Source organism: Triturus cristatus, chromosome 2_1, assembly GCF_964204655.1.
Source record: "Triturus cristatus chromosome 2_1, aTriCri1.1, whole genome shotgun sequence".
Lineage (NCBI taxonomy): Eukaryota > Metazoa > Chordata > Amphibia > Caudata > Salamandridae > Triturus > Triturus cristatus.
In genome coordinates this window covers 206,085,312-206,157,400 of record NC_140581.1, presented here as the reverse complement: position 1 = coordinate 206,157,400, position 72,089 = coordinate 206,085,312, and the positions used below count along the sequence as shown (strand labels likewise).

At 43.5% G+C, this 72,089-nt stretch overlaps 1 pseudogene; it reads right to left on the bottom strand.

The window, feature by feature from the left end:
* Positions 1-48,555: 48,555 nt before the first annotated feature.
* LOC146863969 (uncharacterized) lies at positions 48,556-50,442 on the bottom strand (annotated as a pseudogene).
* Positions 50,443-72,089: the final 21,647 nt, after the last annotated feature.

Below are 72,089 nucleotides of genomic sequence, written 5' to 3'. Positions count from 1 at the left end.
AGGAAGAAGAGAGTGTCTTACAAAAAGGACTCACACTTGTACCCACGAAAAGAACCAACTTTGTAAAATTAAAAACAGAAACCATCGAGTTCTGTAGAAAAATACGATTAAAAACATTCTTTGCAGAGAATCCAATGGATCACGGCCTGGAGACAACTGGCCTTCGGAATAAATCAAGCTTCTGTCCACCGAATCACAAGGTACCAAAGGAGGTTATCACCTTCGAAAGAACTATTTTGTCAGCCATCTCCGAGATGGAAAATAAGAAAACATGGATTAAACATAATATAACAAAACAAGAGTCCATGGCGTTAACATCACTGCAAAAAGACACGTCAGTAATAATAAAACAAGCTGACAAGGGCGGGTCAATTGTTATCTGGGACCGCGCACTCTATATTAACGAAGTCAAACAACAATTAAGTAACATCAACTGCTATCGCAAAATCAACAAGGACCCAACAACCGAATTGAAAAGTGAACTGTTTGGAATCATAGATGAGGCAAACCAACAAGGCTTCCTGGGCAAAAAGGAATCAGAGTATTTGAAGACAAAACATCCAAGGATTCCTTTATTTTATGTTTTACCAAAAGTCCACAAAAATGAAGAAAAAAAACCCTGGCCGTCCAATTGTGTCTGGATGTGAATCATTGATGGAACCCATAGCAAAATTTGTGGACTTCTTTTTGAAACCATTTATGTCCAGTGTAAAATCATATATAAGGGATACAATGGTCTTCATCAATAAACTGACAGAGATTGAGTTCAACAGGAATAACCATTGGATGGTTACCATGGATATAACATCACTATATACCCAAATACCACAAGATGAAGGTATAAATGTATTGAAAACCATCCTTAATACAAGAGAACAACCACAGAAAGTCCCAACAGAATTCATTGTTAAACTAGCAGAATTCGCTCTCAGACGCAACTTCTTCAAGTTTGACGGGGAGTTTTACTTCCAGGTTGGCGGGGTAGCGATGGGGTGTCCTTTCGCTCCAGAATTTGCGGTATTGTTCATGTCCGCCTATGAGGAGAAATTCATTTACAGAAACAATCCTTATTGTGTTTGGATTGAAAATTGGAATCGTTATATAGACGATGTGTTTTTGTGTGGACAGGCCCTGAGGATGAATTAAAAAATGTTCATGTGTGGCTGAATAATCGGACCCAGGAGATTAAATTCAGTCTTAATTACTCCAAGAATAAAATGCCTTTCTTGGACGTCGAAATATACCCCTCGGAGGAAGGAGGTTTGATAACTACTCTTTATAAAAAAGAGACCGATCGTAACAGGGCGCTGCACTTTACAAGCAACCACCCTCGTAATCTGAAGGAGAATCTGCCATATGGGCAGTATCTTCGGATACGTTGGAATTGCCAATCAAAGGAAGAGTACATGTTCCATTCGGAAAAATTGACAGCAAATTAAATTGACCGTGGATACCCAAAACAATTACTACGACAAGAAAACGAGCATGGTGGACACCACGCGAATGCCTGTTACAGAAAAGAGATAAAAAAAGCACAGAAAGAATGGTACTTGTGACAACTTTCTGCCCCAACTCAAATCTACTAAAAAAAGTGGTCAAGAAGAACTGGCACTTGGTGAAAAATCTTAACGAAGATCTAAAAAAGCCCCCATTATTTGCATTTAAGAAAGAAGCAAGTATTGCAAATAAATTGGTTAGAGCAGCGCTGCCTTTAAAACAACAATCTACACTAAAAGATATGGTTGGACTACCACCAGTTGAAGGACACCATAAGTGTGGGGGGTGCAATTATTGCACAAGCACAGATGAAGGAAACATGTTTAAACATAAAGGAAAAATCTGGAAACATGTGGCCTTCACGAATTGCAAATCCCGATATGTTATATACGGGATTACATGTCCGTGTAAGTCCCTTTATATTGCCAAAACAAACCAAGAGGTGCATACCCGGATCCAACAGCATAAATCTAGAATAAAAAAGAAAGTGACTAACGCACCTTTAGTGAATCATTGGCAGACCAAAAATCATACTGACGTAGATTTGAGATGGACAGTGATTGCTAAAGTTGAACAAGACTTCAGAGGTGGTGATGTCGAAGCAAAACTATCAAGACAAGAAGCTATGATGATAGTATTGTTCAATTCTGCAACCGATGGATTGAACGAACTTTCTGAAATTTACAAGTTGTCCTAAAAGATAGGGGCCCCATTGTCACCAGATGCTCACACATAATTGTATCTTCCAACTAGCTAGGAACAAGTTGTATGTACCAACAATTTCCATCCTTAATGGCATTTTTCTGTATGAACAGTTTTCTTATGATTTATTAATTGTTCGCCAAACCCATCATCATAGATGGAATTCCCACTCATCGTGTTGCATAAAAGAAATGACTTGGTCCAATAATGGCATTTGGGACCCAGTGCACTTTAAGACATTACAGTGGGTTGCCTATATGTTCACCAACCCCTGTAAGATGGCCGACACACCAACGCCGTTTTACCGCGTTTACTATGTTAAACCCCGGAAGCCGGACATAGCGTGACAGAGTATATACATCATGAAAAGAATGGTCGCTGCATACTGTTTGCGAGTTAAGCAACAAACGTTTTGCCACAATAATTACTATAGTAGGAATTAGTGAATTTCTGCACTTTGTAATACATTTCAGTGGGTTTCCTAGACGTTTGTTAACCACTGCAAGATGGGCGATACATCTATGCAGTCTGGTAACCATGGCAACCCCCAGAAGCCGGATACAGCGTGACCGGTTAAATACATCGGGTTAAGAATGGCCGCCACATACGGTTTGCGAGCTAAAGTTGCCAAAGTGTGCCACGACACGAACTGAGGTAATAAGACCGGTTTTTGACTTAGACTGGGAAGGCTCGACCGTCCTCGTGGAGCTTATAAGCTCATTTGTATGACACGAACACCCGAACCAGACGGCTCGTGGTAATCATGCCAATTGGTTTTCCTTTTCACTAGGCGTGTCGATTCATTTATCCTCCCTACATCGCGAGTGAAAAACTACTTTAGGTAAGAAATTGGAGCCCTTTAATGCATAGAGAGATTAGAGTAAGAAAGATAAACCTTCTCTCAAACCATTGTCCTTTTTATTTCAGCCAGAGAGAGAACAATTCAAAAAACAGTGAGTGGCCATTTGAGCGCGGAAAGATGATATGCAAAGATGATATGATATGAGTATATGTTGAATGAAGTTTAGTTATTCCCTTCTGTTGATGTCATTCAGGTGGTTCCGCGCCGCGGTCCTACTGCAAAGGGTAATTCAGTTACCATAAAGAAAGCGGTAAGCAGCAGAGAGGTGGCTGTTGTGCCGTGTAGTGGTTTCTTTAATGGTTCGAAACAATATTAGTAACACAGGTCTCTCCCTCCCCCCCCCCCCCTTTTCATTTTCAGTGGATGGTCCTGATGAGAACTCCATGATTGTTAGGAGTTTGAAACGCGTAGACCCTATATTTTGTGCCAGAAGAGAGAAAAATTAAAATTGCAAATTTATGAAAGATATACTTATGTGTATATAAAGAGACCTATAGCACTGTGAAAAATTTGTTTTGATAAAATTTTGTTGTATTTGTTGATAAAATAAGCTCAGTGTGTATGATGGTATGTATGAGAATGATTGATGGAGAATAGTAGTGATAGTGTGTATAAGTAGTATGAGGGGGATGTTTTAATGAACAAAATTTGTTTATTTGTATTGTATATGATTTTTGTGAAACGTCAAAATTTGGTAAATAAATGACCAAAGAAATTTATAATAATTGAATACAAAAATAAAATGAAAGATTGAATCTAACAACGTGAGTCCAACCCACTTATAGTTTTGCTCATAGGTGAGGAGCCTAAATAATTAGCTTTATTAAGCTTAGCAGCATTGGCAATTTTTTGGTATATAGATATTTCTTTAAGTGGCATTTTCAAACTTGTAATGACAAATTTGAGTTTACCATTAAGTAGGATTTCCGACTCCGATTCTATAGGTACTAAACATGACAGATCTACCTCTTCTCAATCAGGAATTACATCTTATTAAAGGTAATAGGAAATCCCTAATGTTAACCTTATTGGGGGGGTAAGCCTCACAGTAGTGAAAAACGAATTTGGGAGTTTTTCACTACAAGGAAAACTTAAAATTAAATATCTTGCCTTTAACTTACACAGCACCCTGCCTTTTGGGCTACCTAGGCCTACATTAGTGGTGACATATGTAATAAAAAGGGAGTTTAAGGCTCAGCAAGGGGTTTTAAGTGCAAATTCGACATGGTAGTGGAAACCGCACATAAAGGCTCTGCAGTGGCTGTCCTCAGACAATATTTTAAAGGGCGGCTTTGCTAGATGGCACAATCAGTGCTGCGGGCCCACTAGTAGCATTTAAGTTACAGGCCCTTGGCCGTATAGTGCACTTTACTAGGGAATTATAGGCAAATTAAATATGACAATTGTGGATAAGTCAAACAAAAACAGTCTGCAAAAGAATGGGGTGGTTATTATATCCCTGACTTGAAGCGTAGAGGTGAGCGAGTAGTCAAAGTCTAAGAAGTACTATGGTGCGATTCTAGGTACAACGAAATACAACTATCAAAGCAAAACTAAAACGTAAAATAAAAATGTCCAGCCAAGAGTTGTGTACATAGCCTTTTTAATATTACCTATGTATATATTGGCAGGCCCTCTGACCAAATCAAGCTGCAGACAGACAAAAGCCAGGCACTGAGGCCAAGTACAGTGATCAAGGCCTGACCGTGCAGACAATAATTCAACTGTGCACTGATGCTGGGGTGTCCGGCTACTGAGGCCACCCTCTGCAGTGCAGGACCTGAAAGCAGTAGTTCAGTGCAGTTTTTTTTCTATCTTCCTCCAACTGCAGAGAAAGTGAAACACTGGATTTCCCATCATCCGTCTGCACAGTAAGTGACATCACTGCTGGATTTCCCATCATCCATCACAGGAAATGACATCACTGGTTACCTGCCCAAACTGTCTTTAAAACAAGAATCCATGCAAGAGGACTAATTTGCCATCATACATCTGCACGGGAGGTGACATTACTGTATTTACCATCATCCATCTGTACAGGAAATTACATTACCTGGATTTCCCATCATCCATATGAACAAGAAATGACATTGCTAGATTTCAAAAGAGGTAGCCCTCAAACTGGGCTGTTCCAATAATGACTGTTAACCATCGAATTCCTAGCAAATGGGCAGTCAAGGGGTTTGACAATCACAGCAGAACTCAGAAGTCATTTTTAGGATTAGTTCATTTAAATTATACACAATAAAAGTTTGCTTATTCCTTCTTTTGATTTCCACCAGGATCCCAGTTCCTTAATCAGTCTTCCCACCTTTGTTTTTAATCACCACAAGAAGGTTCAGGGGATCCTCAAAAGAAACAAAGCGCACATTTTGGAATGGGGTCTAAATGTAAAGATGCTTCCCATCACCTGAATCAAATGCTGTTCCTCTCTAACATTAGTGCGGCCACAGTATAGATACAGTAGTGCGATTACCAAATTCAGTTTTGCACCGCTTCGAACACCTATACAACTCTCACCAGCCTTACTGGCTAACTGTCCTTTTTAAGAACTGACCTAGTGAAGTAAATTTGTATACATCGCTTACCTGAGACCAGAGCCCTCTGGACTGTGGTGTTTAGATCCACAGCACTTCCTCCTTCTTGGTGGCTGTGTAAGCAGTGTGATCCGATGAGCTCATCCTTGGTTCAGGCTGTCTGCTCCTCCTCTCCTCAACCAGATGACTGTCTCCCTTCAACTTTGGGACTCTTCTCTAATGCCTATTCTTCTGGATCTTCCTCTAGACCGGATGCTTTGTCCTTGTCTCTTCCACTTCCGTAGTTTGGCATCTTCCTTTCCAAATTCTCGCATTCACGGAGTCCTGCCACCTTGACCTCCTGGCTCCCGGAAGTTCCCAGCTTCTCCTTCTCAGGACTGCAGGTCTCTTTGAGGAACTGCAATGCTCACCCACTTTGAGATGACCATACCTAAGCAGCCATCTTAGGGGTCCTGTTAGTATCACTACATGCTATATCACTTGGGACCTGATATATCTTTGGGTAGTTGAGAGAAGGGTAATGAGATACAGAAATTTAATGATGACACTGCGCTATGCAATACCTAATTTAATTTTCCTTGAGGATTAGACAGATCAATTTGATACTAAAACCCTGGCATAAATTTAATTTGTTCTGGCTGCTCAGATGAAATTGAGACAGGTTTTTAGAAGACAACTCGTAAATAATTTGTCAAGTTTTTACATTTTGAAAATGATTGAAACACCCAGGGGATTGCTTGCATGTTTCTTAGATGTTTTTAAAAACAGACTTCCTTGTATTTTGTCATGAGGAGGCTGGAATTATAAGGGTGAAATACGTCAACACCTCCTTTGAGCGAGGTCCTAGTCAGTGAAAGGAGAAATTATATGATTTCTTCTTTATCAAGAAATAGGACTTTGAAGTAATGATAGTCCTTTTGGTATGAACTGTGGGAGGCACTTGCAGGGGTACCATGATCATGGTGTAGAATTGGACCCCTAGCATCTTTTTCCTAAAATAGTGTAGGACAATAATTGATCAATATGTTTGATATATTTATGTATTGCTGTGAATAAGTAAATACATCAAGGAACCACAGCCCCTAGGCTCCACCGCGAGTGTCGATGCAAGTGCTGACGCATCATTTCTCACGTGATTGGAGGCACTAAAGCGGTCACAGCCCAGAAGAGGCTGGGCTGGGCCACCCCCACCAGCGGTTTACCATCTGTCATTCGAGACAAGATAAAGGTACTGTGCTTAAATAACTATCAGTCCCCCTTTGTGGGCCACCTGTCGACTGTGTTTTCTTTCCTGTTCTTTTTCCCCATGCACTGTGGCACTGTATTGTGATGGTAATGTGCAAAATCTCTGAGGGAGGTTCGAAGGAAGTCTCCAAGAGGCAGGCGAAAAATAAAATGTTGTCTTTAAGCCCAGGCTCTGGGGGAGGGATATTAGACCACATTGACAGCCTGTTATCAGAATGTGAGGGTCTTCTTGATTCAACCCCCACCAATACCTCACCTAATACTTCACCTACATATACCAACACACAGGTATCTAGAAGCCCTATACACACTGTCTGTATACCAGCTATATTTAAATGACAGCCAGCAGGAACAAATATCCTTACACTTCAAAATCACATGCTTTTAGATCTGCTAGCGGGGACACAGAAGTTCAAGAGCCCGCAGTTGATCTGTCAGCCTTTCCATGGAGCAACAGTTTTTCTCTACTCTCAGTTCACGTAGATCCACTAGTCATGCCTATTAGCCCAGGCAGTGGGGTGCAAAAACTGGGCACATAGGTTATTATTCATCCAATTGGGGACCCTCAATTAGTAGCAAGCACAGTCTAGCATCCAAATAGTCTTGACACTAATAGTGGAAACAGTCCACCAAATCATATAAACACCATGTTAGATGAGGCATTCACACAAAGATCCTTATTCCTGCAAATATTAGATCTAGTGCAGGAAAGTAGAGTGCTTAAAGCAACTGTTGGCAGTCTTAGTGATTCTCTAAACAAGGTTCTTACTAATGTGCAGTATGTTAAGAAACAATTGGGATCTCAATCTAATTACTCAGCTAGTCTGTGTGAGGCAGTCACAGGGGGGTCACATAAGCACATAAGCCATAATACAAGTAGAGCAGGTGGCGAAACCCTAACTCTGAGTGCTAAGACCATTTATCCAAACTTTAGACATCCTAGTAGGGTTGCTCAAAACAGGGTAAGTCCCCAGCAATCTACTCATACTAATTTTAGTAATGTCCGAGGTTCCCTACCTACTTATGCTTACCATCAGGCAAACATGACACCATCTCCACACATCTCTGCCAGGACCCCAGACATGAGACGAATGGTATACCTAGTAAATGTCCAAAAGCTCCTCCCTAGTTCACAAAAAGAGGACGAGGGCACCTTAAAAAATAAGGGCACTCATTGGATCTGGCGAGTGCGGTGGCGCTAGTTTGTAATAAGGTATGACATTAAAGGGGCTAAAAGATTCTCATTTCCGGGGGCTGCCCCTAATGACATTGCACTTACCTTACTGCATCATGATTTTGTTGAAAAACTGGTGTCCTTTGATATTCGCACCCAACATCTCTTTAAAACTAGTATTTGCCTTAAATATAATCACCCGGAGGTGGTTTTAAAGACAAACCCAACCTATCCCGTAAAATCCTAAATTGGTGCGTCACCTCTCCGAGAGACAGATTGAAGGTTGTCTGTACCCAAACTAGCACATACCACCAAGCTCATGGCTCCCCATCTAGAAGCTCAATCTCCTCTCGAGCCAAGCTGCTCCTCTAGTGCATAGAGTGAGGCAGGTTGAACACTAGGGACCATAGATCCTAGGGATGGGTTGACACCTGAGCCATAATTGACACCACGTAGACTTGCGATCCTATCATGGAACATTGCCGGGTTGAGGTCCAAGGTTGTCTCTCCTGAAAGTAACACCTTCGTTGAAAAGCATATATATGTGCTTTTCCAGAAACTTATCATAAGGGTATTTAAATTACTACATCCTAGCTATACAAGGGGGCAAAGGTTGTCCATTGGGGTCTAACAATATGGGTTTGAGAGGATACCAGCCTTAAGATACTCGCACTTCCGATAGAGAGCAATGATATACTGCCCATTCGGTTGGTGTGTGGCCTTTATGGCAACATTGATATCTACAATGTTTACACAAGAGGACATAGCGTGGGGCGAAGGTCCAAAACTTTACATGCCTTAGGTGACTTGTCAGATAATATTTCCTGGCCCCTTGACTGTGAGGAAAATGACCTAACGGGGAGGAAGATGCGCATTATCTCCAATTAAAAGATGGACAGAAGTAGCAATTCAACTCAAAGCTATATGCTTAGAACACGGCTTAAGGGCAGCCAACGGCAGAACCACTTCCGACAGGCAAGGGGCGGATGGAGCGGGTAGTACAAAATTTTGTATACCTCACCCATTCTGCATGAAAATACTAATTGAATAATCTATTAATTATAATATTATTAAATACGTTTGCATGAATATTAAACCAACATTACTAATATCCAAAATTATACGTGGGATTGCATATTGCATGGCTAAATAACCTTTATGACTAAAATCCTTACGCATACTAACAGTAGTATATGTAATAAATAGAATACTGCATGATATATGTTGCTTTGTGATGTCTTTGTAATGTTGCTCGAGAGGAGGACCAAAAGGGTGAATATAAATGCTTTAAATGTTGCTATACGCTAGATAAATACAAACACATAGAGGGATTAGTATGGGGTTAACATTAGATTTATTATTTCTATGCATTAATTACTCTTTTATGTTTGTTTCGCTTAAGTTGGCGTTTGGGCCTAATCCCAAAATGGCCGCCGACGCGACACGACGAAGTGGCCACTGTCCCACGAGGCATGGAGTGAAGTGCGCAGAAGTGACAAAATCTTCTAGACCTCATCGTGAACCCTGATCTTCGTGTTCCCAAGCAAGGTCACTGTGGGATGACGGCCAAGACAAAAGACAAAAGACTTCCACAGTAAACTGGAATGGACCGACATTAAATGGACGTGTGAGATCACCCCTTGAACTGTACCAAAATCCCCAAAAGACTCTATCGGATTCCAACCAACCAATCACGACCGTATTAAAATAACAAAATGTATCTTCTTGCTTTGATTTTATTATAAAAATACGCGGTAGAATAGGGAGGCACTCGATGCAATCGCTCTTTCCGATGACAACGACGACGATGGTGATGCTACGCCAACTCTACTACTTAGGGTGACTGCTGTGTTTTCCTGAATCCTAGATGGTCCGGACGCTGCCCAATTATCTGATGACTGCGAACTTTTTCTAAATTCTATGGGCACTGACAGATGCTTGCACGTCTCTGGTCTTTACAGATCCTTTGAGACTGTAGCGTGCTGAGCAAAGAACTTTGAACTTTAGACGAATGACAACAGATCTGAATATGCAGACCTAATGATTTAGAGGACTTCGGATAGCCAGATTAGGTAAATATGATGTTCTGCGATTTACTCAAAATTTGATATAAACTTTCAAAATGCAAACATAACTTTACAAGAAATAGTAGGTAAACAGATATTGTTTAACAAGAATTGAGTTTGTGGTTTATTAAGAAAGGTAAGATCTAAATCTTGAAATGTGTTTTAGCTGGTTCTAGATCACCATCAACCAATCCAACTATTTGGTCCATTGACCACGTGGGAGGAGTGCTTTGATGTTCTGGATTGAGATCTGTAGGTGGAAGGGGTATTGATGTATATTTTGTAAATTAACTTTTCGTTCCCTATAGATTATAAGGTCTTCCCCCACGTGTTGAGCCCTCAAACCGCTCATCCCTCCAACTGCGTGCAGACCGGTGAATGGTTAGTGTGAGTGTTGGTGTTATGGGCCCCACCAATGACTGCATGTGTGAATGAGTTAGTGTGACATCGGGTCTGTGACGCAGGAAAATGTTTATTAACATTGTGGGTACCTGGGAAGAAGTGAAGCAGTTGCAGGAAGAGGCAGGAGATGAGGAAATGAGACAGCGGGTAAAAGCAGGATGTGCACCAAGGCAAAGAGATCATGTGTGGGTTTATCGAGATGGAAGACCAGTCATGCCTGATAGCAGGATATCTGCCATGGCACGGATGTATCATGGACAGGGACACATAGGGAGGGACGCGATGATTCGGTCCTTCAAGCAAACGTGGTACAATGCAAAATTTAGACTTGTAGCTGAGAGTCTTTGTCAAAGATGCCTTATATGTCAGCAGTTCAATCCTGGAAGAAAAACAGTAGTAAGTCTAGGAACAATAGGTCCAGAAGGAGGGCCTTTCACCAGAATGCAGATTAATTTCATTGAGATGCCGCCTTGTAATAGATTGAGGTATGTTCTAGTAATGGTCTGCTTGTTTTCTAGATGGGTAGAAGCATATCCCACAAGAAGGAGTGATGGAATTACTGTAGCAAAACTGCTCTTGAGGGAATTCATCCCTAGATTCGGGTTCCCGGTTACAATTGAATCAGATAGAGGAAAGCATTTCCATAATGAGATCATGAAATTGATTTGTGAAGCATTGAATGTACAACAGAAACTACATTTTGCCTATCGCCCAGAGGCTTCTGGTGTGGTGGAACAAATGAATGGCACTATAAAAAACAGATTGGGAAAAATGTGTTTGGCCACAGGTTTGAAATGGCCTGATGTCTTGCCTCTGGTACTCATGACTATTAGATCAATTCCAGATAGAACCACGGGTTTGAGTCCACATGAAATTATCATGGGAAGAGTAATGTGCCATGTATTCATACCAGTCAACAAGCTGTTTATATCTGATGACTTGGTGTTGGATTACTGTAAGGGGCTGGCTGACGCACTTCATTCGGTGTTTCATCAGGTTGGAGCGGATGCCACCACCCTTGAAAAGAAGCAAGCTCATGATCTGAGCCCAGGAGACTGGGTAAGAATCAAAGTACACAGAAGAAGAAACTGTCTGGTCCCATGTTGGGGAAAACCACGACAAGTGATTTTGACTACAACCACAGCTGTGAAGTGTGCTGGGATCAAGAACTGGATTCATGCTAGTCACACACTGAGAATCCCAAATCCAGTGGATAATCAAGAACGAGAATATTATGACGAGTCAGAAAGTAGCTCTGAATCAGATAGTGAAGAAGTAAGAACAAGAGAAAATCTTGAAAGGGGGGAGTCAGAACCAAGTTTGATCGTTGCCCCAGAGAATATTCCCTTGAGAAGAAGATTAAAGATTTCTGATACCAGCTCAGACTCAGAGACTGAACAAATACCGGTATGCTCGGGAAAAGAGAGAAGCAGTGAAGAAACAATCAAAGAAGTTACTGATAATGAAATTCCTGATGAAAAACTGAGAGAAATTCCACCTGAAGTAACAAAAATAGATGAACAGGTGCCAGATATAGAAAGTGAGGGAAAGATTCTTGCGGAAGACCCCCGAGGAGTTGTAGGGAATTCTAACATCCAGTTAGAAGAAGGGACAGTTAGTCAGCAGGAAGATATTGTGCAAGAAACACGAGGAGGGACAGAAGTAGGGAAACTAAAAGAAGTGATGGAAAGAGGAATAACTGAAAGCAAAAGGCAAGTTGAAACAGAATCAGAGGAAAGTGATGAGGAAGTACCAGAAGTTCGAGTCCTGAGAAAAAGAGCATGGTGAGCTGAAAAGAATGATAAAGGAAATAAATCGAAAAGACTAGCAAGAGATGAAATCTGGCCTAATAAGATAAAGAGATTAAGATATCAACTGACACAAGTGAATTCACCAGGAGCCGAGCAGGTGAATGAAGTATCAAGTCAAGAAAAGTCAAAAAATGAGAAAATAACTACAGTAGAGGAAAACAAAAGAACGAGAAAGCCCAACCAGAAGTATAAGTCGCCAGAATGGTCGTATGTGGCCCTGCCTGAAATAAAAGAAGAGGCAGACAGCCAAGAAAATCCAGAGGTGACTGTACCGGAAGTGGTTGAGGAAGACGAAGAATCGGAAATCCTGAGAGTTATCTTGTCCGATATTGGAGAAGAGACGGATGTTCAGGAAGTTCTGTATCAAGATTATGAGAGAAAAGTGAAAGACGATCAAATGCCAAACTGAACAAGACAAAATTACTGCTAATGGAAAGAAAATAGAATACTGGAAAAGACATAACAGATAGAACCAAGTAGATGCTTAGAGCCTTGGGTTAGACAAAACTAGTTGTGAAGTAGAAGAGGCTAAGTCAAAAGACACCGATCATTTTGTGAAAATGGCAAAAACACAAAGTAGAAAAGCTAAATGTGTATTTTTAAAAAGATGGTTTAAAATGTGTTGTTGTTGTACAGGATTACTAATTCTTCTATGGAGTGTGTTAGCATTACTGATTTCATTTAAAGTTACAATAGATACAATAGAAGGACATACTGAGAATAAAACTAATATAGAGAAGGTTCCGAAAGTATATCCAACTAGAATAGACAGAAACTATGTACATAAAGACAGGTCTATGGATGTGAGGGATTGCTACGTTTGTATGCAGTTACTTGCATCTGTATTGTAGGGAGTGACCTACCATCACCTCCCAGTAACATATGGAATAATATGTAGTGTAATAGCTAGTCTGTTTTACCAAATAGGGAAGTTAGAATATTATTTTTCAGATGTAGATAACATATTTTCAATGTACCTGCGATTAACAAATTAAATAAATTAAAGCCTGCAAAGGTGTTAGGTGAATTTTTCTTAGAAATAATAGACTGGATGCTGCCCAATTATCTGATGACTGCGAACTTTTTCTAAGTTCTATGGGCGCTGACAGATGCTTGCATGTCTCTGGTCTTTACCGATCCTTTGAGACTGTAGCATGCTGAGCAAAGAACTTTGAACTTTAGACGAATGACGACAGATCTGAATATGCAGACCTAATGATTTAGAGGACTTCGGATAGCCAGATTAGGCAAATATGATGTTCTGCGATTTACTCAAAATTTGATATAAACTTTCAAAATGCAAAAATAACTTAACAAGAAATATTAGATAAACAGATATTGATTAACAAGAATTGAGTTTGTGGTTTATTAAGAAAGGTAAGATCTAAATCTTGAAATGTGTTTTAGCTGGTTCTAGTTCACCATCAACCAATCCAACTATTTGGTCCATTGACCACGTGGGAGGAGTGCCTTGATGTTCGGGACTGAGATCTGTAGGTGGAAGGGGTATTGATGTATATTTTGTAAATTAACTTTTCTTTCCCTATAGATTATAAGGTGTTCCCCACATGTCGAGCGCTCGAACCGCTCATCCCTCCAACTGCGTGCAGACCGGTGAATGGTTAGTGTGAGTGTTGGTGTTATGGGCCCCAACAATGACTGCATGTGTGAATGAGTTAGTGTGACGTCGGGTCTGTGACGCAGGGAGGATACCGGTACGGGTTTTGCTTTCCCGTTACTAGGGTTTTTGCGCTTCATCAGGGCTAATACGTTTAACAACAACCACCACTCAAGCCCTATAGACTAACTTTTAATTAGTTTAATATTATGGCACACTCTTGAGGATATGGCTGTGGTGAACCGTGTGGAGAGTGACCACAATCCATTATGCTCTATGTTTAAATTTGGGAAACTACAGGCACAAACACAAACCCATAATTCATTCACGACTGATGATTTGCAACCCACCAATGACATGCGGCGACTAAAATGGCCTATGATCTTAGCAAGGCTGGAAATATTGTCTGCGATCACCAGTGATGTTGAAAATACCCTAGCAGAGATAGAGATTTCACTCTTCATATTCCAGCCTCTTAAAGAAATAACATTACTGCATAATGCATTATTTGTCAAAATGAGCTCATATTTCTAAAGACCAATGAGGGCCAAGGCAAAAGGTACTCAGCCATGGCACCACAGGTACAATAATGAGTATAAACAAGCCCATATATCCCTGGGGGAGGCTATTAGATCAGGTGATATGGCTAGAGTGCAAAACGCTAGAAAAACGTATAAGAAGGTGATGGTAAATGCCCCAAAAATCTGGGATGAGAATAGGTGACAGGATTTAAAACTATCTTGTAGAAGTAATAATACACAATGCTTCTGGAACCTGGTAAAATGGGGTAGAGGTGAAGTCGCACCCTCTTGCTCCCAAAATCATGTTGATCCCAAAACTTGGGTAAACCATTTTGCTAAACAATATGCTTCTGACGATGCAGAGGACTGTGAGCCCTTCCTGATTGTTTACTACTCAACTGATAAAGCACCTCACGCTGCCCTAAGTGCCTTCACAGGTGGAAGAGCCCCAGGAATTGACAGTGTTCCCGCAGACATCTTCTTGCAGGATATGGCTAAATGGAGTCGGTATATAATGTTATATAATGTTATTAGCAAATGCCATCGCCCTTGGTGCATCCATCCCAGATACCTGGTGGGGGGTGGAGCTCATTCCTGTATATAAAAAAGGGGACAAGTCCCTGCCAGGACATTATAGGCCAATAAGCCTAATAGGCTCGATCCAAAAATTGGTGACGCAACTTGTCCTGGCAAAGGTCCAAGCATGGATAGACGATAACGTCATCCTAATAATGGTGTTGCTAAATTTTTATCTTCCACCCCCACTGAGGCACCAGTTTTAGCAGGTAAAAGGATCCCGATTTCAATGTTCACAGACGACACACTTATTATTTCTGAAACTCCTTGTGGGTTACAGTGTGCACTGCGATGTTTTGAAGATTTCTGCTTTTTAAGGGGGTTAAATATGTTTATGACTTTTAATCAGCACAGATCGTTCAAGGGTAGTATAGTTATGGACGGGTCTCCCATTGAACAGGTAGACACATTTCTATACCAAGGTATTACTCTCCTAAAGGAACTGAGGTGGAGGCCACATATTGACACCATGACACTAAAGCACTGGAAATTAGCTGGGGTTTTAAGTAATGAATTTAAAACATCTTTGACTAAGCCTCTTAGCCCGGTGTTGCATATTTACAAAGCAAAGGTAGTGAGCTTGGTTTTATACAGGGGAGAATTATGGGGCTTCGAGAACCTCACACAGCTCGCTGTATCAGAGAATAAGTTCTTCTGTGTGATTACAAGTCTACCACAAAGTACGCCTATGGTATCGCTATGGAATGATCTAGGCAGAAAATCACTGGTAGATTCAGTTAGGATTCGCCCTATTTTATACTGGCTCAGAATCTGGTGTATGCCGGAACTGGCTACTTTTGCAGAAGGTCTTAGGGATATTATCGAGGTTGATCACTCTCATAAAGTTAGCTGGTTGCGTGCTATCAGAAGTCTCTTGGCCACCATGTGCTTATCGCATCTGTGGGAAACTCACTCTAGCTCCCAGTTCCCACCAAGAGATACAATCAAGTAAAGATACTGAGAACCGATTGAACAAGATGTAAATAGTGGTTGCACAACGTTGAAGGGAAGCTTTTTACAAATGCAACCCTGAGTGAGCCGCGAGTATTACTGGGATGCAATTTCAAAGCCCCTGGATCGTAAATAGTTTTTTCAATTTACAGTGGGCTTTCTACCACTGAAGTCCTTTACTGCTAAATGGATTACATCAAGGGAAAACAACTGCCATAATTTTAATGATTCAGAAGAAACCTACTCGCATGTAATGTTTGTCTGCCTCGCTTATGTTGGCCCTCGGAAAGTATGACTGGCGCAGACATAGAGGAACATGGGCACCAGTTCATATACTGTAGCCCTGAGAATTTTGTGCACTGACCCATCACTCCACTATTGAATTCCAGTGGCTAAGTTTTTGAGATGGATGTGGTCTATAAGATCTCAATTATGACTGTAAATAATTGAAAACGGAATCATGCCATCTGTGGCTGGGAAATCAGTTTTTATTATTGAGCTGTGGGGCCTCTATTAATTTTAATGTTTTTGTTATTAATTGATTGTTCCGGCCTTCTATTTTAAGATTTTGCTGTATCATAACGTATTAAGATGAATTGTTTTTCTATTCAAGATAATTTTAACAAATTTTACTAATATTTTAAATAACTGTCTTATTGTTCTCACCCGTGGTGTACGCTCAATGCTTTTATGACATGTATTGTCGAATAAAGCTTATTTTGATTGATGAATAATACAGTAGTGTGGAGCATATATGTTGGTCCCTGAGACAAGTAAGAATACAAGGACAATGTAATGAAATGGCATTATTTAGCGTGTTATATACACAATCTGGTATTTCAAATAGTGACTAGTAAGCGTTATTACTGCATGAGAAGGTCTGTGGAAAACCACTGTATACTTACTTTATCACTGGATTTCCCATGATTGATCTGCCCTGAAAGTGATGGCACGGGTTTACAGCCAATACTGTTCTCATTTAATGGAGGCTGCAACGTGGAGGTGTGCAGCTAGTGTGTCCAAGGCAAGCTCAAATGCACCCATCTGTCCCCCGCCCCTGTTCAGTGCCAGGACCCCTGGTCCTCACCATGCCCTCCTCCCACCGTCACTAGCCTACTGTGATCCTCCACACCCTGAAATACTGTTGCATCTCCTTACTGTGATTCACTGTCCAAAACTGAAGGTACATTCTCCTGTGCCACATGACATTTCATATGCCCCCCCTCACCCACCTCACTTACCCAATGTACCTCACACACCCAACACACTCAACACACACACATACCTCACCCCTTCAACCCAAACACATACCCAATTCCCCCTCCTACACCACAGGGGGACTCCTTGAATCATACCTCAACGTAAGCAGCAACACTGAGGACTTTGGCACACCCCTTATCATTGACCCCAGTGCCTTCATCTTACTTGCTGACCTGAACTACGTCTTGGAGGACCTCACCGATCCCAACACAACCAACCTTCTTGAGAACCAGTCCAACCTCAAACTCAACAAGAAATAGGTATTAGAACACGCACAACTGGGTGAATGAAGTGACTGGGTTGTCGCGTGCCTCAGAGGTATCTCTCTCTGGCCGTTGAGTGTGGCGAACATAGAAGAAAGGTAGCGTTTTCTATATTAGGAGATGTCCCCATGAGCACATCTTGAAAAACGCTTAACGCGATATAATAAGTCTGTTTCGCATTTGTGCAAAAATGTAAACTGTAGTCTTCATATGAGTTGATGAAGGTTTTATTCGTCAAACGATATTCAACTTTTCATATCGAGACTAGATGGCATCTGTTTAAAAGCATCTGTATATTTCCATGACTTCTCCTAATGCATTTCGGGCAGTCATTGCCCTTCGTCAGGGATAACATTTCTGAAAAGAATTAGAAAGTGATACATTAAGTAAACCAACCAATATGTCAGTATCCCTTCACCCAGATGAAATAAGGAAGTGTGTGAATTGTGGTGCATGGAACAGTCATGCCATGCTAGCTCTCACATCGACGTAGGCGTGATCACTCATCCATAGACCCCGGTGCATGCGTACTGTAGACATTAGGTGAATACTGTGTCCGATAAATCCTTAACAGACAATCAAAGTTTGAAGTAACACTCAAGAGACTAGCAAGCAACCCCACCATTACATGCCAAAATGCGGATAAAGGAGGGGCACTGGTAATCACGACACTGAAACCTATTGCGCGCTTAATCACAACCCGACAGACCAATTTTTGAATTTTCAAAAAAATCTCTTGAAGAAAGCAAAGGAGGATGGCATCATCAATCAAAAAGTGAGAAGATACTTGATGCAAACCAATCCCAAAACTCCGACGATATACATGCTTCCAAAAATACATAACGATCAACATCATCCTCCTTTCAACGTATCGTCTCCACAGTGGGAGCTTACATGAACCCCTGGGCAATTTCTTAGATAAATACTTGCAACCATTTGTCATCAAGATGCACACCTATATCAGAGACACAACAGATTTTCTCAAGAAAATTAATCAAATAACATTTAAGGCAGATAAAGAAATGTGGTTGTGTAAAGCCCTGGCCAGTGAACTTTGCTCCATTCACGGAGTTTGCTGAGTTTTCTGCAGTCCGCGGAGCTCGCAAAGTGCAGAAAACTCCGCTTCGCGATGAGCTGCGGAGTTTTTTCCCCGCTCGTGAACTGTAAGTTCGCGATCGCGACTGGTAAGTTTGCGGGCGCAAATGTTAAGTTCGCGAGCACGCGCTGCCGCTCGGGTAGAGTTTCTACCCGAGCGGCAGGAATACCAGCACAAACTGTAGGTTGCACTGCACTACACCCCTTGCGGAACTTCGCGGAGTTTTTTTTATATCTTTGCAGAGTTCCGCGGAGCAAAACTCCATGAACTACGCCCAGGCCTGGTTGTGTACTGTGGATGTGAGATCCCTCTATACCTCGATTCCTCAGAACCTCGGCCTGGAAGCCATTGAAGAAACTTTATTAAACTCTTATTTGGATCAAAGTTTTCAACTCTTTCTTATGGAACTTTTAAATTTCACACTCTATCAGAGTTATTTCAGATGGGAAGACCAGTGTTATTTTCAACTCACGGGTACTTCGATGGGCAATTGCGCCGCTCCATCATATGCTAACATCTTTATGCATAAATTTGAAGAAAATAACATTTTGAGGTTGGACACTTGGAAACAACATGCAGTATTTTTCCTGAGATATAGCGACGATATATTCATTTTATGGAAGGGGTCACACACTACCCTAATGACAGCCCTGAACGTGGTAAATTAAGTCAATGACAGAATTCAATGGAAATGCTACCTTTCTACAACCTCAAGCTCACCCAGCCAGTGGAATGCCCCACACATGCCACAAAACACCAAATGGACTCCATTCTTCACCACCTTCAGTAACATCACAGTAGATAAGTACACACCGATCACCTGGTTCGACCACTCCTTCATCAACTTCAATATACCCATCAAACACCACTGCAGAAACGCCGTCACCAAATCTTCACAACAGGACTGGAACAAGATCTCAGTAGCCTCCTGCTTTTCTGAACTCCTACATCACCAGCCTCAACACAATAATAACCTCCCCAAACCCATCTCTAACGTCAGCACTTGGGTCAATGCCTGTGCAGATAGGCTGACTCCTCTCAAAGCCAACAAAGCCACAAGGTCCAGAGCACCTCAGCTGGCATTTAGAAAAGCTCAGGCTCACCAAGCGCTAACCCTATGTAATTGAAAGTGACATGAACACAGATATAGCCAAGGTCAGAATGACACCGACAAGAGCACCTACAAATCAGCCCTCACACACTATCATCAGCAAATCAGAGGCACCAAATGCTCAGCACTCATCAACTACATGGAAAACTGCATCAACAGTGGCAAGTAAATCTTTATCATAGTGAAAGACTTTACTTCTCTGACCGCAAGCTCTGCCAGTGTAACCCCTGTCAGGACGTCTTCACCTAACTGTTCCTATTCTTTACCCTTGCAGCCCTCCTTCCCATCTCTTTCAACACCTAAGGGACCATACAGACCACCTGGTACACCATCACCACTCAAGAAACAACAATAACCATGCAGTCCCTACAATCTGGAGCACCTTTGGATCCCTGCCCTCACCAAGACTTTATCAAAGGACTGGACCAATTAGTGCAGTCTTCATTCCAATCCTGATGACTCAATCAGCACAGGCACCCTCCATATGCCTGGAAACATACCGCAATACTCCACCTCATTAAGAAACCCTCAGCAGACCCGAAGATGCTAGCCACCTACTGGCTTAACACCCTATTACCCTGCTCAGCAAAAGTAATGGAAAGGATGTTAAACAAATACCTAGCCACCCACCTCACTGACAACCACCTCCTCTCCATCGCTCAGTCTGGATTCAGGCCCAACCACAGAACAGAGGCTGCCCTCAGTGCCTCCACGGACGCCATTCAGATGATACTGGACAGAACTAACACTGTTGTCCTCATCCTTCTAGATGTTTCTGCAACCTTTGACACAGTCTCCCACCACATCCTTATCCAACAACTGCATGAAGCTGGCATCCAAGGTCCAGCACTTCCCTTGATGTGCACCTTTCTGACAGGCTGCAACCTCATCTGAGGAGTTCAGTAAGGATCCATCTCTCAGTCCCACTCTCTTCAACATCTGCATGACCCACTTCACAAGAGTCATCCATGTCCATGGAATTAACATCATTATCCTACGTTGTCAACACCCATCTCATACTCTCCCTCTCTGACAAGACACCAAACACATGGACCAATGTCTCTGTCTCCCTGTCCAAAATCACCAGGTGGATGAAAATCAAGCGCCTCAAGCTCAACACACACAAGACAGAAGAACTAATCTTCAACAAAGACACCTCAGTCTGTGCCTCCACCTGGTGGCTCACTGAACTTGGACTCAAACCCATCCTGCAACCCATGCAAAGACCTTGAAATAGTTATAGACAATCAACTGACCATGATCAGACAAGGGTGTGCAGTGTCCGTCTCCTGCTTCCACACACTCAAGATGCTCAAGAAGTTCTTCGAATGACACCCCACCAACACTTGCAGAACTGTCACTAAAGCCCACATCACTATCAAGCTGGACAAGAGCAATGTACTTTATGTTGGAATAAACCCTGAACTGACAAAAGAATCCAGACCATACAAAACATACAAAATTTAGCTGTCAGACTCACATCGCCTCAGATCTCAAAGAGATCTACTGGCTCCAAATCCACAAACGAGCAGTCTTCAAACTCCCCAAGCACACATACAAAGCCTTACACACATTTGACCATGTACCTCAACAAACCTACCACACATATTTGCTCAGCAGGACTCCTACTTGCATACACCCCTACATATACAGAAATAGATCTAATCATACCTTCTCCTACCTCGCTTCTAAAGCCTGGACCAACCTGCCCCTGCACATCAGAGTCTCTCCCTCAGTTCTTGAATTCCACAAGAAATTAAAGAACTGGCTTTTCACCTACCTCTGACCCTGGCTCTGCCCATACAGCTCCTGCTTTTGTGCCAGGATACCCTCCTGGGTAAGTTGTGAGCTATACAAATATACATAACATATTTTCACAATAAATAAAAAATTTAGAGTTAGAGAGAAAATTGTCTGTTTTAAAAAATAAATAAAATGTGTAAAGTCCAGGAGCATGAAGGTTCCCAGTGATATAGACATATTCAGGTGATGGACTTTGTTTCTCAAAACTCATGAACTCATAAAGAAAATGTGAGGTTAGAGAAAATAATTGTTTACATTTTATATAAACATACATTACTCCCAAGATTACACTCTTACTTGATTCTTGGAGTGAATTTGTCAGATGAAGAGTGCAATTATGGTAAATTTATAATTTTTTGTAATATCGTAAATACAGAGACCAAAACAGGAAGTGTGTCATGATTGGCATCTACTTCACATCTTTTGTGCCGCAGATTAAATGTATTCTCCAGTTTTGCAAGCTCATATCATAGAAAAAAGTATAACATTTGTGTAAATTTCAGATCTCATTATTATTACTTAAAGTTAATGATTAGATGACCACTGGGATGTATTATATAAAGTGGCAAGCTTGCAAGTCCAGAATCTGAGCCTGTGACCCAAAAACATTAAAACATCATAGGCATATGAAGGAGAACTTCTCCAGAAATTGGGATCACAGACTTCATCCATGTGCAGAGGGGTTGGTTGCCAGGCCTTGCATCCATCCAGCCAATGCAACCAATTGTGTGCCGATGGTCATGATACACACCACACAGCAACATGATACACACCACACAGCAATCAGCCATGCACAGCAAGCAGGGGTTAAGTGCAGAGCCTGGCTAAAGGCTTGACTGCATGCACTCTACATGGATGGTCAACCCCTGCTTTCCAGTCAGTTTGTTCACAGAGCTCGGCCCTATGCCGCAGCCTCAGCCTCAGCCTGCAGCCAAACGTAGCTGCGCGTGGCCCTCTGACATGCAGTGCAATGGCTGGCTACAGGACCTGGACTTTGACCAGACCTTGCCACCACCCGCCACCTGCGGTCAACCCCAACAAACCCCTCAAATCCAGAACTAGATTTGTGAATCTGCAGTGCACAATGTTAAACCAGGATCCTTAGTCCAATGGGCTGCCTTTATTTTAAGAAAAGGGGTCCTTGATGCAGTTTGATGAATCTGCATGAAATGTGGCAGGCAGTAAGCATGTTACACCCAGTGTAGGTATTTGAGGTAACTTTGTCACCGCTTGAGGATCTGCACGAAATGCTGCATAGACTTAACATATGTAATTTACACTTCAGGCTCTCACCTTCACATTGGTCCTTCAGTAAAGGGGCATATCTAAAAAGGAGTCTCAGAAGTGTTCATTTGCTAATACAATTTGGCACTATTTGATGAAACTGAAAGGAATTTGAGAAACTTTTAGCAGGTTTTGCTTTTTGTTGGTAGGACATGTTTTGAGCAGACCCCACGTGGAGGGAAAAGATAAATGGGTAGCAATAATAGTTTTATTCATTAATAAGATTGGTTCTGCTTGAGGAATCTGTGAAGAATATGGCAGACATTTAGGAAATTAAGCCCAATACAGGAATATTAGTTATCATGCAGCTCACACAGAGGGACTTAAAGACAAAATGACAGGGCCTTTGTCCAACCCCAGTAGTGGATATCCAAATGCCCTGTTTATAGTCTGCCCTTGACATTTTGGGAACATGGCTTGGCAGAAAGCCAGCCCTGTCACTATTTCCCCACTCTGCACGACCTAACACACATGGAGCAGGTGTTGTCTGGCCCTGGAGGCTGGGTGAATTCAGTCAACCCCTGGAATGCCTAGAGCAAGGTTATGCACAGGTCAGAATGAGTACATGGCAGGTGAATATAGTACATCATAAAAACACTGAAATTCACAGAAAAAAACACAATTAAAGGAAATTTAGGGTTGTGTGAACACAAAACCAAAACATTTGCGACATTTGCTAGTTGTGATTTGCAAAGCACACTGCCCATACTAGCGCAATATATCAGCTTGCTAATAGCAAATAAAAAAAACCAACAAAAAGTAAAACATTTTGTGCAATTGCAAATACCTGGCAAGCTGTAACTTTGTTTTAGAGCTAAGAGATGCTGGATCCCCATTTTCCTTTTAAAAGCTACATTAGAATCATTAAATTAATTTAAAAACATCATTCTATGCACCACATGGCACACGACATACCAGGCACAGAGGCAGCTTACAAAGCAGCGACTACACGACTGGAAGAAAGATCGCTCTGCATCATGCTGGCAAGGCTGCAGGCAGGCAGGCAGGATCCCTGGCACTGCCCCAAGAGGCTGAGATATTGGGAGCTGGTCCTTAGCGACACAGATGAAGCTTTTGGCGCTAGCATCCCACCTTCCCAGTCAGTACCCTCCTGGGCCTCTCCAATCCCTGACCTTTCCCTCGCGCTCACTCAAAGGCAGACAAATGGCCTTCGCACTAAGCACAGCTGGACAGGTCCTGCTGGCCAACTGGGGACAGCGATAGTTCCAGACCCTACAGCATGGCTGAGGAGACTGTGGGTTGCATTAGCCACGGAGCGCATATCAATGATGTCTGATAACAGGGCTCCAACCCATTCTTAATGATGGGCACCATTGATCACAATCCTAGAGAAAGAGTTTAGGGAGGTGACTTGTTCCCAATGCTTACAAATGTTACGCCTCACATCTAACAAGCAGGAAGAGCCCACGGGCTCACGGTGAGGAGCAACTGAAGCTTCCACACTGAGACACCACCCCCCTCCGGGGGCGAGGACTCGGTGTAGTTATACAGGGTGGTGCAGGGGAGGGAGGCCAGGGAAAAGTGGGGTGGGTTAGGGTGGGGTCTTCTTGTTTTTTTTTCTCCCTTTCTTAGTCATACGTGGTTATCTCACTGACATTACGCACCGCTTGTCAAAGGCATGAGCTGTCTCATCACGGCACTCGCTGCCGGCCTCGGGTTGTTGGCATAAGGCTGTGTACCCTTCATTCGCATTTCATTGGCTGCCGGCCAGTGGTTGTAGGCGTAAATTGTGTTATGGCTTGTTTAAACTCAAATAAAAAGAATTGCTCCACAAAAACATCATTCTATAATAAGTAACTTAAATTAATTTGCAAAAAGGAGCATTCAAAACGTGTTGTATTGTACTGTAATTGCATTTATGTTGTACTTACTAATTACTATCCCTGAAAAGGAGCTGAGTGCTCTACTGCTGGCAGCAGGCTGCTCTCAAGGCCTAACCTCTCCATAAGGGGCCTTGAGGATACTTGGCACTTCTGTTCAGTGCTGGATCGAGTGCTTGCTCTAAATGATTCTTCACACTTTTGGATATTGCTAAGCATGATGTCAAGCTCTTACGATTGCATTTACATTACTTTTTGTAGCACCATTGTGCACTGACTGATTTGCACCTGACTTTCACCTTATTGGCAATGCGTATTGATTCATATTAAAAATATATGAGACTATGCGGAACATTTAGTATTAATTCAAGCAACGCAGTGCAGCAACCAAAGTTGCTGAGCTCATTACAGGATAGGGAGAGGGCAAGTCAGCCCCAGACTTACACAGATGTGGTGCTACGGCTGTCTGCCCAAGAGGTGGTTCACAGTCATGCTGCCTGGTGCCGTGCACACACCTTTGCAGCGTAGAAACTAACTTTCAATCTTTTCCCACTTTGTATGTGTGCTGTACAGTGCAGCACACATGCAAAATTTAAAAAGGCTTGGGGGAAAACATTTCTCCTACTTTGCACCACTTGTGGCCAAGGCATCTCAGCCACCGTGATTTCTCGGGTGTCATAAAATGGGTTGTGAGTCCAAATCACCTAGTGCTGACTTATCTTGTGCTTCTGATCTTCTGGTTGCTGCTCCTTGCCCCTCCAGCTCCAAAATTGCAATAATTTATCTGAAAGTTTGTAGCTGCTTTTAAAGTTACTCCCCAACCAATCCAGTTCAGGTTTTTACTGCTTTTTCTTTTCCTTTTGCATCTTGGCTGTTTCTTCCTTTGTTGCTTCCCGAGTTTCCAAGTCCATTATAGGTGCTGTCGTGATTTTTGATGTAATTTCCTTTTTCTGTTCTTTTGCTATATAAGGTGTTCAGTCTGGTTGGGGGGCTCGTCGCAATAATGTTGTGTTGCTTTGGTCATTTCCCCGCTCCCCCCACTTGCTAAGCCTGACTCTTCGCTCTAGAAAAATTCCCTTGTTGGCTTCCTGATTTCTTGTTTTCTTCAGTCTTTTGAAGTCTTCATTGAGCGAAGGAGGTATTTTTATGCAGTAGGCTTTTTCCTCCTGAGAAGGTGGCAGCTTCTCGAGGACACTTGCCTACCACACATTCCAGTGTGAGGGGATATTGGGAATTCCGGTTGTCTTTACTGCGAGCAGAGGAAGACCCCAGACTGCAGGCTAGAGTCCTGACCAGAAGAGCATCTGCCTGAAGGAGGTGTCATTTTTTTGACGCAAAGCACTCTGTCTACCCTTGTTAGTAGATGGCACTTTACATCACAAATAGGTAGTAACATGGGTATGGCCATGTACCTCCCATGGAACACCCCCTTGATGCAAAGTAACACAAAGTTCTACTTTTAGAAAACTTTTCAATTCTGGACAAATCACTTAATCTTCCAGTCAGAAACCCCAGTGAAAACGCAATTGCTCTTGTATTTTACGTGCATCTCCCTTCGCTATGGAACCCTACTTGCAAAACGTTTGTGAATACCCAAAGAGTTAAGAGCTGCTGGGTATTGACTGGACTACTCCATCCACTCCCAAGTGCCTCGCTTTGTGCTCCTGCCCTACAATTACTACTGTGAACATTCCAACATGCTGGTATGGGCCACATTCATATGTCTGTAATATGCCCAAATCTCCACTCATTCAAATTTTGTGACTCTGAATCTCGGGCCAGATGTACAACTGTCGAAAATTGTGACTCACAATTTGCGACAAATTGCGACTCGCAAATAGCCAGTCGCAAATTGGTACCTATCAACAGAAGTCAACACATGATTGCGAGTCGGTAATGACTCGCAACGCTATTTCGGCACCACACTATTAGCGAGTCTCAAAAGGCACACAAATAGCGAGCCCCACTAAAAATTCAATTTTTGCGTACGCAATTTACGAGTGCAGCAGAAACAGCCCAAAATTGCACTCGCAAATTGCGATTTTAAAAAAAACATGAAAAACACTTCCTGGTTGAGCTGAAGGACCTCAAAACCGGAAGTGGTGGCGAAGGATACTCCTGATCAAAACCCAGGCACATGTCCAGGTGCAGCAGCTCATTTCGACACTGCTGTGTGAGCATGACGGACAGTATGAGCAGCAAGGCCAGCAAGAAAGGTGCCAAGGTGAGGCTGAGGAAGCTGAAGTTGACTGGCAAGGAGCTGGACATCCCAACAGAGGAATGCTGCAACCACCATGAGGAGTTATTTGGGAGTACCTCACACCATATGCCAAAGTCAGACAAATGTAAGATCTGGCGTGGGATGCAGCAGCGCATAAATGCCCTTGGAGTTGCACACAGATCCATTGAGGACATTAAGAAGCGCAGGTATGATTTGCGCTCCAGGGCCAAGGAGAGGGTGGAAGCACACCTGCAAGATGCACAACGGACCGGAGGGAAGCCATCCACTTCATTTGAGTCTTCAGCAGCTGAAGCCATGGTGGAAGGTACCCTAGAGAGGGCGGCTGTTGTAGTCTTCAGGAACCTTGACACATCCCAGCCAGGAACAAATCCTGGTAAGTGAGAAATGTGTTTTTGATGTGTGAATACCCACTAAAGCCTGTTCTGTGCATGCATACTAATCATCCAAACCCAAACATCCATTTCCACTAAACACACATCACTAGTGTTGCATCATAGGAAATGTAGTCTGTGACATATACAGGGTAGTGAGAGAATGACTTGAGCTGATAAACATTGCAACACCACTGAAACAGTGCCTCACATATTTTATTTTCTTCTTTCATATTTTGGCATATAGACACACCACTGGGAGGAGAGAACACTGCTGATGACACTGCGGGTAGCCAGGAGCTGGACCAGATGGGTGAAGGGCAGGATGTGGGAGAAACAAGTGGGCCCAGTTCATCAGAAGTCCCAGCAACTGAGGCACCAACAACTTCACAGGCCTCATCCAGTGTCACACCAGCCGCACAGCAGACACCAACATCCTGACGCTCTCTGGACACCAGGGTGTGGATTTCATGGCCAACCCAGCAGTCTCTACAGCGGATGCAAAGTCTGTCCTCTGCTGGAGCAGCCAGTTAGGCCATGTCTGGAGCATTGGATTGGGCGATGTTGCAAATCCAGCACCTGCAACATAAGACACAGAGGCAAAGGAATGTGAGGGTGACATAGGGCTTCCGCATGATTACAGACAAACTTGCAGAAAATCAGACACGGTTTGAGGCAAAACTGGATGCCTTCACAAACACACATGCAGACCTAGCCAAAGTATGGGCAGAGGAAAGGCCACAGCTTTGGAGCCTGAAACGCAGCAGGGGACACAAATTGGACATACTGAGCAGGGCCATTAGTGGGCTTGCTCATGCAACAAATTAACACAGCCAGCGCACCCTGGGGCGGAAGGTGAAGATGGGCCACTAAAGTGGGGATGTTGCTCGTGACCTGGAGAAGATCACTGCAGCAGTGGAAACACTGCAGACAAATTTGAGAGTTGGTGGAGGTGCCATGGGTGGCACAGATAGTGAGTTGGCAAGCCGCAGTAGCATCTCAGCTACGGAGACACCTGTGATGCACCGTAGCAGCAGCCGGCGCTTTGGTTTGGGAAGTGGCAGCTCTGGCCAGGCTGGGCGGAGGGGCAAACAATGAACTGTGTTGGCTCACTATACAATGTTTTTTCAACATATCCTTCCTATGTTGTGGTGATGTAACCACAACGGAGTTGCTTTGTAGTTTATGCCTACATTTCCTGATGGGCAGGTTGTCCTTAGTTTGATTGTGGATGCTTGCACAGTAAAGCACCAATTGATAGTCATGATTTGTTGTCTTATGCTCTGGTGAGTGGCTAACTAATGTGTACGTACCTTTAAAAATAGTTGTTGACAATCTGGTCCCTGCGCCTTCTCTCCTCTGCTGCAGCGCTACCATCCCTTTCATGAAGGGCAAGTGATCCAGAGTCCTCATCCTCCGAATCTGTGTCAGGCACCTCCATAGGCAATCCACCCCTGCAGGCCATGTTGTGCAGCATGACACATGTTGCCACGGTTTTACAGACTGTCTCAGGTGCAAACTGCAGAGCTCCCCCACTCTTGTGTAGGCACCATAAGCGTGATTTCATGATTCCAAAAGTGTGCTCAATCACTGTTCTGGTGCGCCTGTGTGCCTTGTTGTACTGCCTTTCATGTATATTGTTGGGAGACAGGTACGGCGTGAGGATCCATGGCGGCAGGGCATACGCACTGTCACCTGTTGTGAGATATATGATGGTGAAGTTATATGCTTACAAAAATTCAAGTGCTAAAACATTTATCTGGGGACTGGTAATATCATTACCTAGGAGGTATCCATCATCAAAGTCACCTGTCTTTCTAACCTTTGGTATATGCCACTGTGTCTGAAAATGTATACATCATGGGTACTTCCAGGGAATATGGCTACCAGGTCTGTGATGATGTTTTAGCGTCACAGACAACTTGAATGTTAAGGGAATGTGTGCTTTTCCTGTTATGGAAGATGCATTCTATGCGGGATGAGGGACATATGGGCACATGGGTCCCATTAATGCACCCTATGACCTGTAGGAACCATGCTATTCTATACAAATCGAGTTTTTTTGGTCTAGTTCCTCATCATCCCTGGGCATGTATAAGTGTTGATGGATGTGGTATAGCATGGTGTCTAGGAAATTATAGAAAAAACGTGAAAGCGCACTCTGAGACACACCACCAGCAAGTGCAATTACATCCTGGTAACTACCAGTGGCCAAGAGGTGGAGGGAGCACAACACCTGCACACGTGCGGGAATTGCATTGCTGGGCAGGGTTCTGCTCTCAAGTTGTGGCGTCAAGGTGTCTATGAGGTCTAGTATGACAGTGCTACTCAGCCTGTACTGGTCATAAATCTCTTCCTCTGTCTTATCTAACAATGTTAGCCTGACTCCTCTCCTGTCTCCTCCTCCTCTGCTGCGCCGCCAGCATCCACCTCCTCCTCAGTATCATGTACAGGGCAGCCATTGTGGAAAGGTTTCTGATGCACTCTGGGGCTGTTTTTATAGGTTGGGCCTGGTTACCTGTTTCTGGTTATTTTGCACATACTCGCAATTCGCGACTGCTCGGTACATGCAATTTTGCGAGTCGCAATTAGTGACTTGCTATTTTGGGGACACAAAAATCGTTCCTTTTTTGCTAGTCGTATTCTCTTGCAGCGGTATTTTGTCATTTGCGAGTGCCTTTCATACATTGTGTACAGCCATTTTTGCAGGCGCAAAACATTTTGCGACAGATTTTGCACGTGCAAAATGGTCGTACATCTGACCCCTGGTGCTTTCCACATGCCCATCATATATTGGCCAACATAAATTTCATTCAAATTTGGAAAAAAACGTTGTGAATCAGTGCAAATGTTCATATATTATGTACGGATGCCAAAAACAGTCTAGTCCCTACTGCACAACAGCAGCAAATAGTGCACCTGAATGATATATAAGAATGTGGTGAACAGCACAATATGGCCATTGTGTCTAGTCTGACTGAAGAGCCTAGCTGATCACAATAACAAACGAGAAACTCAACAAGAAAATGTGTTACTAACTACAGGCGTTTTTTTTTAAATCACTAACACGTTTAAGGTTCATTCTGCTGTGGTAATTGTTCAATGGATTAACAAATAGTTCTTTTGTTCGCGGATAATACTTCCATTTTTGTTTTTCTTTCCCGTCGCAATGTAATTCAAAAGCCACAGCCTGGAAAAGTAGCACAAAAAGCCTTCAAGTGCTTGAAAGAGAACGGTGCGGGCAAAAGAATCAAAATGTTAATTGAATGCATTTCACTTTGTTCCATTATACGCTCCCACCACAATTTGCATGATTTCTTATGAAAAACCAGGGCACATTTAAACACCTACTGCGCCTTCTTCTCCAAATCAACTGCAAATTTAATTAGCTACACTGTAGAGCAAACGCATACACCAGGAGGTCTGTAAATACTAACCAGAGCCAATACAGTAATAATTGTTCTAATAACTCAGGATAAAGGAAGAAGAAAAGGAGATGCATTTTATAAGCTTTTAAAAATACATAATCTGGTATAGCACGTTGTTCTGCTGAGGACAGATGCATACATATGAATCGATATAGCAGCTCTGCCGCTGAACTGCTTCCCTTGTATTTCAAACCCTTCAAACTAAATCTAAAGATATAATATATCATCTTCATATTGTATAAGTATGTTGGGCAGAAATACGAGTGAAGCAAATGCCTGCAATTGGGGCTTGCTATCAATGTTATACCGGATCTCGGGGAAACCAAATCAAATCCTGCATTGCTGACGTGTCCTTGTGCTGAATATCTGAGGTTCCTGTTCTTTTTAACTGCATTTTAGCAGGTGGGGCCCCACTCGTATCTTGTGGGATAACCACCATTTTCTTATTTCTTTTCTCTCTCCTTCTCAGAGTACCTTTCTACTATCAGGGCCAGACTGGAAACCCAAAGCAGCCCCGGCAATTTTCTCAGACCAGCACCTAGTGAAGCATTGCCTGGCTCCGGGAGGCTGGGCTCGCTTGCCTGCTGTTTTTGTTACTGGGAAGTCGATATTTCAGCACAGCTGCAAAACCGGTTCCCAGTAACAAAATTGCCCCCCCCAAAGCTGCAAAACCGCCCCCCTTCTCCCCCTTCCAGCCTCCCGGGGAAACGCCTGATGCCCGCTACGACCAGTCGGGCCCTGTCCACAATCCCTTCAACTGGCACTCATTTGTGTTGCTCAGAGTGCTGTATCAATCCGTTCATTGTGAAGGCTTTCCATCCTGTCCCCCTTTCTGGATTGTTCTGCTGCTGGGTTTCGGCTCACCTCAAACGCAACTGAAGAAGCCAGGTTCTACGTTCTAGATTTACTCTGGAACTCCTGGCCGATGTCTCTTTTTGTCTGCTTAAAAGCATGGAGGGGAGGGAAAATCATTAACCAGTTATGCATTACCGTAACAATGAACCATGACTCCAAAGAATCACAGACTCCAGATGCAAGGTTTAGTAAGTTTATTAGAAAGCCAAAAACAATTGGACATACAAACACATCAAGACGAGGGTGTAAAATAAATAAGAACTAATACAAAGCCAAACCTATTGGTAAAAAAGCATACACAGGATAATTAATTCCAAAATCAGGACACAAAAGATAACTGCCTCAATAGCGAGTGTTTTCTTCAGTGGGGCTTTGTAAGCAAAAAGCATTAGTCTGTTCCCACACTACCACTAATGTGACATCTCTACTTAGCGTTTCCCCAAGGCAAGTTATGAAAAAGGTGTCAGCAAGTGAAGCCTTCCTAAGAAGTCCATCCACGTTGGGCGGGTCAAGTGGCAGAAAGCTACAGAGCTCATTCTAAAATACTCTGTTCTCTAAAGGCAAGGCAGAAGTCCCCATACTCTGGGGCATATTTACAAGCCCCTTGCGTCACTTTTCCCATGTTAAAAGTGGCGCAAGGGGCTTGTAAATCTGCCCCTCTGTTTCTAACTCAAATACAAGAACTTGGAAAAACCATCCCATAATGCTATGCAGCATCACCCCATCCATGAAAGCCACCTCCTTGTAGGTAACTTTCCATGCGGCAGTGATGCTCCAAGACCTTGGCTCGATGACCTCGATTCCTAGGCTCTCTTCAGTGAGAAAGAACACCATCCCATACTATAAGCATCACCATTCAATGTATCTTCTCCTCCACAAGCCTCACTCTTAAAACAAAGCCATTATTCTAACTAACAAGGATGAATTTCGCCACCTGCAACAGGAACGTGAGAAAGAACAAGTTCTACATACACATGAATTTTGCTAGCAACCTAAAATGAGAGCCTCAGGGAGAAATACATGTTAGGCGTACAGAATTCGGCCAACATCGGAAACAGCACATATTCCTAAAGCACATGTATGAATAAGCATTATTACTGAGCACATTCAAATCGACGCGTTACCTAAGCACATAAATTATGAAAATCTTCGTTGACTACATGCATAATTCTACACATTAAGGTTTACATCAAATCAAGTAACTGTAACATTGATCTCTTCACGTTTTATTATAAAATACCCCTAGCACTTCACTTTTCACGTTATTACAGTACACAATCTACTGACCCATTGTTAACACAATAGAGAATTATATGTGGGCGTGAACTACTCATGATTATAATGCACCCAAACAAATGACAGAGCAATCTGCTCTCTATGACTCCTATGGCCCTGATTAAAAGGAGCCGGGCTAACTGCAATATGTGTGATAAAATCTGCCGATATTCATCATGGAAAAACAACCAGTATTTACCTGAACATGCATTTTTTTGTGTGCAGCAGGTACTGAATTCTGCATGCTAATTGACCAAAACTCTAAATTGATAGGTATTTATTACACTCAGCAAAGTCCAACTCCACTGAGTTGAATGTTATCAGGTGCAATAAATATGACACCATTTACCTGTAACATATAATGCCTTCTCTGTCTGCAGAAAAGACCAGTACAGACCCTTGAGTGAAACCACCTGAAGCAATCATGCTAGAGCAAACTATGTGTATACTGTTATTACCACAGACCTCAGAGCTAGATTTTGTGACAAAAGTCAAAATTCAATAATTGTTTCATAAAGTTTTCCCCTAAAGAAAACATAACGTGCATTTGAAAAACATATGTTTATACTTAAGCTTCTCTACACTGAGGGCCTAATTAGGATGGCGGGTGGACATCCTATCCCAATGCTAAAATGGGACACTTTACATATCCCTGCACTACATGGCAGGCACCATTTGGTGCCTGCCATATGGTGCAGGGATATGTAGGGGGCACCATAGGTGCCACCCAAGTCATGTGTCTGGGTGCCAGGGGATAGAGGCCCCTGTAGGTGCCCCCAATGTCCCTTCCTGACAGCCTTTTCATGGTGGGTTCACCGCTATGAAAGGGCCAGCAGAAAGGAACATCGTAATGCCATGGCGGTGCCTGGTAGGCACTGCCACAAATGTAGGCAGTACGACAGTCCAACGGGCTCCTTGAGCCTGTCAGATTAGTGCCAGACAGTTTTTCCACCCGACCGTCCACCCACCATCGTAATGTGGCGGGCGATATTCTGTGCTGCGATGGTGTTGGGACCGCCACCAACAGCCCGTCGTTGGCGGTCCCACCGCCATTGTAATCGGACCCTGCGCCACAATGTTTATTGGTACCCAACTACACTTTTCACTCGAATGAATGGTTGAGTAGACCCACTAGGATTTGAACCTGTGATCATGAGGTCAAGCACAGCATCCTGGCTTTGACGCATTAGTCCACTGAACTACTAGACCGGGTGAAGGGAATCTTCTTTTGCTGATCTTCAGACTCAAACTGCGCCATTTATTATTTAGATATTTTAGTCCATTTCAGAGAAGTACTGTTTATGTTCTACGATATCCATAAAGACCTGTCCATTGTTTAGGAACTGGTCATTATTTAAGCTACCGCAATTGTTTACTCAAGACCTTCTAAGGATGCAGCGCCACAGTAATATCTGCCCTCCTCTTGTGAGAACCTTTATCAAAATATTCAAACATTGCTATTTGGATAGCATATGCTAGAAGACAATACGTTTTGATTAAAAAAGACAAGATTTAATGTATGCACTTAAAAGAAAATTCAAGTATTTGTCACACAGATAAGTTAGAAGATAATATTTTCTGACATTTAATACCAATTGCTTAAAAGATATATGATCTTGGCCATTACAAGGGCAGCAAAGTTCCCAGAATGTTTTCCTTGCCGAGACGGAAAGCTGTCCATCATACATTTCAAACAAAACAATGTGTTAGTTCCTTGTCAAAATATTTTAGCTACTTCAGGAGTATATAAATCAGAACAATTTAAAGGTTAAAACTAAATATTAGTATATAAATAGTTTAAAATGTCTCCTTATTTTTGGTGATATTACAATATGCAGCGTCCATCTGGAGCACATCTTGATAGTTGCGCAAGCATATAAAAGAGTCTCATCTCTCAGGTGTATTTAGCCTTTGAATTGTCAAGTGGATTAGTTGTTGCTGTCTTGCACCAAATGAAAAGGGATTTATGAGAGACCAACAAATGCCTTTCCCACATATGCCTAAACAACGCGGTCTGTAAAACTAACCTGCCTGAACCGCACACATCTTAATCATGCATGTCACTGCGATGCATTTATATATAGGAATATGTTGAAAGTACTATTGCCATGCATGTCATTACCACAAATGCCATTACCACGCATACAATTACAATAAATGTAATACAATATGTAAAAAGAAGGGTTTAATTACAAAAAATTACTTTAAAAAAAATTGCCATTACAAAGGAAAAAGTTAAAAAACACACCAAGCAATATAACAGGGAACCTACTTCACAGACAAAACATCAAATCACACTAACTATATCTCTTAAATAAATGCGTGTCCATGAATACAGTTTTTACAGTAGTCCTACTTTTATTTTAACCCTCTCTGAGCTGCTTGCCCCCACTCAAAATGGCTGTTGTAATGTGTCAGAAAGCATATACTAACGTCTAATTTCAGTTTACAGATTAAATACACATTTAGGCAGATTTTGTCTCATCCTTTACAAACATATTTTCTTTTGAAATATGGAATTCCGCCAGAAACATATAAATTCAGCCACCCACCATTTTGTGATCGGTAGTACACTGACTTCGCTCGTGACCACATGCACCACAGAGAAAGGAAGAAACCAGGGACAGTTTACTTCATCACAATATATTGTATGTGCTCTAATAAGTACAGCACTTACAAAAAAACACCTTTTGTATTAACACCAGAAATCGGAATAAGATATAGTATTGGTACTTTCTTAAAATTTCACAGGTTATTTCTGGAATATTTACTGTTTCTAATTTGCCTACATTAACTGGAGTCATAGCAATGAAAGTTCATTTCGTAAACATTTTAACTGATTTAAAAACGTGAAATAAACAGGCCCATTTTGCAAAATTAAATCGTATTTTTAAATAATTTTAAATATGTTATGAGGTATACTGTGGCAAAAATGACTATTCTAATGCCGCTGGGGTCAGGCCTCAGTGTAGATGCTGGACATTGACTGGGGCAAACATTTCTATTCTAACTCTGCTGGGGGCATACCTCGGGCAGATGCTGGACAGTGACTGGGGCAAAAATTACTATTCTAACTCCACTGGGGTCATACCTCAGGGCAGGGACTGGACAGTGGATGGGGCAAACATTACTATTCTAACTGAGATGTGGACATAAGTCAGGGTAGGTGCTAGAGAGTGACTGTGGGCAAAAATTACTATTCTAACTCCGCTGAGGGCATAACAAGAAGGTTCTGGACAGTGTGTGAGTGGGTGGGAAAAAAGTAAAAACATTAAAGTGATATAAAAAATTAACCGATTTTTCTTTTTCAAACAGATGCATCTACCCTAAAAGAATATAGAAAATTGTACAAGCAGTAGAACCACTCCAACACACCAATCAACAATTTATATGTAAGTAAGAGCAAACAAAAATGCACAGAAAACACTTCCAGTTCACCTCAATTTTAAAAATATGGAATCAATGAACTAATTTTATCTCTCTTCCTTAAAACATATCGGGTGATTACGAAGTCCGTCCGCCATCATCTCGGTGAGTGGGACCGCCCGCCTACAAGGTGGCGGTCTCACAGGGGGAATTACGATGCGACCGCCACTACAGCTGTCGCAATTGCCATAGTTAAAATTGCAGCGGGTGATGCTGTCTGCAGCACCCGCCGCAATGTTGAAAAGGCACGCATTACATTTCCCTGCAGTACGTTGCAGGCACCATGCGGTGCATGCCAGATGGTGCAGGGAAATGTAGGGGGGCACCTGAGCCCCAAAAGAAAGGACACTGGATGAAAGAAGGCCTGCTACTGGCCCCGAATGTCCATTCCCGCCAGCCTTCACATGGCGGCTGAACCGCCATGGAAAGGCTGGCGGGGATTGTCCCAACGCCGGTGCCTGGTAGGCACCGCCGCCATTTCAGGGATGGTAAGGCCTCCGCTGCACCGACGGGCTCATGGATCCTGTCGGATGCGTGTGGTCAGATTTTCCAATCACCACGGTCCTGCCTGCCTTTATAAAATGGCGGGTGGGAAATGCCCTCACGATGGCGGTGAGCCTGCCACTGAAAGCCTGTTGCTGGCGGGTTCACCGCCATCGTTTTTAGCCCCATAATCTCAAGAAATTACCCTACCAAGAAGAAACTCAAACTCACCATTCCTCTCTTTAAACAACCAGCAGCAAGAAATCACCAGGTAAACAAAAAAATGTCACTTTTACAAAAGGTAACTAACAATATTTTTCCTTTAGCAAACAAACAAAGTAACCCAAATACAATAAAAAGCAAAGAAAATGTTAATGTTAGAAGGCATCTAATTATTTGTCTTTTTGTACAGGCAAGCCAAAATAACTTGACATTTTTTTCTCTTAGTAGGTGGCATAACTAAGGATAATATAAACACTGCATTAAATATTTATTCTAACATATCTATTCCTTTTTTAAATGTATTTTACAGACCAACAGCAATGGAATCTGCTCATCGAGAAGAGAGAATAGGCTCCTTAAGTATGGCGGCTATCTTTATTATAAGGATAGGTTGACATGAGTCATTGGAGGTGTGTGCAGTAAATGTTATCCCATTACACAGGTATAGCAGTTACACTAGGTGACATTGTTGAAAGTACCTCCGAGCATAACCACTCGGCCTCTGCAAAGGAGGATAAAATAAGAAAAAGCATATAACAAATACAATTACTTGCTTCTACCTCCAATGAACTCTGTGGCTCTGTTTTGAGGGAGGTATCACAAAACATTCCCATGGATGTAGCCAGATGTATGCCTGCAATACCTAACCCTAGGAAGGAGTATCCAGAGACAAATACAGGCAACAAATCCCCAACGAGTGACCCCTCAAACCTGATCAGACATTAACAATCCGCTTGAACTAACTTTTACTTTCACTAATGAACCTTTCCTATTGCATGACAGCGAAAACCCTCAGAAAAGAAAACTAATATTTAGCACAGCCCAGAACCTGGTACCCCTTGTGAATAGTGATATTTGATTGACTGATGGGACTTTTAAGTACACACACCATCCATTTGCCTCAAATATTACCTATTCATGCTAAAATGATTAAAAATACAGGCCCATTAGTGTACAGCTTATTTCCTGACCAGCAATCCTCACCATACACTGAGTTTGTAACAGTGGTTATAACCAAAACAATGAATAAAAGTCCTAGAACAGTGGCAATGACTTTGAATTGACAAAGATTAATATCATTTGCAAAATGTACCTCACCACCCAAATTCAAGGACGATTTTTCACTTTTCGCAGGCATATCCACGTAAAATTTAAAAAACATCCTTGGTTGAGGATTACATGTCAAACACTAAATTGCACTTTGAATTAAGAAAATTAACAGTGTTACGCTTCATGCCTCCTTAGTATGTGGACGGGTTCTACATATCAATTACTGAATCTGACTACTTTACACAAAAAGAAGACAAATTGTCCCCACTCCTTAATTATTTTGAGGACACATGGATTGGCGATCTAAGCAGGTCAGGTCACATGAGAAAGACAAGGCTCCCCATTGACTGGTGGAACTGTTACGCAACCTGTGTGGAATGGAACAACTCCTTTAATAAATCTATTGCCAGACATCACCCAAACCTATATCATTTCTCGAGAAGTTTGAAGAAGAAGCAAAGTTTCCAAGAAATTGCAATTGTGCAATCTTTTACAAATAGCCTGAACCCCTGGGTTTCACAAAAAGGTAAAGGAATGTCAGAAAGACTATTGACAAAAATCAAAGATTTTTCTTTGATGGGTGCTTCCGATTATTTCGAAAACATTGCCTACATCCTACACTTCTAATAAACTCTAACGCCTTTTTCTGTTACTTGCCTGTTTTAACACCACTCTATTTGAAAGTGGCATTTTAAAAATCACTTTTTTAACAAATTAAAAACAAAATTTCATTCCTACATGAAGATGTTTTCTGTCTTGAACTTCTGGTGACTATTTCAAACCATCTGTCACAAAGACTCTCCTGTACTCCAATAATCCAAACAAGGTATGCAACAGCAAAAGAAAGCACAAATCTTGAGAAATGCTTGTTTCAAAAAATTGCCTCAATCCAACGAAACCAGTGGTTAGTACTTACAAAAAGATTAAGAGCCTTATTATGAGTACCGTGGTCAATAGGACTGCCGTACTCATGGGGGCAGTCAGACCGACATGAACATGTAATTAGTTGTAATTTTTTTTTTATAATTCTAAAAATTAATGCACAGGTATTAAAATTAAGACCTGAGTATTAATACACTTCCTCACCCAACACCCCTATATCCCCTGAATCCTGTGCCTAAAAGTAAGTGTTACATTTAAATATCCATATTTTAATCATTATTTTTAAAATATTAAAAGGTATTAACATTTTATTCTCAGGTACTAAAATTATTTCTTCAGTATTAATACACTCCCATACCCAATTCCCCTATATTCCTTGCCTCAAGTGCACACAAAGTAGTTTTTTAATTAGATATTCATATTTTAATAATAATTTCTAATGTGTTAAAATTAATTCTCTAGAATTCAAATTATTATTAATTATTAATATGCTTCCCCACCCAATATCCCTTTATCCCTCACATCCTATGCTTAAACGTTAGTGTTACAATTACATATCCATATTTAATAATTATTTTTAATATAGTAAAATGTATTAAAATTAATTATCAGGTACTAAAATTAATTTCTGAGTATTAATACCCTGCCCCACCCCCAATCTCCTATATCCATTTCATTTGATGGCTAAAAGTTAGTGTTACAAAAAAGAATCCATATTTTAATATTTTTTTGAAAATATTAAAATGTGTTCACATTTATTCTCTTCTATTATAATTAATATAAAAGCATTAATAAAATTTTCCATCCTATAACTGTATATCCTTTCCATCCTGTGCCCAAACGTTTGTGTTACAACGAAATATCCATAGTTGAATAACTATGTTTAATATATTAAAAAGTATTCTCTTCAATTAAAATTAATACCTGAGCTTTGACGCATTTCCCCACTCAATACCCCGCATCCCTTGCATCCGGTGCCTAAAAATGTGTGTTACAATTAAATTACCATATTAAAATAATTAATAATACCATTGTAAAAGTATTTTGCTAAAAAAGAAATATCTACACCACCCAAAATACTTACCAATGTCTTTACCTGTATACTTACATATATAGGGGTCAATTACGATGTCGGTCAGAAGGACCGTCCGAACAGCACAGCTGTGGGGAAAATTCGACCGACTAACCCGCAATGTCTCCGACCACCATATTATGATGTATACCAGGCAAATCTCTGACTGCATCGGTCGGAGATGACTCCAACGTGACCGCATCGGTCAGAAACGAGTCTGATCCGAACGCTTTGGTCAGAAATTCTGTTCCATGGGGATATCCAATACGCTAATGAATTGGTTGTACCGCTTACCCGATTACAATGTAAATGACGCAGTTGCGGTTTAATGGTGGTTTGTGTGATACATGGCAAGTGTAAAGCTGAGAAGGACACACTAAATAACACAACACCAACCATAGTCTGTGCTCACAAAACTACACATCTGATGCCTATTGAAAGAGTAGACACACCTCCCAATCCACCTATAAAAAACAACTCTTAACAGACCATGATCCTTTGCTATCACAATCATGCGGTTGGCTGGAGACCATGGCCATTCCCCCTGCCGTTCACATGCTAACACACTGCAGTACTAACACTCATTGCACACATCACCATCTTTTTTTGTCACTTTTCCTCTACACCTTTCTAGTTCATACTCACATTCATACTCACACTCACAAAATCACACTCACAATATCTAAAAAGAAGCAGCCACATTTCACAGATGATGAGTTGACAGTGCTTTTGGATGAAATCCTGAGAGTAGAGCCACAGTTATTCAGGACCCTAGTTCAGCAGACTTCCATCAGCCAGAAAAACCAAATTTGGGATATGATCATTAGTAAGGTGAATGCAGTAGTCCCTACCCTGCACACAATGGGTGACATAAAAAAAAGTGGTACGACATACGGAGGAGGGACAAGCCTTTTGCCAGCAAAAACCACCTGGCCGCACAACAGACTGGTGGTGGCCCTCCCGTTTCACCTGTGCACTTTACTGCCTGGGAGGAGAAGGTGCATGTCATCATTCCAACGAAGAGCTTGTTTGAAATCATGGAAGAACTGGAGTAATAAGAACTAAACATTTGTCACAAGTTATCCATAACAGCTCAGCAGACATCACTGTAATGGTCAAAGTTAGCTCAATATTCATTGAACTAAACAAAGCAGTAGTCAAAGGATATGTGATGTGTAACTAATGCTGTTAACCTGGATACCTGCAATGAAGGTCAAAACACACAAAAACATTGAGATTAACAGATGTCTAGCTGTATTCTGGAAGTGAATACCCTGCAAGTCAGCATAGCTGCAACTACAAAATCAGTACACATCCCAAAACATGGCTCATAACTACAGTAAGTACTTACCATTTATGTAATTCTAACCACTACATCAAGTAATCCAAGCTCACAAAAGAATAGGACTACACCTCCCATAAACCACTTATGCCCCACCTAAGAACACCAGGCACCTGCATTAGCCATCTTGTCATCACACTTCCCCTCACAGTTAGGTAAGCATAGGCACAGGTGGGCTGGTTGGGCTGGTTGGGGGGAGTATTTGTGGGACAGGGCCTGATGGGAGTTGTGGGCATTTCAAACACTCCTCCTCCTACCCAGCTCACCTGGGCCTCACTTCCCCTAACAGGCAAGAACCCATAGATCCAGGTGTGCTGTGTGGGAGGAGGACTTACTGCACTGACCACAAATACCAGCAGCCCTCATAACCATAACTCAAGAAAAAATATCCTCTGTAAAGTACCTTCAAACACATTCACATCACATCTAACTATGGATTGTAATTTACAAATCCCTGAGCTGTGTATACACAATGCTATGCACATACACACTTGAACAATTAGGCGAATGTAACCAAGACTCATGAGTTGAAAACATTGAGCACATCACACATACCATGAACATTTTTTGAAAGGAATTACACAGAATGTGACAATGTAGATTGTCACACCAATGTGCCTGGTGATACATGGACTGTGCACAGGAATCAGGAATAACAACAACTACAATTTTGAATCAAAGATCATATACTTCATGCCCATTCTTCAGTTGTACAGCTCACTATTCCGCCAGTGTAATCTGTCAGTGGACATGTTAAAAATAAACAGTACAGTACCATGTTAGCATATAGTTGAAGCAGAACCCCAATACACATCTTGTAAAAGTAGCATTTGTCATGCCTAATCTAGGATAACATCATGGGTAAAGTTGTCGGTTAATCCATCTTAAACTGTTTGTTGACCCAGGCATGTACTTAATGTGTACCAGTTGAGGTGAGATGGACACACCATAATTGACTGTGTCATTTCTGTACCCACAGGCCAATCTGGGAACACCTCCATGGCCAATAATGACAACAGCCAGGCCCAGACTTCAACCCGACATGAGCTCACTGGTGGTGAAGACTCTCCTGTATCCTCGGATGTGGAGGAGCAACCAGGGACATCAGGTTTGGGACTGTAGACAGCACCAACATGCCCAGCAGGGTCCACCGCGACACACAGCTGACCCCTACCCTGCAAGATACATCCTCAACCACGGGCAACACCAGAAACCCCGCAACACTGAATACTCTGGAGTTGACGGACACCAACACAGTCAATGAGGAAGGAGGTTCATGTTTGACTGTGCCAGCACAAACCGTTCCTGCCCGTGGGGGTAGGGGTGGAAGGAAGGAACCCGTGGATCCATGTCCACAATCAGCTGGTGCCACAGATGCTGGTCCAGACCTTTCCTGGGCACTGAATGCCTTTGAGTGGTACCAGGGAGCAATGGCCCAGATTGCTTAACACCTCTAGAACCTTGAGCAACTGCAGGTCTCATTAGACCAAAGACTGGAGCAGCATAACCAACAAATGGATGAGGTCATAGGGGCACTGAGGGATATCAATTTCACCCGCCACCAGGCATATGCTCATCAAAGTACCACTCCCTGTTTGCCTACTCCATATGTGCCCTCAACATCTGCACAAGTCACAGGGAGAGACGTTGAGACAGACAGTGTCCCCAGTACCCCAGGAAAGTGGGATGGGTCATCCGAGGAAAGATAAGGGAGTGTCGGATGGCAATGCTCAACCTTCCGGCAGTCAAACAAGGTGCACATGATGTTCTCCACTGTGTGCTGAGCTTTCACTTTGCTGACTGTCCATACAAACTGTTCCACATCTGTTGGAAGGACAATGTTGGACTTTGGACTCGAGTAGCTGTGGCTATCATCTGTTGGATTTCATCTTCAAACACAGTCAACTTCACTCATATTTAATTTACAATCACATACCCCTATTGTATCTCTCACCTACTCACCATGTTTGTAAAATAAAACACTGTTCACATCAATATTGGCTCATGTTGTGGCTCTAACATCTATCTCAAAATGTGGTTATTCTCATGTGATCACTATGATGACGGTGTGAAGAACCTAGTTCAACAAGTATATGTAAGTTGTCACTTATGTGTCACAAAGTCAATCCAACTTGGCAGCACAAGATAGAAGTACGCAATCAGTGTATCTTACAAACTGTAGTCCATGGTACATGTTCACAGATAGTCAATTGTATAACCAAGCATCACAAGTTGATATCCCACTCACCAATCTGTGTCAATAGACAATTTGAACATGTTCAATAAACTAAACCACTTGTTAGGATGGCCTACATCACAAAATGTACACTTCAATGTGTAAACCTTTTTATTTTACTTATACAATCTGATACAAGATGACAAACAACATAAATACCAGACACAATCAGTAGCTCCAAAAAAAAAATGAAACAGGCCTGATAGGTTTGAATGGAGTCTGTGCCAGACATATCTACCATAAATCCATGTACATGTTGGTCTCAGACACAGCATCAGAGTCCTGGTGATGCCACAACTCCGATAGTCCCCTCAGTTGTCAACATGGCAAAGTTAACTGAAATCAAAAAAATTAACATAGTTTAGCACTCAATCATGTCTCACAATATCAAAGGAAAATGAAACTTCAGCCCGAACAATGTCATTGTTAACACTAATTAGGCTTGACTGACACACAGTGCATCTAACTATTACCATATCTAAAACTAGTCTTCCACAAACCTAAGCACACTTATCAGACACTGTGATGTGTACATATACATAGTCGAGCAGCTACACAACAACAAGCAATGTTGACTTGTGACATCATCTGATTGCATACTTACATTCATGGAAAAAAGTTGTGGATAATCTGTTGTCGCAAGTCCACTCCAGCTTCGTCACCACTGTCCTCATTGCCCAAGCCTGGATCCTCAATAGATGGTATCTGCTGGTCTCCTTCCTCCTCAATTAGAGGGATGTTTTTAAGAATTGCCACATTGTGTAGCATGCAGCAGGTAACAACAATCTGGCACACCTTTCCTGGGGCATATTGGAGGGCTCCTCAGGTCTTATCATGACAGCGGAATCTTGCCTACAGAAGGCCAAAAGTCTGCTCCACTTATCCATCCATTGGCCTCATTAAATCAGGCATCTACTGGTGTGAGTGGATTGTGCAACAGTGTAAGTAACCATGGCTGGTTGGGGTATCCAGAGTCACCTACGTGGAAGATAGTAATGAGTGTTATGGTCAACCAACACATTCATATCTGACATACAAACCCACACTCAACAATATTCTCATGAAACATTACTTACCAACAAGCCAGGCCTGCTCAGGTAGCAATTGACTCAACGAATGGGGTATGATGCTGTTAAGTAGGATATATGAGTCATGTGCGGAAATCTGGCACAGACGTGTGAAATAAACATATCAGGCAAACACACCACCTGGACATTGATGGAGTGGAAGTGCTTCCTGTTGCTATAAACCTGCTCATTGGCCTGTGGTGGAACCAAAGCAACATGAGTGCCATCAATTGCTCCAAAGACATGGGGAAATCCCCCTAAAACATAAAAATCTCTTTTGATGGTTGCCAATTCTCCTACTGTTGGGAACTTTATATAGCTCTTCATTTATTGGGTCAATGCTTGCGCCATATCCTGAAGAACATTACTAAACATGTCTGTGACATTCCACCAGATGTTGCAACTGTGTATTGGAATGATCCTGTGGCAAAGAAATGTAGTGCTGCCATCACCTTGACCTTGGGGGTCAGTGCTCTTGGATAGGTAAGTGGCACTGCTATGAAGGTGTCAACTGCTGGCACAATTCTTGGATGGTTGCCTGAGTGAGACGGTATTTTCTGATCATGTCTCTCTCTCTTCCATTGTTTGGATGTCTGGAAATGTCCTGTTCACAGGAGGCAGTCTTTCGGCTCCTCCGCGATACCTATGTGTAGGGTGTGTACACAGCTTGTGTCAGTTTACAATGTCCCAAGCAAAATGTACTTAGACAAACAGCAAAGAGCAGCTAACCGCACATAACACTTCATGTCAGTGAAAAACACATTTCACAGAACCTTATTTATTTGAAACAAATCACAGAATACATGTCATTGCTAAATGTTGATAAGGTGTTCGTGGACACAGCAATGGTAGTGAAGTAGTGTCTTTGCACTAGTGGCAGTTGTTTCTCCTGAAACATCAAGCAGTACATAGTCCACAACTCACAAGACAAGAACATTTAACTTAGGTTTACTGAATTATTTATCTTGTTCATCTGACAACACAGTAGGTTTGTGTTATGCATACCATCCTGGACACCACATACATCTAGTGTATCACTGTGCAATTTATGCCGACAAATGTTACAGGGTGGAGACTGTCATGTCTGTATTCCACATATACTAACATACACAAACCATTGCCAATGCACAAGTTCCTTAAGATGCTGATGTACACTGAAGTATAAAACACTGTCTTATGATATTAATTTGATGTGCAAAGTGTCTGTAGGCTGTGTAATGGTAGTGCGTAGTTTGCATCTTGAAATGTAGTATCCTGAACATCAAACACACCTCATTTCCACCTGCACAGAACACAGATCACACACCGGCTCACAGTGGATTCTAAAACTGTAATTTGGTGTATCTTGACCTGTACATGCAACTGGCATACATATTGACTGTGAAAAATTGAAGATACAAAACAGTTGTTGGTTTTTTCTGTTGTGATTAGCCTCCCAATAAGTCTGTCATGCTCCTCTCAAGGTTAGGTCATCATGGGAGTGTGGGAGACAGAGTTAGATGCTCCTTTCACACGCAATATAGTGTTTTCAGGCATGGTGTGTCATAAACACAATACATTTTTGCACCGACTGATACATTTTTTAAAGGACGCGGTAGGCAGTTTGGAACCGATTCAGACACAGCAATGGGCTGTAACTTGTTATGGTGACAGTTGTGGCTTGCTGATTGGGTCCACCTCCAGCGTACACTGATGCAGTACACTTCCATTAGTTATGTTTCAAAACTACTTGAGGACCACAGAGTTTTAAACCTGAGCTGCTTTGAGGTGTTTTATTCTTGGGTTACCTTTCCAGCAGTTGATGCAAATGATAATTTTTCCATGCTCACATGGTGGCTGATCTTCCAGCAGCGTATCATCCTAATGCGATGATTGAAGTTCAGTTGACTTCCTGGGAGCATACTATTTGGTTTAACAGCACCCTTCCTCATCCTGTCTCTTTTGTTAGTATGTGCCCCTTAAGTATAGATGGGGCTTCTTGGCCAGTTTTGGCTGGTTTCACACCGAATCCGGACTATCTCAATGTTACTGTAGCAGAGCTTCGTTTTCTATCTGCACAAGTAATTCAACTCTATAGACAGGTCATACAATTTGTTTCTTGTTCTTTTTTAGTAGCTCTGACTGGAGCTGTGCCTCTGGCACCTGTGCATTGCGGAGACCTTGTAATTAGTCCTGTCAGGATAAACTCTGTGATGGGCAAACATCCTGAGAATCGGGAGGGTAATTGAACAGCTTTATGCTGTTTTCCCATATACTAGTCCTGTAGAGAAACACAGAATCATTACTATGTGTTTGCAGAGTGGGCTGATTCCTCCTCTAGCAGACTGCAATACCTGGAGGACTGTGCTTGCATCAGTGTATACACTGTGCTTTGGCACCCCCTCAATGAGCGTACTACCAAGCGTTCTAAAACGTGTTCAGGATGAACACAGGGCTGGTCCAGCCCTGGATTTGGGGATGAAATTAGTGAGAATATTTTCTATTGTCTCCGACATGATTCTGGCTAACTTTAAAGATGAAGCAGTTTGCTTGCAGGTGCACCAATGGCTAGTGGCGGTGGCGGACACTGATTGGGAGTGACAGTTGTCGATTATTAGTGCAGATGTTTATACATCCCTAGGACGCAATAATTTGGAAGTCAGACCATTAACACAAGTTCAGAATACACCCCCTCCGGACAAGGAGAGTTGTCCAGTCATTCCAAAAAAGACATGGAACAAAAACATGCAGCAGCAGAAGCCTAGGTCTCATGCTGGTTCACATCCACCTTACGCTTCTGAGCGTGGATATGATTTATTTGATTGCTCTAAAATTAAGACACCTGAGAGGTTCCAGGTTCCTGATCCCCGTTCTCCTAATTCCTTTCAGGAATTGTCGGATCAACAATTTGGCAGAGGGGTACGGCAGGATCACAGACAGTGCAAGTCCACGTAACAGAGGCGAGACCCACAGCACTAGTTTGACGTGAAAGTCCAAAGGGAGGAACCACCTCAATATCAATCCCCATTTCAGAAGGAAAACGTTGCAGCTATGACTGCTAAGTATGCCCCAGACAGTGATAACCCTCCTCCTAGACAGGAGTTGGGTTGCGACTCTCTCCGACAGCGTGGCAGAAGTTACCATAGTTCAGCAGACATTCCACTAGCGTCTGGAGCCAAAAGCAACTGACACTTTTTCATAACTGTTGAAACTGCAGACTTTCGTACAGTAGGGCACTATGTGGGGGCCATATGGCCTGACCAGTCCTCTAATGCTAGCTCCCATGACACAAAGCTAAGGAGAATCTAGGACATATAGTCTGCACTTTGACTTTTTGATGCAAGTAAAAGGAGCTCACTCATTAGCATGGTGGGTTTCTTAGGTCAGTGCGATGTGGAAATACATTCATCAACAAACATCCGCAAAAGAGGGAAACAACTGATTTGAGTAACCAAAATAAATTGTCTAAAACATAGATTCATACAGACATAATGAGTGGTGAACACGTCCTTGCAGGAATCCTAGATTGCAGATTTCAGCAACATCCTTCCTATGAATGGCTGAAGACCGCCTAAGAAATACAGACTGTGAACAGGAAGCAGGGTCTCAGAATCTCAGTGCATGACTACAACAACACAGAAACAAGAGGTCAGCTAGAGGGCCTGAGTTGACCCATCCCACCTTACATTACATCCCTCCGCAGACTAGTGAGACATGGGGCTGTACAACAACCCACAGGCACCGGCTCTCAAAGCTTTCTATATCATACGTCAACACGATCCAGCTGTCAGTGCTCCAAGGCAGAACCAAGGGGTTCAGTCTACCTTTCACATATTATAATAATCATCCATAATTATGTCTCCTGACAGCAAGAAGAATGACAGCTGAACAGCAGCAGGTTTCCTTGACAGCCGAAGTACACAAAAATTACAACTATCCATTAATGAGATTGTGCATTTCTTCACGCAGCACCTCTTCTCCGGGCAATGGTGCCTGGTTTTATGGCTACAGTACATTGTAATAGATCATTTCTTGCATGCCCTGCTCCGCAATTGTACTGTCGTCTGCACCGTTACCCACCACTTCATAACCAAAGGAGTTCTCCTTAAAGTCCTCTGTTTCCTGTTGACTATCCATTTCTGGGTGATCTGCTTCCGGTACCGCCATTGTTTGATCTTGATTATCCAAGTTGACGTCCACAACTCCATGTTTGACCTTCATGTGGCGGCTCAGGTTCCCCTTTAGATTAAATTTGCTTGAGGAGTATGGACATTTATAGGGTTTGCTCCCAGCGTGCAGGTGCATGTGACCCAGCAGATTATACATGCGTTGAAAGGACATCACACACACCTTGCATTTGAAAGGATTGACTGGCGTGGATCAGCATATGCTGCTTCATGTTGGCATGTAGGGTGAACTCTCGCCCACACACCTCAAATTTGAACTCCTTCACTCCCTTGTGCGTGAGCAAATGCTGCTTAAGATGGTGGATCTAGCTGAACTCCATGCCACACTCAGTGTAGACAAATGGGTGTACATTCTGATGCTTCAACGTGTGATTTTGCAGCTGGCTGCGGTAGTGCAATGTTTTGTTACATTCTAGGCACTCATACAATGTAGGACCCTGGTATGAGGATATGTGACACTTTAGCTGTGTGAGTGTGGCTAAGCCCAGACCACACTCCACACACAGTGGCAGCACCTGTTCTCGTGTTTCACTTCATGAGCTTTCAGTTCACTGGTGTAGGCAAAGCCACGGCCGCAGAAGCGGTAGTTGTATAGCTTCACATCAGAGTGCAGTCGCATATGCCTCTTCAGGTGGCTCGTCTGAGTGAACGCCTTACCACACACTTTACACTTGTGTGGTCGTGTGCCTTGATGAGTTAAAAGATGTGTATGCAGGTGACTTGGCCGTTTGAAGAGTTTGTTGCAATGTGGGCATGAGTGGGGTTTGATGCCACTGTGGCCAAGGATGTGTGTCACCAAGTTGTACTTTGAGGTGAAGAATTTCTCACACAAATGCGACATTGCCACAGTTTCTGCCGGCCACCAGTTTCCACCAAATAGGAATCATCAATCTGGACATTGATGTCAAGACGGTCCAGTTGAGCCTTTTTGTTGTGTTGCCTGCTAGAATCATTGGTTTCGAAATCAGGCTCATTTGCCACACATAGTTCTGCCCATTTTCTCCAGGCAATGTGGGCACATGACCCTCTGTCTATGTAAAAGAATTTTGGTCTACATCACACTCCTGCTTCATATTGTCCGACTTCTTGCCTTCAGGGGCTGCATACATTGTTGACTCAGAGTAGCTATCTTGTGCAATGTCCTAGCGGTCATGAGAATAAGCCTCTGTAGCTATATCATTTTGTTGGTGTGAGTTCCGGATACGTCGGGGTCTCCTGTGGAACGTACTCATGTCGATCATTTTCACACTCCTGCTTTGAACAGTGTTTTGCTCCTCCTGGCCTTCCAGAGGGTTACTCTCAGTTTCATTTTTACGTGATGAAAGGGTAGTCATCTGGTACATGTGATCCATTCCCTCCTCTTCTTCAGCTTTCTCATATTTAATTTTAGGCACAAGCCTTACTGGGGGTCTCTTTTTCCTCCTCGTGTGATTTTCTGCCTTAAATGCTTACTCTTCCTGTGGTTCTGCTGCGACCCGAAACACAGCTTCTGAGTAAGTTCCACCCTCTTGTTGCTCTACTTCAATGTCCGATGTCTAACAGCTCATTCCCAGAGGATGGGAAGAAGCCGCTAGGACTAATGGTGGCCCCAAGCAGCTCATTTTCCAACATCAGGCCCAGGACTGCTGTCTGAGCCAAGGAGAGTACCACCACACCATCAGTCTGCGTTCCGAGAGTTGGCGAAGCGCTCCATCTCTCATACCATCTGGCTAGTTTAGCATTTCCTAGACAGTGCGGGCGTCGAGGTTCTGCTCTTCCTGGAGGTCAAGGTTCCTTCGATTTGGCTCCAATCCTTAGGGGGAGGTGGGGTTGTGTCTTCTATCCCCAAGTAGAGAAGAGAGCAGCTCGGGTTCCAGTGACCTGTTTGGCTGCCTCCTCTGATTTAGCTTGCTTCCTTTTTTGTTGTTCTTCCTCTTTTCTCACTTCCTCTCTCTGTTATTCACTCCCCTTATCTTCTACTCCCCCCTACAAAAAATACCCTCTTTTTCTCTCTCCAGCTTCCTTCCTGCGTCTGATCTATCTACTCTTTCACCTCTCCAAGTCCCTCCCACAGTCTGCTCCTGTCTTCCTTCCACTAATCAATCAATCAATCAATCAATCAATCAATCAATCAATCAATCAATCAATCAGAGCATTTGTAAAGTGCACTACTCACCCGTGAGGGTCTCAAGGCGCTGGGGGGAGGGGTGTTGCTACTGCTCAAACAGCCAGGTCTTGAGTAGCCTCCTGAAGGTTAGTAGGTCCTGGGTCTGTCGTAGGAGGATGGGGAGGGTGTTCCAGGTCTTGGCGGCGAGCTGGGAGAATGGTTTGCTGCCGGTGGTCGTTCTTTGGATGCGGGGGACAGTGGTGAGGGCAAGGTCGGCGGAGCGGAGCTGGCGGTTCGGGGTGTAGAAGGTGAGTCGTCTGTTGAGTTATGCCGGTCCGGTGTTGTGGAGTGCTTTGTGTGCGTGGGTGAGGAGCTTGAAGGTGATCCTCTTGTTGACAGGATGCCAGTGCAGGTGTCTCAGGTGTGGTGTGATGTGGCTGCGGCGAGGGATGTCGAGGATCAAGCGTGCAGAGGCATTCTGTATGCGTTGTAGTCGTCTCAGGAGTTTGGCCGATGTTCCAGCGTAGAGGGCGTTTTCGTAGTCTAACCTGCTGCTGAGGAGGGCCTGAGTGACTGTTCTTCTTGTTTCACAACGATTGAAAATTTACAATTCCATAGCAAACTCGTGAATTTACAGTTTATTCAACATAATGTAACTTGACAGGAAAGATTTCGTTTCAAGTACCTAGAGTTCCACACACTGAATTAATCCAAAATGTCAAGGTGAACACAAAACCATCATCCAAGGCAAATAGCATATGAGGGGATGCGCCTGAAGTAGATCATCTCTCCTACTTGGTCAGCATTCTCTTTCACTTTTCAGATCTACGTTGAGTGTTTGTAGTCATGCCCAACTTTCATGGATTAGAGTCATCTAAGGGTTTACCATATTAATGCTTCACACAGGCATTCTGGTTTAGGGTTTATTTCACCTTGAGACTTTCAACATTTCAGATATAGCTTTTTAGGTCTTTTCCTACTAAATAGCACCCCTCTTTACTTACGATTGGTTGGCTTTGTCACTTTCGTTTGGTTGTCTCTTTTTTATTAGCTTGTATGGGCTTTACTTCCTCTTCTTTTGGTTGGCCCTTCCCTGGAGCATAGACGCATTTCTTGTGTCCTTCCACTGCTTTTTCAGGAGCTACCTTTTTTCTCTTTGTTTTTGCAGTCCACCATAGTGCAGGTGTTTTCCATCTGTCTCCCTTGTGTACTTCTCCCAATCTGCCACGCTTGAGTTACTATTTCTCTGCCCATGGGCTCTCCACCCCACTTTGCTTTCTTGCCTGTGTGCTTCTCCCTCCCCCCCAGTTACATGTTGCTCTCTAAACGGTTTGTTTTCACCCTCCCTTGCTCAATGTTGCTTTCACCTGCTTTACGTTACTCTGTTTGCTTCCCCCACATGCACCGCATAATGCTTTTTCCAAAACCATGGCCATGTTGCTTTTCTCTACCCATGCCTCTGCGTTGCACAAAATCGACCCTGATGCCTTTTCATATATCAATGATATTTACTTGATGATGATGAAGTAAATCTGCATCTTAAGGGTGTGGATCGCATTATCACACATTTTTCAGCTGTAGGTTACAAATTCAATTTTGATAAATTGCATATTGCCTTTTTGGCAGTTCTTTATCTTGGTTACAAACTGAATATTGAGGGTAGGAGGTTACACCCCACTTTTTGGAGAAATGTGCTCAAAAGCAACCTCCAACTACCCTCAAACAGTTACATTCTTTGCTGGGTTTCTTGAATTTCAGTAGAGCCTACATTCCAGATTATGCCCAGGGTATCAAACCTCTATACGCGTTGATACAACCTTCATTTTCGTCTTCCAGTTGGCTTATGGAACATAAAGCAGTTCTGCGGTCTTTGCAGTCTGAGCTGCTTGCAACTCAATTCTTGTTAACTAGAGATAATACCACAAATTTAGTCATAAGGATTGTACCAGGAACATTAGGATTCACATACGTTACTTTTAATGAAGGGGACACAGTTTCCATTGCATATAAATCGCATTTATATACTACTGCAAAAATGCGTTTTTCTTCTACCGTAAAAATCTTAACATCAGAACAGATGGTGATTCTACGGGAACGCTCTCTGGGTCAGTGCAAATGCATTTTCATGGTTTCGCCTGCACCTGCTTTAGAGGCTGTCACGAAAGCCAGTGTACCAAATTCTAAAGCTCTGCATCCTCGTTGGATACAATCGTCTTTGATCCTTCTTTTTAGACACAAGAGTTTTTACAATATGAACAGGTTCATCCTCTTCCTTTATGCTTACTCCCTATTGATCAGTATAACTGTATCATTTACACTGATGGGTCTGCACAGCCAGCCATTGGTTCTAAACATGCTTATTCTGCAGCTTGTGCTATTTTGGCTGGCACAATAGTAGACAGTGATTTTAAATACTCCTTAGTTCACACACAATCCCTTGGGGATTGTACAGCACAATTGGCCGAGTTACGCGCCTTACTGTTGGCTCTTGAGTTTGCTGATCCTGAAGTGCCTAATCTTGTAGTGTGCGATTTCTTCTACTGTGTACAATCTTTTAATGACAACTTATTTTTTTGGAAACAGAATGATTTTCATGATTCAAAGGTTCGCGCAATAAAGCATAAAATGCTGTGTGTCCAAGTGGCCGCGCTTTAGGAACGTTTACCACTCACACGTTATCCATAGATTAGGCCATCAGAGTGTGGGAGCACACACTGTTGGTAATTCTATAGCTGATGAGGCAGCCAAATCTGCAGTAGCAATATTCTCCCTAGCAGCTGTTACAAGGTCCATGACTAAAATTGATGGTGATATTTTGGCAGCTATTACTGCGACGGAGGAGGGGACAGTGTTTCCCCAGGGATTCCCATTGTGTTATTCTTATCACTTAACCACTGATCAGTTTCCATGTGTTACTATCCCCTCAGTTGATCACTTGATTCTCAATGAGGACCGCATACTTTTATTGATTGTGGCCGCCTGTGAAAGGAATGGCTTCTGCACATGCGGAGTGATGGCCATCATTTCTCTATTATAGCAACGTTATTGGTTGCGCGGTTTATACCAACAAACACTCAAATACATTCTTTCCTGTGATGTTTGTCAAGAGATAAAACCTTCTACTCTTTCGTGTCTGCCACATACTCAACTTTTCATTTCAAATCAACCGTTTGGTTGTATTTATCTTGATCACTGTGGTCAGATAATGCTTTCAAGTATATTTTGGTTGCTGTGGATTCGTGCATTAGGTCACTCTGGATTTGGCCACGGTGCTGTGCTGACGCTTGTACTGTTAAAAGGATTAGCATGTCTTTGTAGGGACTGATGCCTGTGGCACCTTCCACTCTGGACAAGGTCCGGCTTTTGCCTCTAAGGCTTACTGTGAATCGATGAAGTCAATGGGGGTGCAGGCGCATTTCTCGTCTCCATGTTGGCCTGAGGGCAATTCTGTTGTGGAGCGGATGAACCGTGACTTAAAGCAATCCTTAACAGCAAGGGTATTAAGTACAGGCCGGGGCTGGTTGACTCATCTCTATGGGGTTCAACGTGCACTAAATAATCTCCCTAGATCTCTGGGTGGGCGGACCCCACAAAAAATGCTCTTTGGTATTAAGACATTTGTGATGGTCTAGAAGTTGTGGCGGCTGCCGCAACATTTGACGTATATAACCATTGTACTATGTTATAGGATCTACAAAAGAATCGAGATGCTCTAGTAAAAACACATTTGCCCTCGCCAGCGGATGCAGCAGTGCTGGTCCCTGTTTCTCGCTGGCTTCCTCAAGTTAGTGATCTGGTCCAGTAGAAAATTGCGCAACAATAAAGAATTTTATCCCACAAACCGTGCTCCGGTTCCAGTCTTTGGTCTAAGGGTACCCAAACTGTGATCTTACCTCCGCTAGCTGGATGTAAAGACAATCGGTTCATTCACATTATTATCTGATCATTGGAGAGTGACAAATAGTGAGCTAAATGCTTCATAAAGATGTCACTGATTTACTGTTAAGAACTATGGGCCAATGTGTAAGACATTCTCACTAGGGGCCATATGTAGGTAGCATCACATTTACCGATTCATAAATACCGAATTTTACCGATTCGGTATTTATGAATCGGTAAATGTGATGTAGGTAATAATTCGGTAAATATTACCGAATCGGAAAAATTCGGTAATTATGAATCGGTATTTACCGATTCGGTAATGAGGCATACCTTCCCATTGATTCCTATGGGCCTGGAGGCCCATAGGAATCAATGGGAAGGTATGCCTTCAAGGAATCAATGGGAAGGTATGTGGCGCACATACATGCCCTAAGGGCATGTATGTCTGCCACATGGCACTCTTAAATCTGCAAAATATTACTTTTTGCAAGGTATTCGTTATTTATCACCAACCTGTATTTGGTGGTAAATAACGAATTCTTAAAACTAATTTTCACTCTTTAGAGTGCTCCCTACATATGATTTCAGGATTCGGTATTTACTGAATCGGTATTTTACCGATTAATCCTGAAATAATGCCTCCTACATCTCAAATAGCTCAATACCAGTCGGTAACGGGATATTTACCGAATTTCGGCTGTTACCGACCGGTATTTAGCTACCTACATGAGGCCCTAGATGTTTTTGCAGAGGAGTTGGAGGGATGCCACAAACATGCTAAAACAGTTAAAGTATAAATAATGTAGGATTCAAGGTGTTAGAAATGGACAGGGCAATCTGTATGAACATTAAAAAAACAACTAACTACAAGATATTTAGAGAAAAATGGATTTATCCACCTCTGATGAATGGTAATTGCAGCAAGTGTTTTCCATAAATAACTAGATTAAATATTTGTTTTAGAGTCGGATTTATAGTTAGATGGTAGTGGAACATCCTGCAGTTTGTGTAGGAAATGCTAAATAAGGTGGACACCCAAATGGCAGAGTTCTATCTTGGGGCCTGATTAAAATGGCGGTCGGACGAGCGTCTGACATCCATTGTTGCATGTTGGTAACCCCCTAGCTAGCAGTCAGGGGTTCCATACAACTTATTACGATGCAACCGCACTATAGGCAGCTGTAAGCATGGTCTTTTCTATTGCAGCTTGTGCTGTGGCCTGGAAAAGGGCTGCAGCACAAGCCACAATAGTTCAGAGCATGTTTGCAAACATCCATACACCATGTGCCAGGCACCATGTACCAAGATGTTTTGGGGGTACCTGAGGTGCCCACAAGGCCACATAGCACAGGCCCATGGGGGATGGGGGCCCTGCTACAGACCCCCAAAGTCCTGTTCTGATAGCCTTTTCATGGGGGTCGGTCCTGGGCAGGCACTGCCCCTGTAGTAGGGAATATGATCTCCCCGACGGGTCGACGGGCTCCTTGAGCCCCTCAGAAGCGTCGGTCGGACCCTCCCACTTATTCTGTCTGACCAACCACATCATAATGTGGCAGTCGGACCATTACCGACGGTGTATCGATGGCGGTTCTTTGAACTGGGGTCTCTAGTTGGCAGAGGCAGGTACCTTTCTCTAAATAGGGACCCTTGCTTCTAGTCAGAGTAAGGGGCTACACTCCTAAAATAAACCCTGCTCACCCCCTTGGTAACTTGGCACGATCAGACAGGCTTATCTCAGAGGCAGTGTGGAAAGCATTTGTGAACACATACAGTAATCCAGTGACAGCACTACAGATGGACACCACACAGGTTTTATATCAAAAATAAGTATTCTTTATAAAGACTTATCACAAGACCACAAATGACAAAAATCCACAATACTGTACTTTAAAAATGGTAGAAATAGCTTAGTTCTCTTAAGATTGTAAATGCGACACTTTAAGTTCAATGTACCTTTGGATGCATAACGCTATACAACGAAAGTGTTGCAGGGAAGGTGATGCGTCGGTTCCTTACACTCAAGAATGGTGGTGCATCGGTTCCCTACTGCTGCGTAAGGGACGATGATGCGTCGGTTCTTCTCGGCGTGGGTAGGTGATGCGTCAGTTTCTTACTGCGCTTCCGTAGCGATGGGACCAGCAGCGCCGTGATGCGATGAAGATCCGGTGCAATGAAACAAAATTGCGTCTTCTTCTTGATGCGACAACGATGCTTGCACTCCCGACAGCCGTGCGGCGACTCAACGAATCTTCTGAGCTGCGACAGGCCCTGCGACACGCTTCTCTGGTGATGCGACTGCATCTGCTGCGATGGCGACACTCTTCTCCGGTGATGCGAGGCGCTTCTGGTGATGCAATGGTGACAGCGGCAGTGGCGATATGCTTCTCCAGTGATGTGGCAGCGTTTGCTGCGACGGTGACACTCTTCTCCGGTGATGCGACAACAACGGCTGCGGCAGCGACACGCTTCTTTGTCCTGAGTCGCGCTTCCAGCGACACGCAGTCTGTCAGAAGACCCAGCTCAACAGCAGGCACTTCAATCCCCAGCAAGGGAAGGCAGGGGAGCTGGTTGGTGAAGTCTGTTGTCCCTGAGACTTCAGCAGGAGGCAAGCTCTATCTCAAGCCCTTGGAGATCCTTCACAAGTTGATTTGAAAAGCACAAAGTTCCTTTCTCCTTTCTTTGGCAGTCAGGCAACCACTGCAGGCTAATCCCCCAAATAGCACAAAGCTTAGGGATAGTCTCTTCCTCGGTTTCTCTGGTTCCTCTCCTCAGCAAAGGTTCTTCTTGTTTCCCAAAGTGATCTAAAGTTCTTGGGTTTGGGTCCCAATATTTATACTCAGTTTCTCTTTGTTCTCTGAAAGCAGAGAGGCCTTTGCCTAGTCCAAACCAGTTCTTGTCAGTCCTCGAGCACTTTGCTGACATGACTCCTTCTTTCCTTTCGCAGGGCAGAGACATCAGACACACCAGAGGAGGTGGAGCCAGCATTGTGGAGGGAAGGCACATCCCAATTGAGGTCCCAGGTGCAACTCCTCCTACCCATCTACATGCTGATCTTTCTATTCAGCCCTGTGCTGACTCACCCTGTCTCCTGGAATGCCCCAGCCCCTGTCACTCAAACTCCAGACAAGGAATACACAACCTAGCAGAGGCAGGCCTGGATGGTTAGACAAGAAAATACCTTCTTTCTAAAAGTGGTATTTTCAAACACAGAATGTTAAAACCAACTTCACTAAAATATGCATTTTATCATTCTGAGTTCAGGCACACTAAACTCGAATTTCTACCTAGTTCCCCTAGTCAGTTAGGATTATAAGATGTAATAATCAAACTGCCCATTCTGGCCTACAGGGAACAGGTAGCCTTGCAATAGTGAAAAACTAAAATGGCTGTAATTCACTATCAGGACATGCCACACACACCAGGGCATGTCCTACCTTATACTTACAATGCACCCTGCCCTTGGGCCTACCATAGGGGTGTCTGATATGAAGAAAAGGGAAGGTTTATGGACTGGCAACTGGGAACACTCGCCCATTCAGTATGGCAGTATCAGACTGCAAACAGGCTCTGCAATGGCAGACCTGAGACACATTTTTACAGGCTTCTTCTGTGGGTGGCACAACCAGTGCTGTTAGCCCACCAGCAGCATTTGGTTTACAAGCCCTGGGCACTCCTGGTGCACTGTAATAGGGTCTGACAAGTAAATCAAATCAGCCATTCATGGAATCACTAATCCATACATCAATTTAAAATAGGGAGCACTTGCACTGTGGTACTGGATAGCAGTGGCACAGTGCCAGAAGCATCTAACACCAGCAAAAACACATAAGGCAACAGCAAAAAATTGGAAGGGAGACCCACGCCAAGGTGCCAGGTCTAACATGGGTCAAATTGACATCCTAATTAGGCCCGTAGTTTCATAATGGTGAGCTGTCTCACAATGTAGCCCTGCCTGAGGTAAATCTGCACATCCTGATTATCAATCGTCTAAACCCATAAGCCCCTGAGCTAACTCCAATTCTAAGGTTATCATGCATGAAACACATTTTGATTCATAGGCATGGATCTAGGGTTCTATAAGTTAACTCTTCTTGCCAGCTTCAAAAAGAGATGGTTAATAGTGCTAAAATCACACCCACATATAAATCCCCCACAAAGGGCAATGTTTATCCGAAACAGCACCCCTCCTCCGGGTTCGGAAGATACTGTAATATAAATTATGTAAGCACTGAGTAATATTGAAAACTGAGATGGTGCTTGGTGGCATAAATGTTTCTGTCTCTCAGAGTACAAATGCACACTTTAAAAACTGAAGCAGCACCATTAGATATCCAAAACAATGGGGCCTATGCATCAACAATGCCATTTGCGATTCCTTATTAGCGAAAAATAAGGAATCGCTAATAAGGAATAGCAAAAGGCTATGCATGTAGGAATCGCTATTCAAATAGCGATTCCTTAATATTCCTTATTACCGAATCGGTAATACCGAATCGGTAATAAGGAATACCTACCCATTCATTCCTATGGGCTTGGAGGCCCATAGGAATGAATGTAAAGCCAGTCTGTATTAGCGATTCGGTATTACCGAATCGCTAATAGTGGGAGCACTTTCAAGGGTGCCAGGGTGTCAAAAGGACACCCTGTTGCACCCCTGAAAATGATATGTGCACATATGTTGCACACACACATGCTCTAAGGGCATGTGTGTGCGCAACATGAAACTTTGAAAAATGCACAAAAGTGCATTTTTCAAAGTTTTTGCAAATTACCATGCAGTTCATCTTCATGGTAATTTGCTCCCCCTATTAGCGAAATCACTAATTTTTTAACTTTGATGCATTGCATTTAAGGAATCTCACTTTGGGATTCCTTAAATGCAATCGCTATTTAAGGAATCGGTATTTAAGGAATCCCTATTTAAAGAATCGCTATTTAAGGATTCCTTAAATAGCGATTTCTGCTTTTGGGTTGATGTATTGGGATTGGGTATTTTTTACTTAATACCGGGAGCTATTACCGAATCGGTATTTTACCGACTGGATTTTGGGTTGATGCATGAGGCTGTGTGTCTATAGAAGAAAGTATATGTCATAAGAGTCTCTTATGAGTTTCGGCAGACTTCTTTGTCTTCATGCCAGATTGATAATGTACCTTAGACAAATCATCAGCCGAATTTCTGTATGCGTAAGCATTTTTGCTTGCAATGGTCGTCTCCACAATACCACCATGAGATAATACGTTGCAGACCTAATGTGTTTGCACACTATCTTCCACTTTGATATGCTTATCACGCTGAGAGAGGTAGGAGCAGTGGGCAGGGACCAGAGACAGATGCCGACCGCAGCCCCCATCCGAGCCCAGGGGCTAGCCACCATGCCCGATTGATCACGTATTCCTCTGAGGCCCTCAAATAGTACCACTCTACACACCTCGCCCTTCCCCCAACACGCGTAATAAATTCACCCACATGGAAATCTTCCAGAAGCGGAGCTCTTTCCCCAAAGTCTGGAAGCCTACCCCTTCCACTCAATAACCGCAGGGACCTGTTAAACATAGGCCCCTGTCACTACTAATATACTACCTTAATACATGTTCTCTAGTTAAGCACCAGCTTGAAATCTTTCTTCGCCTTGCTACTGATAAACCAGACATCCTTCTGGTGACAGAAACCTGGCTGACACTCGACTCCACCCCTGACTTGTTGGCAGCGTTACCTAATGACTACTACATTATCCACACCAACCGTCCACCACGCAAACAGCGGGGGGAGTAGCAGCCATTATTCATACAAAACGCAAATTTAGTGCCCTAACTTGTCTCTACCTCCCGGAAGCAGAAAACATCGTAATCAAACTGGAATCTGCCTCCGACCCAATCATCTGCGTGCTAGTGTATAGGCCCCCTCATCTAATGCCCCTATTCCTCCTCTCTTTGAGCGAACAGATCGCTAACCTTGTCATCAACCACACCAAAATCTTAATTGTGGGCGACTTCAACTACTGCTACAATGACCCACATGGAGGGCCGCAGTCAGCTAAGTTGACCAATCTCCTAACTAACCTAAACTTTACTCAGCAAGTATCCTCAGCCTCACACCTCAAAGGGCACATTCTGGACAGTCTGGACAAACAGCCTGATAATATCCGCACCTACAATCCTCCCCTGCATATGGTCAGACCATCATCTAATAAAATTCACTATAAAAAACTTCACCACTGGTAAAACCCCCACGGTCGCAGGCGGGATGGCCAGGAAATGGAACACCCTTGATAAAAAGAAACACTGATCAGCACAGCTCCAAAATCTGCATCTGATATCAATATCTCGGAGGCAAAATTATCGGCTTGGCTACTAGCGGCAAGCGATAAGCACTCACCCCTCAAAAAAGTAAAGCTGGTCCGCAGCGCCGACGCTCAGAGATGGTTCTCTCACGAACTAAAATCTCAAAAATTGGCCCTTCACCAGCTGGAGAGGCAGTGGAGACAGAACTATTCTTCAGATTGGAAACTCTACTACATGACAGCACGGAAAGAATACAAGAAGGCCATCTTCTCGGCCAAAGCCGCTCACTTCTCATCTCGAATCCTCAACTCAAACAAGTTCCAAAGAAATCTTTGTGATTGTGAATGAATTGTCCAACCCAGACAGAATCCTTCCCAAGGCCATTCCTACTCAAGCACTGTGTGACTCCCTGAATAATTACTTCATCGAAAAGATTACCACCATTAAATCTAGCATCCCTAAACACTCCCCTATTATGACTCCTTCTGCCACGCACAGCACCAACTGCACGCTCAATTATTTCCCAGCCATTAGTACCGAGGCTTTCCAGGACCTCCTGTCTAAAGTTAAATCAGGAGCTCCTACGGGCTGCTGCCCACCACAGGTGCTAAAAGACGCCCTCTACATCTTCCCGGGCCCAGCACTCGCCCTCCTGAATGAGTCCCTCTCCTTCGGTCGCGTTCCTACAGCATTCAGAGAAGCCATCGTGGTTCCTCTCCTGAAAAAAACTAGAGCAGACCCTATGAGCCCGTCTAACTACCATCCCATCTATCTGTTCCCATATCTGGCTAAAATACTGGAGGCCCATGCAGCGAGGTGCTTGTCCAACTTCATGGAAGAATCTAACTACCTTGACTCTCATCAGGTGGGCTTTCGCCCTGCGCACTCCACAGAAACAGTGATATTAGCGGTCTTGGATACTCTACGAGACAAAGCTGACAGAGGCTCCCCCAGGCCCTAGTGCTACTAGATCTCTCCGCCGCCTTTGACATGGTCGACCATGACATACTGGCAGACCGTGTCAGGTTGGGAGGCATCCAGGGCACAGCCTCTAGCTGGCTCAGCTCCTTCCTAGAAGACCGGTCCCAGGCTGTCCGCTCAGCCCAGTTCACGGCTACTAAGCGAAGAACTACTTGCGGGGTTCCCCAAGGTTTCTCACTTTCCCCACACTTGTTCAATCTTTATCTCCTCCCCCTGATCCAGTCCCTAAAAGATAGGAACGTGACTGTTTTTAATTATGCTGACGACCTTCAACTGGTATTTACTGTCGACAATTCACAAAACTCAGTCACCGAATTTCAGGCCATCATGCAGTACATCCAACACTGGATGGATCATAACCACCTGAAGCTAAATCCTGGCAAGACGGAGCTAGTCCTAACAGGGGAAAGCCACAAGATCTGGGGCCCACACTATTGGCCAACGGAGCTAGGATCCCCTCCAATCCCCTCCCCCTCAGCCAAAACTCTCGGCGTCACCTTAAATAATGATCTCTCACTAAAAACGCAAGTCGGATTGGTGATCTCAAAATGCTTCTTTCAGCTGCGAAATATCAGGAAGATCTGCTGATTACTTACGCAGGAAGCCCTGACACATAATAGCCACCGTACTGTCACACTTGGACTATGCAAACTCAGTATACCTGGGCATGCCACTCTTCCTTACCAAGCGGCTGCAGATGGTCCAGAACCAGGCAGCCAGACTGATCCTCCGGCAACCTAGGTGGCAACCGGCCTCCCCTCTACTGAGGAAACTGCACTGGCTCCCCATCCCTCAACGCTGAGTTTTAAAAACTGGTTGCTTGATTTTCAAATCTCTTCGCGGTCGTAGCCTCAAATTCATAAACAATCTGATACTAAGGTACACCCCCTCACGCAACCTACGATCAGCTCACCATCTGCTTCTATCCACCCCTATGTTCAAGCGGAAACGTCAAGGAGGCTGCAGATTTGCCTCTCTTGTCCCGAGATTGGGGAATTCTTTCCCCTTGGAAATCCGGTCATGCACTGACCTTCTGAGCTTCAGGAAGTCCCTTAAAACCTGGCTATTTGTACAGGCCCACAAATAACTTCTCCACTGGAAACGGCCGAGTCCTAGCACAGCGCCATGAAACCAATCGGTGTACGCGTGCTTTACAAATCATTTTTAACATAACATAACATTTGATAATACTGCTGGTTGAGTTAGCAGAGGGCCATCTCAACAAGGAAAATGGACAACAAGATAAAACAAAGCAAGTAAAAAAATGCAACGCAAGACCCACTACATAGAGTTTATTTATCCATTATAAATACTTTGCCTTCAACTATGATTCACAAACAATGCCTATTTCACTTTCTGTGAATTACTGTTGTCAGGGTGGAGTTATTCCAGGGTTGGGAAATGATGGGTGCCACATGTTCTCTGCAGCAAACATTTACACGTGAAATACCACAGCTTATAGCTTAGATTGGCCCGGTAAGTCCTGTTTTCACAGGGGCTATCAGATTTAATAATAATTTAATAGGCCACCTGTAATTAAGGCCTTTGACTATACATCAGGTTCTTTATACCTTGATTGTTTTGGATTGAGTCTGCATTATCTCTTGCTTCCCATCGAAAGAAGAATAACTTTCAAGCTGCTCACGCACGCCTACAAGGCCCTCCACAACACCGGACCACAATACCTCAACAACAGTCTCTCCTTCCACGCACCAAAGAGAAACCACCGCTCTGCCGACCTCTCCCTATCCACCGTCGCACGCTTCTACAGGAACAGAGCGGGTGGAAGGTCCTTCTTGCAGCCCAGACTTGAACAACCTGCCCCTACACCTCCGGCAAAGCCCGGCACTGCGCCAATTCAGAGATGACCTCAAGACCTGGCTCTTCGAATGACCCCCATTGAACCTGCACACTCCCCCCCCCGCGCCTTGAGACCCTAATGGATGAGAACTCCTGATTGATTGATTGATCTCTTGCAGGGTTATGTCTTGAGCATAGTAAATTTACTTAAAGGAAAGCCACAAGTTACTTAGAGAGCCTCAAACTGCTCTTCTTTTAGGAATACCAATATTTAGATTGTGTGGTAGCATGGTAACAGCACATATAATCCTGCATCATATATATCTTCCTCTGCTAACAAACCATTGAGTTACTCACAACTTTCTTCCTCATTCTAAGGCTTTCATCATGAAATTCTGGCGCACTTGATAGTTCGTGTTACTGAACATAACGGAATTCCGACTTTTGCTGCAAACTTCTGTCCTGCAATTTTCCCTAGGTAATTCCAATATGTCAAGCCTGTCATAAATTACAGGTGGAAAATGTACTCAGAAATACTAACACATGCCGTTTCTGGTACAGTAAGGCCCCGATTACAAGTGCAGAACTAAATTGCGACCTCTGTGCTAAATGTGTTTGCACAGGGATTGAATTACAAGGGGTGTGATAATCATCACTCCCTTGGAGTTTTCCCCTGCAAAATTCTGGCAGGTCAGAATCAATTTTTCAGGTGGGAAAATGTTATGTTATGTTATAGAATTTATAAAGCGCACGGCTGCTCCAATAATGGGGTGTCCCAGCGCTAGTCTCAGAAGAGAACCAACTCTGTTGAACTGCCCGGAAGAAAAACAGAACCCCAAAGAATGCTTAGATGGAGAACAATCAGGTCTTCAGGGATTTCCTAAAGGGCTAATGGTTCTCAATGCACCTCAAAGATTGAGGACGAGCTTTCTAATGGCAGGAGCTTTCGCGAGAAGGAGATATCCAAGATGTAATTTTCTTCTAGAAAAACTGGTTAAAATAGCGATGATAGGAGTCTCTGTTACCTTTGCGAAAAACAGCAGAAGAGAAATAGGACGAAAATGTTCCGGTTTAGAAGCATCCAAAGCAGGTTTGCCCAGTATTGAGCAGTACATGCAGATTCTGGTGTGGTGTGGTAAGCACCAAAATCCACACATTATTCCCCAACATTTTGTAATCCGGAGATATTTATGGCAACTGATAAATTCAGACTCTGCTAAGCTGGATTGAGTCAGGTGTGATAAATATAACACCATTTAGCAAACTTTCAATACATATTTTGCCTCCAGATTGAGTCTCTGTGACAATGGAAAGCTGTGCTGTTCCCCGCTGAGCTCCTTCTCATTGTCTTTAACTTCTTCTTCCCCAAATTGGGGCAAGATATTGATGTTAAACATAGAAGGGCAATGTACCCCCTCTGCTCTTACCTCAAAACAGTACTACAGCAATGTAGATAATCCTAAAAAACATATCGATTACATAGTTGTTACGGAGCTTCATTTAAACAAAGGAGTATGCTAATGAAGTTTTTTTTACCGTACATTGATGTTAGATGAATAACAAAAAATTAAGTTCATAAATGTATTCAACATATTTACACAAAACGGGAGATTACATTTGTGCAAGAAAAGTGAATTGGTGTCCATCACCATGTGTATATGCAATGTGAGAATAATAACTCAAAAATATATATATACTAATGCACAACAGATATATAGTCTATGTTTTCATATATTCTATACGCACCACTCCAATAGGTTTTTTGGGAAATGTGTGGCTAACATCCTCAAGTGTAAGTAAATACTACTAATAAGCTTACAGGTGATGCTTTATGAAGACAACAAGAATGCAGTTGATTTTGGGGCTTTCTCTCTCAGTACTAGCACATTGTTTGATCATCAGAGTGTCTTGTCTACCTCATTAAGCCTAGAGGTAGGATATACAAATTTGTAGAGGCAGATGACGTGAGGCTTCTCACACTTTTAATCGCAAGCACTGTCGGCATGTATTTTTAAGGCCCCCTTATCTTTGTTCTGGGAAACCCAACTCAGTGTCGGAAAAGGATGTTGGTGCTAACACATAGGGGCTTATTACGAGTCTGGCGGTCCATGGACTGCCAGACTCAAGGGGGTGCAGTGGTGGTGGTCTTCTGGCTGCCCTATTAGGACCAGGGCAGTCAGGCTGCCCTGGGATCACTGCAAACGCCAGGGATCAGAGATACCTGGCGGTGGTACAGTGGTCTTGAGGCCGCAATATGCTTGGCGTGGCTGCTGTGGCCCGGCAAACCATATTACGAGTTTCCTCACTGCCACATTTTTCATGGCCTACAGGGCCCCCTGTTGTCTCACACCATGTGGATGCACACAGGGTGGCACAACATGTGCCCCCCTGTATGCATGGACACCAATACCTGCAAGGCATGGACTGCAGAAGTCCATGCCCTCCAGGAGCTGCCTTTGACATTCCCATTGCAGTGCCTATTTCATAGGCACCACCCTTGGAACGCCAAAGAACCACCTGCCAGACAGGAGAAAACTCCTGATCTAGCGGGCATTTCCCACATGGTTTTGGTGGTGCTGGAGAGGGGTGGTCCTGCTCCCGCACCACCAAACTCATAATAAGGCCCATAGTAATATTATGGCATGGTATGTGTTGCTAATGGTTATAAATACAAAAACAAAAATTGATGGACAGAATGCAGAACAATGTCATACATTCACTTCCGTACAGAGATTTGGGCCTAAATCCATCGGTTTTTTTGCTCACCATGCCAATTCAGTTTGAACTCAGGCATATGCAAATCAGTCTTGACCCTGTGCCCAATGGGGACAGTCCAGCCCGAATTGCCAGGCCAGTTCCTCCCTGAACTGGAAACAAGCATCCTAGAACCGGTTTCAGGATTTCACCCCTCATCAGCCAGGATAGCTTGACTCCAGTGGCAGAGAGAGCACGGGACCCAAGTCTGGGCATACCCGTCCCACTCTGGGTGACAGATGCAAAAACAACAATTGATGGACAGAATGGTGAACAATGTCATACATTCACCCCAGTACAGAGATCTGGGCCTAAATCCATCGTTTTGTTGCTCACCATTCCAGTTTGAACCCAGCCATATGCAAATCAGTCTTGACCCTGTTCCCATTGGGAACAGCCTAGCCCGAAACTGCCAGGCCAAGTCCTCCCTGGATTGGAAACAAGCATCCTAGGGCTGGTTTCAGGGTTTCACCCCTCATCAGCCAGGATAGCTTGACTCCAGTAGCATGGAAAGCCCTAAGTTGGCAGGGTATGCCCAGACATGGATCCCTTGCTCACTTTGCCACTGGATTCAAGCTAGCCTAGCTGATGAAGGGTGTTACCCATAAACTGGTCCCAGGATGCTTGTTTCCAGTTCAAGGAAGACCTGGCTTGGCAATTCGGGCTGGACTGTTCCCATGAGGCACAGGCTCAGGGCTAATTTGCATATAGCTGGGTCTGAACTGAGGTGGCTGAGTGAGCTACAGAAGGATGATGGATTCAACCCAGATCTGCGACTGGGTGTGTGTGTCTGAAAAGTTTCAGGGCTCCGTCTATGTGTTTGCTTTGTTTACCCTAAGTTGGCAGGGTATGCCCAGACGTGGGTCCCTTGCTCACTATGCCACTGGATTCAAGCTAGCCTGTCTGATGAAGAGTGTTACCCAGAAACCTGTCTCAGAATGCTTGTTTCTGGTTCAAGGAAGACCTGGCTTGGCAGTTCAGGCTGGACTGTTCTGATAAGGCACAGGGCCAAGACTGATTTGCATATAGCTAGGTCTGAACTGAGGTGGCAAAGTGAGCTAAAGAATGATGATGGATTCAACCCAGATCTGCGACTGGGGGTGAGAGTCTGAAAAGTTTCAGCGCTCCGTCCATCATCTCCATGTGTTTGCTTTGTTCGCACTAAGTTGGCAGGATATGCTCAGACGTGGGTCCCCTGCTCACTTTGCTACTGGATTCAAGCTAGCCTGGGTGATGAAGGGTGTTACCCAGAAACCTACCCCAGGATGCTTGTTGTTGGTTCAAGGAAGACCTGGCTTGGCAGTTCGGTCTGGACTGTTCCTATGAGGCACAGGGTCAAGACTTATTTGCATATAGCTGGGTCTGAACTGAGGTGGCAAAGTGAGATAAAGAATTATGATGGATTCAACCCAGATCTGCAACTGGGGGTGAGTGTCTGAAAGATTTCAGCACTCCGTCCCTCATCTCCTTGTGTTTGCTATTGGTTATAAGGCAGCACATTGCCCCACCCACCACTCACATCATACTTTAGATTTGTTATGGAGTATAGAAGAGGACCTGATAGTACAACCTCTCACCTCAGTATTTAATCTCTCAGTCTATTTTCCATTCGGTGGTGTATAATGTTTAGGAAAGCTGCAGCCCTGGCTTCGGTTCTGAAATCCACCTCCAGCTTTAATTGTTTTACTTAAACTTGTTTTATTCTATGTTGTTAGAAGGTGGTTGATGGGGTCAAGCAGTGTTTAACCGAGATGCTAAATTGTCTTTTTAAGGTATCACTTGTGTTAGAATTGGATTCTGGCAATGAAATTCCCAGCTCTAAAGACTGGAAGCAATGAATCAAATATAATGAGTCTGACATGTCACTGAACAAAAAACATAATGAAGCTTAAGCAAAAATACCCTTGGTTCCATGCCATTGCTTCGCTTTGATTGAGGGCTTAGAAATCTATTGCTTTGTTGCTGCAGACTCCTTTCACAGATGAATAGCTGTGCCATTCAAATGAAAGCTTTTTTCTGCCTTTATCACGCTGCACCTCCTGCTGTAGAGGCCATCTAAAGATAGGCCAAAATACCAGAAGAAAGAGAAAACCCGATGAAAGTCGGGATTATTTGCAACAAACAAATTGACACTATACAGGTTTAAAATGTATATATAAAAATCCATCTACATAAACCAAAAGAAAGCGAGCCAATAAAAGGTAGTGGGGAAATAGACTGATTCCATTGAAAAATTAAATGTATTTTCTCAAGTGCTAAATAAAGTACTTTGTGTTAAGTTTCAAAAACTTAATTTCTAGCGTGGGGAGCATAAGGTCCATACCGTTCATTCATTTAAAAATGAAAAGGCTATTCTGCATTTGCTAAAACATTTAAAGGCTTCGCATGCATTTTAATCTCTCAAAGAGTTGTATAAATAGGGCAACTTAATTGTGCTTAGTCAAGGTTTGAGCAATATGTTCCAACCTGTAGGATATTGTGTGGACAGTAAAATGTGGTGAACGGAATTATCATGTGTAAAAACATTTGCATAGGCCGTTTCCACGTGTTAGTCTCTACTGCAATAGGCAAAGATGAAATCAAACTCAAAAGCAGACTTGTTACAGAGTGAAAATGGTATTTCACCGGACGTTTTCGGTGCCTGACTCTAATTTACTTAGGCCTTCATAATAAGTCGCCCAGCCCTGGGTGCCCCTATGGTCACAAATTGTAAAATCCGGTCACCTGGGGATCAGAATTTAACAGCTGCGATAAGTAACCAGTTCACCCATGCTTAACATGCAGATTTTTGTGCTGAGGCCCTCTTTACGAACCCAATTACCAATCATACTCCAGACTTTTGAATTTAAAAGATTTACTTAGTGTAAAGAACTGGTACTGATAAAATCAGTGACATTGAAAGTGGTCAACACATTGGTCATATAGCCAACTAGAAATGGATTGAATGGAAAGCAGAGATGAAGAAAGACAAATAAGAACGAGGAGAAATATGAATGGAGTTATAGCTTCCTTGTTAAATCAGCAATACTGAAAATGTACATCCAGATCTGTTTTGCACTCTCAGCACAGTGAAATCACATCCCACAAAAATCCACGGATTTCAAAGAATCAATTTTTCCAAAGAGAGATCCCAACGCTGGGATAATGCAGCCCCTACAGGCGTAGGTGTCCTTCCTGTAGTAACATCATGATGTTCGGAGATGCTCTGTTTCCATTTCCCCACTGGGAGATGATTTTACGCAATAACCGCACACTGTGGGGCATATTCACAAGGATCTATCGCCGAGTTAACGGCACTTTATTGCAGCCAAAGTTGCGATAAACTTATCGCCCCAATCACAAGCTGGTGTTAACAGCCCACAGCACCAGTATACCCGTGATGACAGCCGCAAAAAACATCGCCACAGATGACCCCCGCAACTATCGCTAATGAGATGCAGAGTAGGCGTTCCCGTGCAAAAAGCCGCAACAACACCACACCTCAACATTCTCAACAACCAGCCAGATCGCTGATAAGAACACAAAACAGGTGATAAGGTGCGTTAGCACCCGTAAACACCTGCTCAGACCTGGTGCAAAGTCGGATGACAGCCACAAAAGGGAGCCCAGCCCACAGCCACATCGGAAGGGCAACAGATGCCATGGAGCCACTGGTCATGCGGCTCGGACACCCAAGAAGGCCACCACACCCACCGCCACCACCCCAGGACCTCAACCCCCACCCGGATCCCCCCCCCCACGGACCATCACAGAGGCAGCGCAGACAAAGACAGCGGACTCCCAGGAAACGCAACAGCCTCACAGACCCAACACCTGACAATGTCATTGCCCACTACAGGCTCATAAGGACAACTATCGTACGCATCCTGACCATCATTGCCCAACAGGCCGACGGCACCAACACAGCGGACAACCAACATCCCACCCCACACAAAGCTGCAGGCTGTGCTGCACCTGTTGGCCCCTGGTACCCCCCAACCAACACCCACCAGAGTCGGAGGAGTCTCACCGCCAGCCACATCCAAGCCCCTCACACCTGTCCTGGACATCACCATCAACCTGGTACCCCAGTCCCTATACTTCCAACACAATGCGCAGGATCTGCTGGAGACCAAGCAAGGACCATACACCATAGCTGGATGCATGCACGTGTTGGGGGCAATCCACAGCACACATGTCCTCTCTGTGCCCCCTGGTGACACAGCACACAATCACCGCAACAGAAAGCACACGTCTCACATTAATTTGCAGGCAACATCCGAACACCGTGAAACCTCCATCAATGTCACTTCCAAATACCCAGCCAGTGTGCATGATACCTCCATCCTCCGACAGTCCATCAGCAACCAGCATTTCCAGGATGGCACCAAGGGAAATGCACAGCCCCTTGGCAAGTTCCAAATGAACACCCCACTCACCTCAAATCCACAACCATGCAACTCACAACTCTGGCAATGCACACGTCACTAAATCACAACCAACATGCAAAACAACATGCCCACACACCAGACACGACAGAACAACTCACAATGGTAAACTGAGCAAGCCGTGGACATGAGCCATCAACGGCATGGCACCCCAGCCACACGTGGGGAGAGGCGGCAACCAGGCATGTGTGAAGGATGCAGGAGAGCCATGATTGGGAAAGTCCACAATGCCAAGAGTGGCTGAGATGTGCTGGACAGACCACAGTATGCAGAACACACCCATATCCATGGCGACATACACCTCTGGTGTAAGTAGTGTAGTGGACAGTGGACGACCATGTCACCCCAGCCAGTGGTGGAGTACGTGGAAATGTTGCCTGATACGTTCCCCCGTAAGCATGAGCGGAGTGGGATGGACCGGCGTATGCCAGGCCAGCGTAGGGATGTGAATAAAAAGCATGTAGCCCTGGGCATGGTCCTCTTCCAGAAAGCCCAACTTCTCTGCCAGGGCAGCGCATCTAACCACACCACGAGCTCGACGCCGTCCTTGTGAGCGGAGTTGCCTGCGATCCTGTGCTCCTGCTGTACCTCAACCCGCTGGACCCCGAACCCTTTAGGCCCGGCTCTGCGCAGCCACACTGATCACCTTCTGACACCGGCATGTGTCATGGAGGGCCCCCCACGTGCCTGCGCAAGCTCCAAGCCTGAGGCCCGCGACCTTGGCAGCCTCTACGGACCATCACGACCTCCACAACACAGGCCAGCTTTAGTCCTTTCTCGTTGACGTACTCTACTGCCGCCTCCGGCCTACACCACGGTCAAATGGGTCATACATTTGGAACTGAGTCTTGATTACACGATGGCAGAGTACATATGTTCATTGCATATTTTATATCAGTGTACTCCCTTCGATGTGGTGCCACCAACTCTGTGCATGGCATTCTTATGACACATGTCTGTTGTCTCGTGCTGACTACTGCCTTCGGCTGACACTACGGACAAGTAGGTCACACATTTGGAACTGAGTCTTGATTATACATTGTCTGTGTACGCACAAGAATAAAGATTCTACTTTACTGTACTCCCTTTGGTCAGGTGGCAGCAACCATGTGCATAGCATCCCAACGACATGTGGCT